The 63,994-nt window shown below is 44.4% G+C and overlaps 1 protein-coding gene across 5 annotated transcripts; it reads left to right on the top strand.

Annotated features, from left to right (window-relative positions):
- Positions 1 to 3,486: 3,486 nt before the first annotated feature.
- On the top strand, positions 3,487 to 34,272 carry KLHL12 (kelch like family member 12). Of its 5 annotated transcripts, none has more exons than XM_066609326.1 (14): positions 3,487 to 3,504; positions 7,278 to 7,393; positions 7,910 to 7,921; positions 12,663 to 12,868; positions 15,564 to 15,717; positions 19,289 to 19,506; positions 22,868 to 23,017; positions 23,105 to 23,219; positions 27,439 to 27,545; positions 29,403 to 29,598; positions 29,766 to 29,924; positions 30,023 to 30,121; positions 30,192 to 30,378; positions 32,708 to 34,272. In XM_066609326.1, the coding sequence occupies exons 4-14, from the start codon at positions 12,671 to 12,673 to the stop codon at positions 32,832 to 32,834; spliced, it is 1,710 nt and encodes a 569-aa protein (XP_066465423.1). In that variant the 5' UTR covers positions 3,487 to 3,504; positions 7,278 to 7,393; positions 7,910 to 7,921; positions 12,663 to 12,670; the 3' UTR covers positions 32,835 to 34,272. The 5 variants fall into 5 exon arrangements, with proteins under 5 accessions (XP_066465423.1, XP_066465408.1, XP_066465430.1 ...); XM_066609311.1 differs by lacking the exon at positions 3,487 to 3,504 and adding an exon at positions 3,510 to 3,570; XM_066609318.1 differs by lacking the exon at positions 3,487 to 3,504 and adding an exon at positions 3,623 to 4,198.
- Positions 34,273 to 63,994: the final 29,722 nt, after the last annotated feature.

The following is a 63,994-nucleotide window of genomic DNA, read 5'->3' as shown; positions in this document are numbered from 1 at the left end:
AAAACTAGAGGCAATTATTTCCATAGGAATCAATGTAAATTCAATTAATTCGTTCTAGACATTCCAATTTTTGGGGGTTAAGGGGGGCCCTGGAACTATAAGTTCTTTCCCAAAAATAAGTCCTAGCTAAAGTACATGAAAAAAAATAATAATTACTCACCTTGCAGGCAGCGTCCTTGTCTATCTCACTGCTCTCCAGGCGCTCCAGCAGGTTTCTGTATCGGCTTCAACGCTGAAACACCATTCTCCTACTGACATCGGTTGAATACCCAGCCTCTAGGAAGAGAATGCTGTGATGGTATTATTGTATCTTGACACCACCAGGAATTCCTGGTGGAGACAAGAGTGACAGGGTGGTGCCGCCCCTTGTACCTCATTAGCTGGAAAAGAAGGGTTGCCTGCAGGTATTGGCAGCCCAGTATAACTCTCGTGTCCTGGCTCCCAGGCTGTTAACTGTGGCCCCGGCTGCTGCTGTAGTGTCCCCGGCCCTCTGCTGCCAGCTGCTGTTCTGTCGTTGCTGGTGCTGTCCTCCTCGCTCCTGCTGTAGCGTCCTACCAGCTCCTGTTCTGTGGTCCCTGACCCTCTGCTCCCCGCTCCAGTGTCCCCGGGGTTCTGGTCTCTGCTCCTGTTCTGTGGTCCCCGGCGCTGTGCTCCCACTGTAGCGTCCCCAGCCCTTTGCTCTCCACTCCTGCTGTACCGTCACCTGCGCTATGCTCTCCGCTCCTTCTCTTTACTCACCTGCCGTTGGATGCAGCTGCTCCTGATCTCCGCTGCAATGCTACTTGAAAGCTGCCGTCCTGCCTCCTCTCCCTGGTTCACGCTGCTGCTGTTGTGTCTTCTGCGGCACTTGCCGCTGTTTTTTTTATCCAGGCTGACACTCTCCATCCTGTCCTGCACGCCGGTGGCACCAGATCCATGGGAGTGTATATTGATTGCTGGCTGCCATGGACGCTTAGGGTTAGGCATGTTTTACCTGTTAGCCTTACATTATTAGTTCTACATGCTTCCATGTTACACGTGTAACATCGAAGCTTTTATAGTTTATAATGTAAGGCTAACAGGTTAAATATTCCTAACCCTAAGCGTACACGGCAGCCAACAATCAATACACACTGTGCTGCTAGGACCTTTGATAAGTCACCCAATCAGGAGCTAGGGATGTGACAGGGCGTTCCTTCATACAAGCCCTGTCACACCCCTAGCTTCCTGGTGGTGTCAAGATACAATAATATCTGCTGTGATTTGCTCATCAAGGGACAGCTATGATTGGCTGAGCCATGACACTCCTCAGCCAATCACAGCATTCTCTTCATGGGGTATTCAACCTATGTTACCAGGAAGAGAATGGAGTTTCAACGCTGAAGCCAACACAGAAGCCTGCAGGAGTGCCTGGAGAGCCGTTATAGGGACGGGGACACCGCCTGCGAAACTAGAAGCAGCCAGCGAAACTGGAGACGAAATCCTGGCTAGAAAAATCAACGAAACTAGAAATCAGCGAAAGAAGAAGACAATAAAAGTAGAAGTTGACTGTACTGTCAAACTTCTGGGTTTTCAGGGGATATATATTGTGACCAAATGATATTGTGCAATAATACATTTAAGACAAACAAATCTCCCCATAGAATCTATAAAAAATAACTTCCACTTAAAAGAGATTTTTTTATTAATCAGTACAATTACTCCATGCGAATAACTCGAGTACACAGAATGAAAAGAATGTGCCCATACAGAATGGTGAAGCAAGTGTACAGTATCTTTTGTTCAATGTGTTTCAAATAGACAAACAATAGCTGACTGAAATTGTTGAATAGGTGAAAAAAAAGCATATGTTTTAGTTTCCTTCCCCCTAAGACGAACATTTAATTAAATTATATTAACCTCTGGAACCATGGTAAATGATATTCATTATTTATGCTTAACACATATAATTTATGACACCGGTTGCACTGCCATGTCGAGGAAGAGGAGAGAGAGAAATGGAGAAGAAAAAAAAACACCGTCACACTTAACCCCATACACACATACCCATATTCCTTCAGGCTGTAATCACCTAGGTGTAATGATAATGGTAAGAAGAAATCCCATTATCACACTAATCTAAGATTATCACTCAAAAGCGATCGTTTGAGCAATAATCGTTGCGTCTAAATGCACGGCCATCGTGCACTTTTCGTGCACTGCTCATTGATCGTTGAATTCAAGCCAGCCTAAAAATCATCCTGCGGTCTTATCAGGACTGCAAGCTGAGTCCTCCGGGGGTAATGCTGATAGCATTGTTTCAGTTATTTAACCCGTCAGAGAACAAAGGAGCTGAAAGCAGATAAGAGCCCTCCGGCTATTAACTGCATTCAGCTAAAGGCTTCATTTGCACGCTAATAAGCTATTAAGTAGCTACTTAATAGTTTATGCAGAATGATTGCTCAAAGCTGTCAAACTGTCGTCTGAGCGATTTTTGAGTGATCATCGCTCTGTGTAAATGGGCCTTAACAAATGGTAATTTTTAATTTTGGCTGGGACTTCAGCCCAGGTATCACTACGCTCTTGCTGGTTAGACGACAGTGAAAAAAAGTTCAAAACCCTATAAACTGCAGAATTTAACACAGATTTGATGCAGATTCTATGTCAATTCTGCATCAAATTCACACCCCATTCATTTGATGAGCATGTCATAGAAGGACTTGAAATCTGAATCATGGAATAAAAAGAAGTAACCCACAAGCATGATTTCACTGCGTAATAGGTGGCAAGTGGGTCAATGAAAGGACGTTGATTTAGTGTATATTTACTGTGTATTACATGTGTACAGCCCTATTGTTCTCTATGGGTTGCGTATTCAATGCTGTCCATCCCCAATACATTGTGTATGTGCGCCACTATGAGACAGAGAGGGGAATTTTAAAAAGTCACACTGCCCATGAGTCGCTGCCATATGCGGCGTTAGTTGGATCACAGGGTGGTAAAGCCCTGTGTGATACAAGCAGCATGTTAGACATAGGGCCGTGGGAATGATCCCTTATTTACACGGATCCCTTACCTATCCGCAGCAGCTACAAATAGAAATCTGAGGTTTAACCCTGGACCTCTGTGGCGGGAAGCCCTGCTTTAACCAACCTCATCTGGTACATAGGATGTGAATGGCTGGCCTTATCCCATATGGGTTCTGACTAGAGCCTACCAGAGGCGACTGTATCCCAGTGACTTCACTAATGAAGTGTGGAGCTGGCCTGGTGGGATCTTCTGGAGAAGCTCCACTTTAAACAATTCATCAATGGAGTAACGAAAGTGAAGTCATTGGACATAAAAAAACCGGAGCAGGCATTTTCTGTAACGTAAGGAGTACCACGTTCATTTCCCCATACAATCGGCGTGCCACCATCTATTACTGCATACTAAATGTAGAGTGATTGTTTACAAAGGGTTGTCATGTTTCTGTCACAAGCTCACTGGACTGCAGACAGATTTGGCTCCAAGAAAATGGCGGCCAGCGTCTCGCCGACACTTCCGGTAAGCGCTCGCTATGGAGATTTCCCAGGAAGCGCAGATATGCCAGCAATGACCGAGGGGCACACAGTGAGTGAGAAGGAACGGCGATCATGTGTGGTTTCCGCATGTTGTGTGCTTGGTAGGAGGGCGGGCTCGCTGAGGACTGTTGGAGGAAGTGGCGGCAGTAGCTGTGTGTAACGTGTTGCTGACACCTCCGGCCATCCTCCACTGCCTGTGGCAGCCGGTTGTACCTCCACCACTTCCTTCCCTCGAACTAATAAAGTAGTCGTTGTTATTAAGAGCTTTAGGACTAAAGACCTGTCCCCATAGGACCCCGCGAGGGCACGCTGCAGCATTGTAGAGGGAGTCCTGATCAGTCCGAAGTGGAGGGCTCTAACACGGGGGTCTGACCCCTACCTGCGGCTTATGGATGGCATCTGGGGATTCAGAAGCCGGACCCATGACCATTCTCTGATCACTTCCAGAAGAGGTTGTCCTGAGACCCCTGCATGACGTCTGCCCTTAACCCCTTAGTGACTGACGGATATTGTGGTAATATGGGTGGTCATTAAAGGGACTTTGCGTGTGCTGCTTTTTGCAGCAGCGAGTCAGAAGATAGTATGCCCAGGCTATAGTAGCCATCAGACACTGATCCGACACCAGCGGGTGCTGCGGCCAGCAGTGACCGTGGCATCTAAGGAGCTTCATAGTGAAGGTAGGTGCCCTCTGGCTGAAAGCAATCACTGAAGAGGGGGTGATGCTTTGCTATGGCATGCGAGGGCCCAACAAAACCCCCAATGCCTGCCATTAGCATTTGCGTGTTAGACCATTTCTTCCATTATTTTGCATCTTTGCCCCTCGGGCCGCTCTCACAGAAGCGTTTGTAAAAACGCTGCTTTTTTTTTTAGCGCTGAGCACAGCGGTTTACAGCATTGTTGTGAGCGCTTGTCTGCATTTTACTGCAAATTTTGTGAAGTTAGGCGACTCGTACCGCGTCCGCAAAATGCAGTGATTTTGATCGTGGCATTTTGCCGTGATTTTACCACCCTTTTCTGACGTAGGTTACTGCGTCCGACAACGGTTTTTAACACACCCCATCATTGATAGTGATGGGTGTTGAGGTATGTTAAAAAGTGCAAAATAGAGTAGAGAGAAAATGCCGCGTTCGAGCGCAGGTCTGCGAGGCCCCATTGAAATGAATGGGAGTGTTCTACCACGATTATAAAGCATATGCGTGAAACTGGCGGGCAAAGCAAGCTGGTGATGTCACCATTTTTGCCCTCCTCCCGGTGGCATAGTGCACAACGTTTTACAGCATTTTTAATGCACCCCATTCACTTCAATGGGCGATGCAGGGTGATGAAACCGTACCGCAACGCTGAAAATAGAATATACCGCGTTCGTTCCAGTGCGCAATATGAACACTGCACTAAACCGCTCGTCTGAGAAGCCCCATTGAAATGAATGGAGGCATAGCGCAGCTAAAAACGCCTGTCTGAGAGGCCTTAATAACTTTTTATTCTTCTGTCGACATAGCCATATAAGGACTTGTTCATAAACTGTCGTTTTTATTAGCACCGCTTTGGGGTATATAATGTGCTGCATATCTGTAAAAATGTTTTGGGAGACTGGGGGGAAAAAAGAGAGATTCTGCCAATTATTTTTTTCAGTATGATGGACTATTGGTCCTATTTTGGGGTGCATACAATGTTTTTTTATCACCGTTGTTTTGTATGTTTGAAGGTGGAACCAAAACCGCATTACTGCGCAGGATAAATCCTAGTTTGTTGCATTGGTTGTTTTTGACGTAGAATTTTTTTTCTACCTGGACTCTTTTTCTTTCTCTATGTCTCTGTAGGCGTCTTCTGCATCTGCTCGCTGCTTGCTCAGATAATACACTTCAGTACTTCTGTACTGCAGTCTCATAATGGAAGTCTGTCACCTTATTTTTTTGCCTATACTTTTACATGTGCGTCAACATGAAGAATTCCGTCTGGCTGCCATCCCCAGATAGTGCCTCAGAAAGTGCTGTGGACCCATTAGCTGTGGACCCTCCAACGGACGCTACACCTCTCCCAGCGGTCTCTCCTCGTATATTCAACTATACGATGCCTTGCTGAATGATGTCTGCAGCATATGTTCCAACCTCAAACCCCTTGTGCCACACTAAGCGTTTGGGCGCATGCACTTTGACTTCATCTCAGGAGAGAATGGCGTTATTCGCATGCGCCGCCGTAAGTGCTGCGCATGTGCGTTGAATGTGGAACGCGTGACAGATCCCGAGGGCAGAGCTAGAGATGTCATTCAGCTAGGTGTTTTCTAGTTGAACGTTTTCTGCTGTGATACCTTAGTATGGCAGCCAGATTGAAAGAAAATAAAGGTACTGCTGCATCCTCATGTTGTCGCACATGTAAAGTACATTCCGGTACTAGGCAAACCGTAAGGTGACAGACTTACTTTAGCTGTATTTTGCAGTGAAAGCCATGGCAGGCCTCTGGATGCAACCCATCGGGGATGGCTGATGATGCAGTTTAGGCTGCCTGTCCACGGGCGTTGCAATATCCCGCGGCGGACCGCCGCCCGGGAGCAGGAGCCAGCTGACGGATCGCTGCGGTGAGCCTATCTGACACTCACCACGGCAATTTGCAGCATGCTGCGATTTGACGGCCGCACCGGAGAATCGTTCGTGGACAGGGGGGCTGCGCTCTCCATAGCTATGGTATGGAAAGCGTTCACTGCATTCCCCACAGCCGGATTATCGCCACGGGGAACGCAGTGAAAATTCACCCGTGGACAGAAGCCCTTAGGCTCCCAGCCCTTGGACTCTGCCCAGTGGCCAGTATCTAGTGCTCACTATCAATCCAATCTGACACCATTCATTGACAGTGAGAGGTGTGAAGCGCCCACTTAACAGATTCAGAGGGCTAGGAGCTGAATGCAAAAGGTGAGTTTGTACAGAGCGGAATTGTTGCAGAATTTTGGCTATGGTTAGGGAACAGAATTTCCACAGTGCTGTACAGTATAATTTAAATGTATTGGCTTTTAACATCCCATTCCCAATATGGTGGGAATTTACTTCACGCTGTACAGAGAAGAGAATATCTGCAATAGAGTAAGGCCGGGCTCACACGAACGGCTCGGATTTGGGCAGTGGAAGACTGCAATCCATGGAAAGTAATTGTGAATGGTTGCTTAAGATCGTATTTCCTGGTGAATGTACGTGTACGCACATCGTATCGTCCGTGCGGAAGAAAGATATCTCTCTCCCCTCCAGCCGGCATTTCGGCTATGCTATCTATTTTCCTATCAAGTTGTGAGCATTTCCGCCGCTCAATGTTAATTGCTTTTGGGCTGCAGAACGCTTGCATCCATAGACCTCTATTAAGGTCGTCCACAAGCAATCTGCATTTAAAATAAAGCATGCTGCGATTTTTCTTATGCTCGCAGAATACGCAATTCATACCCGCAAGTGTGAAGGAAAATTCCAAAATACATGTTTTTAAATACCCGCGTTTTACTGTGGATCTTCCATGCGGACGGCGATTGTGGAACCTGCAATTCAAATCTGTTAGTGTGAGCCCAGCCTTATGAACCTGCTGACCTGAGGACATGACAAGTAGATGGGAGGTAGTTTGTTTCTACTGTGTACACACTGCAGCAAAAATGACATGACTTCTGTGGGACAGTACAATTACGACGATACCAACAAAAAAAAATTAAGAGTAAAATTGAAAAATTGAAAGCGAGATCTTAATTCCTAGTACCTGTAATGCTGACCACAACTGTTTTGGCAGGGCAATTTATGCATAGGATGAAGTTTCAAGTTGATCAGAAAGCCTCTTGTCTGATGCCATGTGCTACTGGCATTCCTGTCCTGGAGTTTTGTGCCTTGAAGATCATTTGCATTAAAGGAGATGTCCCGAGGCAGCAAGTGGGTCTATACACTTCTGTATGGCCATAATAATGCACTTTGTAATGTACATTGTGCATTAATTATGAGCCATACAGAAGTTATAAAAAGTTTTATACTTACCTGCTCCGTTGCTGGCGTCCTCGTCTCCATGGTGCCGACTAATTTTCGCCCTCCGATGGCCAAATTAGCCGCGCTTGCGCAGTCCGGGTCTTCTCCTCTTCTCTATGGGGCTCCGTGTAGCTCCGTGTAGCTCCGCCCCGTCACGTGCCGATTCCAGCCAATCAGGAGGCTGGAATCGGCAATGGACCGCACAGAAGCCCTGCGGTCCATGAAGACAGAGGATCCCGGCGGCCATCTTCAGCAGGTGAGTATGAAGACGCCGGACCGCCGGGATTCAGGTAAGCGCTGTGCTGTTTGTTTTTTTAACCCCTGCATCGGGGTTGTCTCGCGCCGAACGGGGGGGGGGTTTAAAAAAAAAAAAAACCCGTTTCGGCGCGGGACATCTCCTTTAAATAAACTATTCAGGTAAGCTACTTTCATTATAACCTTGTTTTTCCTAGCTGCATTGGTGACTCCCGTGGTGCCTAGGCACTGGGAGAACTTTCTTGATGTTGCAATATTCAGCAGGCAGCAGAAGTGGTTTGCAGCTCCTCCGAGTACATTTTATGGGACTCTGTAGTGATGAAGATCATCTGTCACTAGTGTAATTCATAACATACACCTTTCAGTTGCAGTTTCAGGGCTAATGCCCACAGACGCATTCCTGCCGTGTTTCACGTGGCGGAAATCTGCGGCATTATCCCGCAGCTATTAGGTGCTGATGAACCTAATAGCTTTCTGCCTTTCAATGTTCACGCTGCGGAATTCTATCACGGAGTTCTGCAGAAAGAAATCGCGGCATGTTCTAAATACTGTGGAAAAACGCATGGCTGGCTTCCATTGTAGTCTGTCTGTGCTCACAGCAGAAGTATCACGTGATTTAGTGTCTCTGCCCACCACTGGTGCATCATGCGCTGCACGGCGCATGTTCGCCGGCTCGACAGACAAAACTCACATGGCGGATCCACAGAGGTGAGTGTGGGGTCTTTGGGGGGGTGCTGTGTCGGACTCCGCTGCAATATTCCACTGGTAGAGTCCGACACAGCCGTGGGCATAAGGCCTAAGGGTACGCTCACACATAGCGGAATTAATGTAGATTTTCCCTAGTTGAAAATTTGCACCAAAATCTACATGACTTTGCACATAAACTCATTATTGAATGGATTCGCACCAAAATCTGTACCATAAAATATAGTGTGAATTTTGGAGCGGATCTGTGTGAATATAACCATGTGGTAATCTGTCACTAGGTTCATGTTTGAACCACGGGCTGAATAAACCCCGGACAGGTATGCTCATTAGTCCTGTATGTTGTATTCTGAAACCCTGCAGCGTTTCATAATGAAGTCACTTTGAAGTTTGTCTCAGAAACAGAGCTGCGAGTCATGGAAGCGGCCTCTGTTGACTTCTCCCTGCCCGTAGCATGAGAAGGACAGCTGTCTCCCTATACACAAAAGGGGAGAAAGCTGTCAATCTTCATGCTATGGGTTGAGAAAAGCCAACGCAGCCCACCTCCGTGACTCGGAGCTCTGTTCCCGAGTCAAACTTCAAAATATGTTTATTCTGAAACAATATCCCATATCGCGCTCCCCATCATGTGAATTCCCCAAGAATGCGAATAATTTTTATGTCAAAACAGCCTTGCATCATTGTAGGGATCCAGCCACGGCGGAGAATAGTGCAGTTTCTCCTATTTATCAATGGGAGACCTCGCATCGCATGCATCTAGCACGTGGTGCAATGGTGCCGCCAGCCCAATTGAAATCGATGGGTGCTGCGATGCAAGAGCACGCAGAAAGATAGAACGTGCTGTGATTTGTTTCCTGTATAGCATCTTATCGCATTGCCATCCAGGAAAACATTGCTCCTGGGTTGACATCTGTGCGTCTCGCAATTCACAAATCTCACGCGATTCTCTTACCTGTGTGAGGGCAGCCTGAGGGGGTGAAATCTGTGACAAACCCTTTGGTGTAGATTTGCTGCTGCAGAAAGTGCACCGCAAATCTGCAACGTGTGAACATATGCTTTTATAGTTCAATCGTACCATCCAACCAGGTAAACTTTCATTAGTTTAATGCGCTGTACATTTATCCACCATATAATTAAAACCGCCTGTTTGGTATTTTTGTGAAGCCTTGAAACAGCTTTGACAATCCAAGGCATGGAATCCACCAGACCACTGACCATGCCCTGTGGTATCTGGTACAAGATTTTAGCAACAGTTCTTTTAAAGGTGTATTGCGTCACACAAAAAAATCTATATGGGCAGGGAATGGTGTAAGAAAAAAAAAACCTCAAACCAAAAAACCCCACTACTTTCCTATTAAGTGGCCCTGCACAACCCAGCGAAACTGCCCAGTCACATTATGTACATCTTTCACTTGACCGCTTCACTGTGATTGCTGAAGCCAGCTGCTCTGGTGTGAGTGTATGTTGTAGAATACCACTCACTAGAGAATGAGTCTTCAGGAAATTGAAGTTGTCTTTACGACAGGCTAGGAGTAGCAACCAGGGCTCCAGGTGGCTACCAAAATAGTCACCAGTGCAACTGAGATGTTAAACATGGCAACAAGACCTTTCAGCCTTGTCACCATTTGCGACAAGAGCTGCCGCTGCGCCACACTGCCAGGCTGTACTAACGTAAAAGGATCCCTGTTCCTTTAACGGATGTGTCAGATGCTAGACCTGTCTGCTTAAGGACAAGCCCCCTAATGTAAGGTGACCAGATTTACTCCGGGTCAAAGCGAGATAGAGGGGTGTAGTCAGGGGGCGGGGCTTATCACAACGTATTATTTTACCTCAGTCATTATAAAAAGTACAGGGGGTTCTGCATCCAAAAAACAGTTAAAATCCGTATCATTTTAGTGGATTTTGACTGGAAATCAGTCGCATACCCGCAGCTGATTTTGTATTATGCAGCGCTCTCCCTCACTTCCTCCAAAGGTTTCCCAATGTCAGTGCTCCCCAACTTCCGGTTCCCAGCGGCCTGTAGGGCCTTCACCTGACCAGTGGCGCTGGGAACTGGAATACGAAGAGCGCCCTGAAAGTGGGAAGCCTACTTTTTTAGATGCGGAAATATACCCCAAGTCAGCTTGAGGTATGCTGCCATGTGTCGTGTGGTCCCGGTAGTAATGGTGTCCTTCATATCGGCTCCCGTAGTAATGGTGGTCCCCTGCAGTGGCTCACCCATACTGCCCGACCCTGGGGAAAGTGGGACACAGGGTCCCAAAGTGGGGCTGTTCCAACTAAATTGGGACGTCTGGTCACCTTTCCTAATGCACACACTGCAAACTGCAGAAGCGTTATCTGTATGCATTGCCCCTGCTGTTGTGACTTGGTTATGGGGACAGCAAACTTGGTCAGTGTGATTACTGGGGGAAGCACTTGACTCATGTCAAAGTGAATGCAAGTGTTAGGTTGTATTGCTGGGACCTGTGGTTCTACAGGTTTCTGTGAGTTGAGGGATAATTAAGCTGCTGTTCTCCAGCCAGCCAATCCCCTCTGGTTTGCTGCACATAAATACCAGCTTCTCTGATTAGAGGATGCTGGTTATTTTACTCAGTTTGTGTTATTCCCATTCAGGGCTGGGTGTTATGCATGCTGGTATGTAGTGTCTCTCTCCTTCCCTGAGGACGGTCTCTCCCTTCCCCTTTGACAGGTGCGGCCTCCAGACGTATGGTCAGATGGGTGATTCCTGACACGGGTCCCTTTATGTCAGTATGGTGGCTGACTCTTTCCCCTTCGTGTGAGGACACTTGGACTAGCTATGGCTTACTATCTGTATGCATGGGAGTTCTTGGTGGGGTTCCTGTTTTGTGGGGTATGCATTACCTGGTTTGTTGGTGTGAAGAGCGATGTGTTCTGAATGTCAGTGCAGGTGGCCAGACATGAGGTATGAACAGTCGTGTTCTGTGTTCAGTGCGTGTGAACAGTGTCGTGTCCTGTGTTTTGTGCATCTTTACAGATTCCGAGTCCCAGATGAAGACAGTGGGGCTATCCTTATCAGGACGATCACCCTGCTTCCCCTGATTAGTAAAGGACACGTGTCCTTCCATCTTTGACTGGAGTGGTGCAATTGGTCTATGCATATACTTTGTGAATGTTTGTGGTTTTATAAGAACACCTTCTTGCGTCCGTACTGAGGTGCGGTGCTTTAGTGCAGCTGTAATAACAGCAAGGGAGAGTGGTGAAAGCTGGCAAGGTCAGTAATTGGACAGTTGGGAGGGTCCTGGCTCTTGTGAATGTTTGTTTTTGAATCAGGGGCTTGGTCAGTGTCATTACTATGGATGACTGGGTAGGGGGAAGCTCCATAGGGAAACATGGGCTGCAAAACTCACAAGGTTTTTGACTCACAATGTTGCATGCTACATAACATCGCAAATGTGAAGAAACCCATAGTGAAAGCATGGGCTTCACATACATGCGCATTGTAGCATTGCGAGAAAATTGCACAATTTTGTCACCCTGTGAAAGAGGCCTTAATTTTTACATTGCAGCAGGCACATCATCCTGCTAAAAAAGACTATTGCCAGTGAAATCAATGGGCAATGAGGACGGAGCTCTCAACATCTGGCTATGCTGTAATGGGTCTGGGCACTGAGATCTGCTGTTTTGGCGGTGGTCCACTGCTTGGGACCACAGGCAATCGGTTATTGATGACCTATCCTTAGGATAGGTTATCAAGAGTACAAGGGGTAAGAGTCCTGGAATAGTTTATGTGGCGGCAAACTTTGGGTGGTTTCATACCTGCATTTGGGATTCCACTTTCCTGCTCCATTTGGGTGGCAGGAAAGGAGACCCCCCCCCCCCCACGGCTCAAGGGCTCCGCCTATGGACGGAACCGAACAGCATTGGACGAACCCCATTGAATATAATAGGGCCTGTCTGTTTTCCGTGCAGCTGCCTGGCTTTTGGGTGGGAAGAAAAAGCGCTATTCCTTCGGGTATTAGATCTGGATTTGTGATGGAACCTGTGGCTGGAGGTTCGGACACGGTGTGAAACCAGCCTTTGTTTGATTTGCTCTTGAGACAGTTTTGCTTGAAGAATAATACACTTTTTAATTGTTGTCACACAATGTTTTTACATTTAATAATATGGTAATTCTCCTTTCTTTGTCTTGTGCTGGAAGTTGAAATCTCTGAATCCAGTTAATCTTCTTTATATTTAGACTCCGTAATGCCTGTTGACACCATGGGACCCAAAGACATTATGACAAACTGTCATGCAAAGTCAATCCTAAATACTATGAACTCTCTACGTAAGAGTCAGACATTATGCGATGTGACACTCCGTGTGAACATGAAGGATTTTCCTGCTCACCGTATAGTACTAGCTGCCTGCAGTGATTACTTTTGTGCAATGTTTACTAGTGAGGTAAGTAGTAACCAAGGTTGAGAACTAAAGGATTGCAGCAACACCAAAAAAGATTTTACACTTGATCAGCTCACGAATTCTAAGACATAATGGAGGAAATGTGTGATGCATTTAACTTCGGTTTTATTAACCCCTTAACGTGTACTTGCACTTACAGATGACTTCAGAAAGAATAACGCAATATCTGGCCTTAATATGACTAATAACTTGCATTTTTCACCAGTTTCTCTCTTCTCTGTTAATAGAGACTGACTTCACATGACAACAGGCAGTGGACAGCAAATTAGAAAGAAGGGAAACCCCTAGTGGCTAATTTATTCTGCATAAAAAAACATAATTTTAGGTAATTAAAGGGATTTGCACTTTTGCTAGTTATGGCATCGACTATCATATTAACACAAGTTGTCCCAAGTCCAGTGACTGTTTAAGATTGCGGTATAGTTTGGAACTTAATGACATGGCAAATTTTTCCTTTCTGCAGTTTGCAACCATAACTTTGTTATTTTCGATGCAGTCATATGAAGGCTTTTTTCACAGGAAGAGTGGATTTTATTAATGGCGCTATTATGGAGTACATATACTATAATGCTGATCTTTTTATATAGTTTAGATAGAGAAATGGAACACACTAGCAATTCTTCCATGTTTTGAGTTTTGTTTTTACAGCATTCACCGTGCAGCAGAAGTAACATAATTTTTTTTCTACACCAATGTGATTATGACAATAGCTAACTTTAACAGTGCAAACATTTTTATTAAGAAAAACAAAGTTTAACCGAGAAAAATACATGTCCTCAATCCTTTAGGCTAAATACAACCAGTTAGTTCAAAGGTATGATACCTCCAACGGGACTAAATTGTTAATTCAACTTTCATAATCTTATAAACAAAGATTAACCCCTTAGTGACAAGCCTACTTTTTGCCTTTGGCTTCATGTCCACGGGCATGCGGAGATTCCGGCTGGCGTGCCGTACACATTCACAGTGCTTTTCTTTACCAAATATCCTGCTTTTCTGCGAATCCGCAGAAAATGGAGCGTGCTGTGATTTTTATTGCTCGCGTGTGATCTGCATGCCAGGATAAAATGACATCCGCAGGTATTTAATTACCTGCAGGTGCCCAATGATTGTCTATGGGCATATTGAACTGTGGATCATTCGCAATTCAGTTTTGCCAGTGGTTCTCTTGTGTGTTTTGTTTTTAACCCTTGTTAATCTTGGACTCCCCAACTGGGAATGTTTTTTTTCCTTGGTTTTATAGTTTAAATAAGGAAGAACAACAGATTTGATCAAAACAAGTTTATTTGCAGAGCTTCTGGCCCAATATTTTGGCATCTTATACAGTATAGTCATGTATTCTTTTATCATGTATTGCTGTGCTAATGTTTTCATCCTGTACTCTACATGTGTTCTTCTTTAATAAAGATTTATTTAAAAAGACATCTTTCAATTGTCCAGAATAGAAAGCACATTTGTGTGGGGAAAGATTTATTTTCTGCTTACATTATTAGCAAAGGATTGTCTGAAATAAGAAAGTGTTTGGGTCCCCCCCCCCCCCCAATAAATAGAGCAACGTCTATCCATTGCCTGTGATTGGCATTGCAACTCAGCCTCAGCCAGGCAAAGCCTATGGGCGGCAGTGGTGGTGTTCTCTGAAATACACCCTTTTTATCGGAGTTCTAGAAAACATAATGAACTTAATGTGTTTTTGGTGGTGTTTCTTTGGTCAGACAATTTTGCAATTTTTTTTTCTCCTACAGAGAAGTCTGTAGTAAAACACCTGAAAAATTTGTCATGCTGCATTTTAGGAAAAAAGTGAGGAAAAACGACAAAACAAAGTCAGTGTTTGTAGTGTGTTTTCTATCTCCTTACCGCAAATACCTTGCCACAGTTGTTTTTTGCTGAAAAAAGTTGTCCAGAAAAGTCAGGAAAAATGCTGTAAAAACCATTGATGTATTCACATGACCCTATTTGCTGTACATGCGAAACGTGGCAGTTGTTTGCCAAAAACCTGGTCCGATCCCATTAGAATGAAAGCAAGAACATCTGTGGTTTTTAGAAAAAGCTGTTGCTATAATCTGATCCAATACCCTTAGTAATCTGTATGAGGTCCCTCTATCCTGGGCAGCAATTAGGGCTATGTAGATTCAGCCAAAGGTTCTTTGTTTTATGTTGTTCAGATTAGTTTCTATTTGTCAGGTTATTTAGTAATACTTTAGAACCTGTCTCCACATTAAGGTAGGGCTATATGGCTACATGGTGACTTTGGGTATGATACATGTCGTGCGGCAAAAGGTCGCACTATCACCCTGCCACATGGCAACATAATGTAAGTTAATGCAATCCTGTTGTAATTTATTAGTTGCTGCAACCTGCCAATCACAAGAAATCCATAAAGTTGTAGCAACCTGCAAGTCGCAATATGACTGCGTTCAATTACTGTATTGTATTGTGATGCAATTTAGGAAGGCCATTGGTTGATCTCTGGCAATGCGACATGTTTTGCTAGCAAAGTAGTCGTGTAGTCCTGGCCGAAAAAATTATTTTCTGTTTTTGAGTTGAATGTGGCTTCCAACCCATCACTCTTAGTTAAATGTGACTCACAAGTTACAAAAGGTTGGGCACCTCTGATCTACAGTGTCAACACAACTTCGGCTTTATTACATCTTTTATGATATTGACACTTTTTCCACAGTTATCTGAGAAAGGCAAACCATATGTTGATATCCAGGGACTCACTTCATCCACTATGGAGATCCTACTTGACTTTGTATACACAGAGACTGTTCATGTTAATGTAGAGAACGTACAGGAACTTCTACCAGCTGCCTGTTTACTTCAGTTAAAAGGTAAGCAGATGGTAGATTCTAGAATTCGTGAAGACCTGCTATTGAGATGGCTATGTTCTCTTTATACCTTGCTTTTGAGTATTGTAACAACACAGTATTCTCTTATGGTTTTTGGTCATTTTAGGATCTTTTTACATTGGGCCTAATTTCCTTACGAGACAAGGATATCATTTTATTTTTCTTACTGAGAGCAATAAAGTATTAGTCCCCCAGTGACAGAAGTGTTTTAGCATTATCTCCTAATCACAAAGCAATGCACCCTCTGCATAACCGCTAATAATGTGGTCGTCCAACAGTGGTCTTAATTTTCCTAATATTTGCTTATATAACATAGCAGCGTTGATGAGAATAGCGGTTGACTAGTTACATAGTTTACTGACACTGAGATCAAGACTTTCTCTCCCTAATATCTTTACCAAACTTTCTACATTTCTCATTCAATGAAATACCTGAAACGCAGACAAAAGCCCCTTAGTGATGAACAGTTGTAGGGCATGGCAAAAGATATGGCAGTTAAAGCTGAGCTGTTCCCTACATCTAATGTTACTTGGCAACTTACACTTTCAGAATGGAGTCTCGCATAAGAAATTTTATCTATGGGCAAAGGGTGAATCCTGAAAATTAGATATGTCCACCCATAGATTATCGCTAACTGAACTTCAGTCTTACTTTCCAAACCTAGTTAGTTATAGCCTATTTCCCCTATGTTCAGGTAAGCACTTATGCATGAAGGATTCTCTCCCCCCTTTCATCAATGGAATGGAACCCAACCTTGCGAAACAGGCTTTTACACCTGCCTTCAAATAGGGCACACAGAACTAGATACTACCAGTTCTTGAGTGACCCATTAGATTATGCCTTCTCTCCTAAAGGCATGTGTAAGTGGCAAGAGGATATCCTAGAACTTTCTATAGCTAGTACGCTGAAGGCACTCCAACATACGGTAGTTACCAATATCTCTCATCTAGCAGCTATACGGAGATGACTTTGCAGTTGTATTACAGGGCCTACATTACTCCAGTGAGGAGATTTGGAATGGGACTATTTCCATCTGATGTTTGCAATGCCGTTTGGCAGGGGTGGGGCTTTATCATTGCCTGTGTCAATGTTCAAAAGTGCAGATATTCTTGAGCAGATTCTTAGATTTCTCAACCAGACATTTAAGAATTCCATTTCAATCTGCATATGCAATTTTTGGTTATGTAGATACTGAGACTAACCTTTGCATGGTCAGTAGTGGAAGGCTTTTATACATAATAGCAGCAAGGGTTAAGGCTGGTTTACACGGGCCGATGATCTCTTAAAGATCGCTCAAACGACAGTTTGAGTGACAGCTTTGAGCGATCGTTTTGCATAAAGTATTAAGTAGCTACTCAGCTACTTAAAGGGGTTGTCCCGCGCCGAAACAGGTTGTTTTTTTTTTTCAATAGCCCCCCCCCCCCCCCCCCCCGTTCGGCGCGAGACAAACCCGATGCAGGGGTTTAAAAAAAAAACAAAACGGATAGTACTTACCCGAATCCCCGCGCTCCGGTGACTTCTTACTTACCTTGCGAAAATGGCCGCCGGGATCTTCACCCTCGGTGGACCGCAGGTCTTCTGTGCGGTCCATTGCCGATTCCAGCCTCCTGATTGGCTGGAATCGGCACACGTGACGGGGCGGAGCTACGAGGAGCAGCTCTCTGGCACAAGCGGCCCCATTCAGAAGGGAGAAGACCGGACTGCGCAAGCGCGTCTAATCGGGCGATTAGACGCTGAAAATTAGACGGCACCATGGAGACGGGGACGCTAGCAACGGAACAGGTAAGTGAATAACTTCTGTATGGCTCATAATTAATGCACAATGTACATTACAAAGTGCATTAATATGGCCATACAGAAGTATATACCCCAACTTTGTTTCGCGGGACAACCCCTTTAAGTACTAATTAGGTGTACAAATGAAGCCTTCACTGAACGCAGTTAATAGCCTGAGGGCTATTATCTGCGCTCAGATCCTCTGTTCTCCATGGGGAAACAATGCTATCAGCACAGATTTTTAGGTTAGCTCGAATTTAATGATCAGCTAGCAGTTCCCGAAAAGCAGACTATGGGCGCACATTTACACGCACCGATTATCGCTAAAACAATCGCCAATTAGCAATTTGTTTTTTGGGTTTTTTTTAAAAGCGATCTTTGGCTGGTGTAAATGGGCCTTTAGTTAAAACTATCTTGCGTATTATTTTGCCACAAGGAGAAAGACTTAGGGCTTCAAAGTGTGTAAGACAATATGGAAGGTTTAACAATTAGTTCAAATTAAATGATCAAGCATCGTGATGAATAATTGTCTTTCTTTTGTAAATTATCATATACAATGGATAAAGATGGCAACTTAGATCACATCATTATATATCTACAACGCTTAGCCTGGGTTCACACAGGGCGGATTTGCTGCGGTTTTGCCGCGGATTGCCGTTGCATATCCGCACTGCGGCAAAACCGCTGCGTTTGCAGTGCAATGCAGCACAAATGAGTTTTGCAAAAAAACTGTTCTCACAGGGCGGATTTTTTCAAGAAGCAGCATGTCCATTCTTCTGTCTTTTCCGCAGTGTTTTTTGTCCATAGACCTCTATGGACGCAGCAAAATCCATGGCAAAAAGTAAAAAACGCGTGCGGATTTTTCTGCAGGAAAATCCGCAAGCCAAAATTAATCTTTGAAGCGGTTTTGCCACAGAACCATTTCTTCTGCGGCAAAACCGCAATGGAAAAACCGCGGTAAAACCGCAGCAAATCCGCCTTTTGTGAACCCAGCCTTAATGATTATAACTTTTATCACATCATCTATCTACAATACTTAAAGATTATAACTTTGATCACATCACTGGAAGGCAGCATCATGTGACTTGCATAACAGCAGTTAAGAAGCTTGTTTTCAATGGCACAAAGATGGAGAAATCTTCTCCCGGACATTGGACCAACAGGTAGTGTTCCATCACCTGTCATGAAGAGCTTCTGTTGTAACTTTGAGAAGATGCAAGCTTTATACTATACTGGCACAGATTAATTTCTTAATCCTCGTGACAGAAACTGCCAGCGCATTCTGTTAGGAGTTTGAAATTGCTACAACTGCGTCCCATTGCACAACCGAAAATGCTGACCCTACACAGTAAACATAATTTCTTCATTTTGGTTCTCTGCTCGGAAAAAAAAAGGTTATTTCAAAGTCCATAAACGGCTGAAAGAGAGACAAAAATGCATATAATTAGCATATTCCTGACACATAGATGGATTTTACGCGAATGTAAATAGGACTTTCTAATATTAAAAACGCATTGCACAAAAATCACAAGTTTGTGCTTTGCGTTTTTTTTTGTTTTTTTTTATGTGATGCGATTTTAACATTAGAAAGTCCTACTGACAATTGCATTAAAAAAGGGTTAACAGAGGGTGTTGCAGCTATACTTTACAAAATAAAAACAGCAATGCTTATTCTATCATATCCAAGTGGCCATGCAATAAATGTTAATCTTGTTAAAATGTTTCCGGTTGTAAAATGTTAATAAAAACATTTCAAATAATGTCATCCACCACCCAGGTGTCAAGCAGGCATGCTGTGACTTTCTGGAGTCTCAACTTGATCCATCCAACTGCTTAGGGATTCGTGACTTTGCAGAGACTCATAATTGCTTAGACCTTATGCAGGCTGCTGAGGTGTACAGCCAGAAGCACTTCCCAGAGGTGGTACAACATGAGGAGTTCATGTTACTGCAGCAAGAGGAAGTGGAAAAGTTAATCCGATGTGATGAAATTCAGGTACAACTGCGTATATATTTCATGCACTAATTTACTTTGAGTTGCCACGGTTTTAATAATGACTTGTTCTAAGACTTAGCCTGGGTTCACACAGGGCGGATTTGCCGCGGTTTTGCTGCGCGGAATTTCGCCGCGGCAAATCCGCCCGCGGCCGCTAATCTCGGGATTAGCCAGCCATGTGTACGAGATTTCTCAGAAATCTCGTCCACACGGGACGGCCAATCCGCTGCGGTAAGTCAGGCTGGAACCGCGGCTGCGGTCTATTTATCTTTTCTTTCCGCCGCGGCCGCGCTCTCCTCTATGGGAGCGCCGGCCGCAATGGAAAATCGAGCGGCCGGGCCGCTTCAAAGCTGCCGCGGGTTTTTCCGCGGCGGTTCTCCCGGCGGAAATCTCGCGGTTTGTGCTGCGGCCAAACCACGGGATTTCCAGCGGGAAACCCATTGTGAACCCAGCCTTAACGTCCTGCTGTGAAAGCCATCCTTTTGTTTTTCTGTCATTACTCCTTGAGTACCGTTGCCCAAAACTGTACACAATATTACATGAGTGGGCTGACCGGTAAAGCGGAAGAAAAATGTTCTCGTCATACGCTCCTAGACCTCTTTTGATGTACCTCATTGATCCTATTTGCCTTGACAGCACCTGCCTGACACTGGTTGCTCCAGTTAAGTTTACAGTTAACTAATATCCTCAAGTCCTTTTCCATATCAGTTTGCCGAGTGGTTTCCCATTTAGTGTGTAAAGATAACATGAATTTCCCTGCTAGTGTTAAACTTCATTCTGCTCAAGCCCCCAACATATCCAGATCGAGTTGCAAACGCTTTCTGTACTCTCTTCTGTTAAAGGGGTTGTCTCGCGGCAGCAAGTGGGGTTATACACTTCTGTATGGCCATATTAATGCACTTTGTAATATACATTGTGCATTAAATATGAGCCATACAGAAGTTATTCACTTACCTGCTCCGTTGCTGGCGTCCCCGTTGCCATGGTTCCGTCTAACTTCGGTGTCTTCTTGCTTTTTTAGACGCGCTTGCGCAGATGCATCTTCTCCCTTCGGCTGGTCTTGGAAGCATCGGCGTTTTGGCTCCGCCCCCTTCTACGCATCATCGCGTAGCTCCGCCCCCATCACGTGCCGATTCCAGCCAATCGGGAGGCTGGAACCGGCACGCGTCATGGGGCGGAGCTACGCGATGATGCGTAGAAGGGGGCGGAGCCAAAACGCCGATGCTTCCAAGACCAGCCGAAGGGAGAAGATGCATCTGCGCAAGCGCGTCTAAAAAAGCAAGAAGACACCGAAGTTAGACGGAACCATGGCAACGGGGACGCCAGCAACGGAGCAGGTAAGTGAATAACTTCTGTATGGCTCATATGTAATGCACGATGTATATTACAAAGTGCATTAATATGGCCATACAGAAGTGTATAGACCCACTTGCTTTCGCGAGACAACCCCTTTAACACAAAACTATGTAAAGTGATTATCTGCAAATATTGCTATTTTACTGCACAATCCTAATACCAAGTCATTAATATATTAAAAAGAACAGGGCCCAGTACTGGCTCCTATGGTACCCCACTGGTAATGGTGACCCAATCAGAGTATGTACCATTAATAACCCCCCTCTGCTTTCTATCACTGAGCCAATTGCTTACCCGCTTAGACACTCTCACCCAGACCAAGCATTCTGATTTTATATACCAACCTTTTATGCGGCACAGTATCAAACGCTTTGCATCTTTGTCATTCGTAATTACTTGTTGGTGGATGCTAGATTATATTCACTATGTAGGGAGAGCGCACCTCTCTGTTGTATTGACTGCATATTTCCTATATTTGTTTCAAAACCTCAATAAGAGATTTAATGTTAAAAATGTTGCCTCATCAGGGTTTGCATTTTGTGTTTTGCAGGACGAGTTGTATTTTAATGGTAACATTTAATGTACCATAGAATGAATTGAAACACATTAAAAAAAATTCTAAAGGAGTTTTCTAAGGCTAAAAGCAAAACTTTTACGGTCAGGGTGACTGTTAATGTGATACCTTATCTCTTACCATACCCGTAATTTTTTTAATTTTCAGAAAATGGCAAAAAACCTGCAATCGCACTAATGTTGTTTTTTAGCCTTCCTTTTCTTCAGTATTCACTTGGTAGTAAAAACTACATGTTAACGTTATTCTGCATGTCATTCCGATTACGGTGATGCAAATTTACGTAGTTTTAGCTTGTTTTACTGCTTTTAAAAAAATAGAAAACATTTCATCTCATTCATGCAAGTAAGCATACATGTACACCTTCTAGTGCCAAGCAGTGTATGGGCAGGCCTCTGAGTCAGGGCACTCTATTCCGAGTGGGTGACAGCTACTGGCCAAGGCTGAGATAGAAGCTAGCGTTGATTGTGGCCATTCCTTAGATATTGTGGTCAATGCTAATTGTGGCTTCTAATCCATCTAGGGATACCAATTGTTTAATATCTCTGTGCCTGAGCCAGTCAACCACCCTTAGTAAGTGCGATATGTGATGTCAGGTAAACCCAGTCCTCCCTCCAGTTTAGGTTTCACAAGTGAGGAACAAACTGTGCGAGTCGGTTTGTCTGCCCAAATAAATTTCTTCAATAAGGAATTAAGGTGTCTGAAAAATTGTGATGCGATAGAGACTGGAAGGGCCTGAAGGAGGTAGAGAAGTCTTGGGAGAATGTTCATTTTAAAGATCGAACACCTACCCAACCACGAGAATAAGCCAATAATGCAATATTTTAATAGTTTAGATTTTTACAGATGCGGTGATACCAATTATATATTTTTTTTTATTGTTTAGATTTCTTTACCTGATAAATGCGAAATAGTTTTTTTTTAAATGTAATATATATATTTTTTATATATCTAAAAAAAAGTTAAACTTTTTATTTTATTTTAAAGGGACTTGGAACATCTGATATCCTGATCACTGGCATAATTAATTGCAATACTTCTGTATTGTAGTGCATTATGTGTGCAGTGTTAATCTGTTAAGTCCTGCTTTTGAAAGCTCTTAATAGGCTTCCATACATGGCTGTCCTAGTGGCCATTATTAGGCCTCCGACTGCCATGACAACTGCATTGTGATGAGTCCAGTCAGGTGACAGAATGAGTCCCCTCCCTCTGTTTATCAGTTAAAATGCTGCTGCAACTATTCACCACGGCATCTAAGTGGGTAAAGCATCTGAGATTGAAGTTCTCTCCAATCCAGGCCCTTGCAGGTGGATGTCAGCGGCATAACACACATGGCATCCGCTGCCTATGCTTCCACGTGTGCGCCATGAAGTGCATCACTAATATATGCGTTTTTTGTTTCATGTGTTACCTAGCATACTTTTTGTCATGCAGATTGACTCTGAAGAGCCCGTGTTTGAGGCGGTTATAAACTGGGTGAAACATAACAAACAGCATAGGGAAAAATCTCTGCCGCAGCTACTTCAATATGTACGAATGCCTTTGCTGACTCCACGCTACATCACAGATGTAATAGACACAGAGGTATCACAGTTAAAATGACTATCCTGTTGTTGTTTTTCCTCCCTATTTTTGAATGCAGTAACATGCTATATTTTTTCATGTCTACAGCCCCTAATCAAATGCAGTTTACAATGCAGAGACCTGGTGGATGAGGCTAAGAAATTTCATTTGCGTCCAGAATTGCGGAGTCAAATGCAGGGGCCAAGAACCCGAATGCGTTTGGGTAAGTTGATGAACAGTTCTAAAGTTAACCAATATTTTTCCATCGACATGGCCGTATGAGGGCTTGTGTTTTTGTGTGACAAGCTGTAGATTTTATTGGTACCATTTCTTGGGTTTATATAATGCATTCTAAAACTATTTTTTTATTTTTTTTTGGCGGAGAGGAAAAAAACCTTAATTCTGCTATTGTTTTTTACAGCATTAATCGTGCATCATTAATTACATGATAATTTTTTTTCTGCGTGTTGGTTGAGTAAAGGCCCATTTTGTTCAAACGAGTGAAATAGTTGATTGGTGAGGATCTACATCCCACTAAACAACCGTTTTCCACAGCCACACGGAGCTACTGTGTGCCTGCAATGCACAGCTCTGTACACTGTGCAGCGGACTAGAATGTTTTTGCAGGCAATGTTCCTATTCATGTGATTTGGAACTGTCTGCAATACCGTTCTGGGCTGCTGAACAGTGTACGGATCTGTATTTCCAGCATGCAGTAGCTCATGACTCTAACCCAACGGCACCAGTGATCAACTGATTGACAGGGGTCTTGGGGCGGGGGGGATCTGCATGTGATGAACTATCCTATCGATACAGTAAGTCATCAGTAGTTTAGAGCAGTGTTTCTCAACTCCAGTCCTTATGGAGCCCCAACAGGTCATGTTTTCTGGATTTCCTCAGTGTTGCACAGGTAATGTAATTTTTGCGAGTGCCTTAGACATTGCCACAGGGGTTATTACCATAGAATATCCTGAAAACATAACCTGTTGCGGTCCCTGAGGACTGGAGTTGAGAAATACCGGTTTAGAGCTGAAAGACTGCTTTAAGTTGGGTTACAAATATGCGTTAAAGGGGTTGTCCCACGCCGAAACGGGGGTTTTTTTTTTTTTTTTTGCATAGGCCCCCCGTTCAGCGCAGGACAAACCCAAGGGATGTGTTGAAATAAAAAAAAAATTTTTACTTACCCGAATCCCCTCTCTGCAACTTCTTCCTTCTTTTCCTCCAAGATGGCCGCCGGGATCTTCACCCACGATGCACCGCGGGTCTTCTCCCATGGTGCACCGTGGGCTCTGTGCAGTCCATTGCCGATTCCAGCCTCCTGATTGGCTGGGATCGGCACACGTGATGGGGCGGAGCTACGCGATGATGCGTAGAAGGGGGCGGAGCCAGAACGCCGCTCGTGCCCGGACCGACCAGAAGGGAGAAGACCCTTCTGCGCAAGCGCGTCTAATCGGGCGATTAGACACTGAAATTAGACGGCACCATGGAGACGGGGACGCCAGCGCAGGGAAGGTAACTGAATAACTTCTGTATGGCTCATATTTAATGCACGATGTATATTACAAAATGCATTAATATGGCCATACAGAAGTGTATAACCCCACTTGATTTCGCGGGACAACCCCTTTAAAGTCGTAGATGCATCCAAAAATCCCAGAGAAAATAGTGCAGTATACTGCAATATTTCATCTGAGATAATGCTGGATAGCATAATGGAAGCCAGGCAGACAATGGGATCTGTTCGAGCAGGGGTTTAGTTTTTATGCTTCTATAACTAAGCGCTGGATCACTTAGGCCTCATGTCCACGGGGAAAATCAGGCCTGCTACGGATTCTCCATGGAGAATCTGCAGCGGGTCCCTCCTGCCCCGTGGACATGAGGGCTGAAAATAAGAATAAACTCACCTGCTGTGGTCCGTGCGTGTCTTCCTTCCTTCGCGGCCGGATCTTCTTTCTCCAGCCCGGCGGATACCGAGCACAAGATGCCGAAGAAAGAAGTTTCCGGCTGCAAAGGAAGGAAGACCTGCATCGCCCGGAGCAGGTGAGTTTAATTCAGGCGCGGGTCTCCGGCTTCCATGGGCTGCAATAGAAGCCTGCGGGAGCCGTCCCCGTGGGAGACCCGCGCCTGAATGGAGCATGTCTGGATTTTTTCCTGCACGCGGGACCTGTGCCTGCAGGGAAAAATGACATCCGCGGGTATTTACCTACCTGCGAGTGTCTAATGCATCCCTATGGGGCGCGGATCCGCGTGCAGGAAAAACGCTGCGGATTTAAAATCCGAATTTGCCCGTGGACATGAGGCCTAAGATCTGTGGTAGTGATGCGATTTTCAGCTGATCTGTTTCTACAGCTGAAAAGGGTTTTTATGTTCATATCAAAAACACTTAAGCCCAATGTCCATGGGCGGATTTGAATTGCAGAATCCGCGGGAATGATCCGCAGTTCAAGCTGCCTATAGGGAACATGGGCATCCGCACCTGAATTAAAGCATTCAGATTTGATTTGCAGATCTTTGGGTATGGAAATGAATTCGCAGCATGCTCGATCATTTCAATGCGGTTCCCGCAGTCAATGGAAGCCGTGCGAACCGTGGTCTGTCTGCAGCTGACACTGCGGAGGGGCTGCGAATTCTGCGGGAAAGCAGGGGTTTGTTTGTTTTTTTAAAAAAGTACTGCACGTGTGCGCCGGTCGGCACTTCTGCACATCCATAGTACAGAAAAAAGAGGACCCAGACAGGTAAGCAGGGTTCTTGGCTGCAGGAAGGATTAGATTCCGCTGCGAGCTCCCACATGTCATCTTTACAGGATAAAATTGGGTGAGATCCTGGACTAGAGAGGAAGGTAAATCACCAGTTTACATTGTGCATCCGTCCTTAACGTACTGTACAGGAAGCGTGTCAGATCTCATGTGTTTCCATGCAGCATCTGTTCAAGAAATAAAGGTACCATTTTAATTAGCACGGGTCACACATCTTACACTACATCTCTTTTAGATTACAAAAATAATGTTACAAACATCCTTTAATAAAACTGTTAAAAACAATAATACAGGCAAAGTATACAACTTTGTTATATACCCTGCTTCCCTGAAAATAAGACATACCCTAAAAATAAGACATAGCATGATTTTCCAGAATTTTTGAGGATGCAAAATCATTTTTCAGGCTTTTCGAGGATGCTTGAAATATAAGCCCTACTCCAAAATGAAGCCCTGCTAACAGTTAATTAAAAAAGTCAATTTGAATAGAGTCCAGGCAGCTATACATGTAAAAAAGTTAAACCTTTTTGAACAAAAATTAATATAAGACACTGTCCTATTTTCGGGGAAACACGGTACTATGGTTTTAAGCTTTATTAGCTATACACTTTCCAAAATTTTAAACACCAACCTCTCTTTCATTTGTTCAAGTTCCTCTTCTCTTGGATAAGATTTTATTTTATTTTTTATAATGTTACTGTTAGGTCTTGGTACAGCGATACAGTGGGTCTTGCTCCCATAATATGCTGTACCAATCTGCCATAGGCTGCCATGTTGCCATTCTCAGGACTTGTGCAAAATACACACAAGAAAAATCGCTGCATGTCCTATCTTGGCACAAATTACGCGAACATACATGCCAAGATAGTACATGGTGATGAGCGCCATACATTGTGTACGGACTATGTACTGTGCATGTATTTCTCGCAGCTTGCATGCTGCGAGATATGCTTGTGAGCCCGGCCTTACCCATAGGCCTCATGTCCACGGGTGGGTTTGATTTGTGGAAGATCCGCAAATCAAGCCACCCATAGGGATACTTGGGCGTCCGCAAATGCATTGAAGTATGCAGATTTGTTTTGAGAACCTTTTGGTCCAGAAAACAAATCGCAGCGTGCTCCATTTCACTGCGGATCCTACACCGATGTCTTCCATTAAAGTCAATGAAAGCTGTCCGATTCACGGCCCATCTGCAATTGAATTATGGACGGGCCGCGGATACAGTGAGAAAGCAGGCATTCAAAAAAACAAGTACTGCGCATGCATGCAGTGCGCTGACCGGCGCTTCTGCACACATCCGCAGTGAAGGAGGGAGAAGGTCCGCACAGGATGCAGAAGACTCGCACGGGTAATACAGTGTCCCTGGCTGCGGACAGGGTGGGATCGCCCTGTGGGCTCTTGCATGCGGAATCCGACCCGCCCGTGGGCATGGGCCCTTGCTGACTCTGTATAGTCATACTTTGACAACATGTGGCACCTTTTTTGTATTTTTGTATTTTAAAATTTGAATAAAGCTTAAAGAAAAGTCATGATACGAAATCCATGTGGAAACACACCCTGACAGCAGAGTAATTTTCTCTAGCCTGACAAGACTTTATATCATGTTTGCTTATATGCCTTGTTCTATTAGTTTTGTTTAGTTTTGAGGATTTGCCTGTGTACTATTTCGTTATTTTATTTTTTTAGGCGCTAATGAGGTGCTACTTGTCATTGGTGGATTTGGTAGCCAGCAGTCTCCTATAGATGTAGTTGAAAAATATGACCCTAAAACTCAAGAGTGGAGCTTCCTTCCGGTGAGTTTAATGATGCACTCCAATAAAGTAAATATAAATTGCATGTATTGGCTCTTTTTCTTTCATCTTGTGATGAGCTTGTCGACCAGTAGATGACTCTACGATGCAGAGGTTTTGCCCGGTTAAGAGTTTGAGAGCATTATTAGAATGTGAGAAGTTGGATGGGTCATACTGACAAATTGCCTTACACCAGGCTGCTCACATTAATGTCTCCACATCATTGCCACACTTCCGTGGCTGCCCGGTCACAATATTTATCGCCAATAGAACATATATGGGACCATCTGGGACACCAGCTTCGACAGCCTATGAGTTTGCATGATCTAGATGTTAAGTTACAGCAAATGTAAACTGGTTTCCGCACAGGAATCCTACCCTGCCGCCGACCCTGCGTACCTGTGCCTGGCTTCTTTTGTCTGTACTGCGGATGCGTGCAGAAATGTCGGCGCACGCGTGCAGTACTTTTTTTTTTTTTCTTCCAATTCCTGTTTTTCTGTCGCGGGCGGGCTGCGAATCTGACTGCTTCCATTGACTTCAATGGAAGCTGTCCGCATGGAATCCACATTATGGATGCATGCTGCGATTTGTTTTCCGCATGTGTAAATTGGAAGTGCGGACGTCCATGCTTTCCTATGGACAGCTCGAACTGCGGATATTCTGCAAGTCAAATCCCCTCGTGGACATTGGGCCTAATATAGTCAGTGCTGCAGCATAGTATACACATCCAGAGCGTATCCTCACAGTATAATAATCTCACCCAGATCATGTCATCTCCTCTGAAGTATATCAAGTATATCTGAAGTATATCAAGTATATCCCCTCTGAAGTATATCAAGTATATCCCCTCTGGCAGTCTATCAAGCCACACAGGGTGGCTTGATAGACTGCCTGTAAAAAAGCATTATGACGTAATGCTATAGCATTATGTCATACTGCAGGAGCGATCAAAGCATCGCATGTTAAAGTCCCCCAGGGGGACTTCAAAGTAAAGTAAGAAAAAAGATCAATAAAGATTTTTAAAGTGTAAAAAAAAAAAAAAGTTAGTTTAAATCACCCCCCTTTTGCCATATCAATTACTAAAAAATCTAAATCCTAAAATAAAAATATGTATTTGGTATCGCCGCATCCGTAAAAGTCCGATCTATGAAAGTAGTGCATTATTTTTCCTATACGGTGAACGTCGGCCGAAAAAAAAAATAAAGAATGCCAGAAATACACTTTTTTAGTTACCCTATCTTCCAGAAAAAATGCAATAAAAAGCGATCAAAAAACTACAGGACATCCTGCAAAAATTGAGCCCTTGCACAACTACGTCGACGAAAAAATAAAGTTATTGCGCGCACAAAATGACTGCAGAAAATAATTGCAAAAAATTAAATATCTTAAAAAAAAAATACAAGTACTACAGCAAAAAAACTATATAAGTTTGGTATCGTAGTAATCGTACTGACCCATAGAATAAAAATATCAGGTCGTTTTTGTTGCAGTTTGTGCGCCGTAGAAACAGGACGCACCGAAAGATGGTGGAATGTCGTTTTTTTTTCCATTTCTTTCCGCTAAGAATTTTTAAAAAGTTTTTCAGTACATTATATGGTACAATAAATAGTGCCATTGAAAAATACAACTCGTCCCGCAAAAAACAAGCCCTCATACAGCGACTTCGATGGATAAATAAAGGAGCTACGATTTTTTTAAAAGGGAGTAGGAAAAAACAAAAATGGAAAAAAGCTCCGTCACTAAGGGGTTAACATATGTCTGGTCACTGAAGATTAGTATATTCCTCTGAGAGGTTAGGAGACGGATAGCGGTTTAGTACTGCATAGTATTTATTCCTCTTTTTATACCTGCTTTCTATAGAGTATTACTCGCAAGCGCCGCTATGTAGCCACAGTATCACTTGGGGACCGTGTCTATGTAATTGGAGGATATGATGGGCGTTCCAGACTCAGCTCAGTGGAGTGCTTGGATTACACCTCAGAAGAGGATGGTGTGTGGTACTCTGTCGCCCCCATGAATGTAAGACGAGGCCTTGCTGGAGCCACTACATTAGGAGGTACTGAAATTAAATATTGTGATACTGTTTTGCTTGAAAGACAATATACTGAGCCACATTGGGCACGGTGCTATAAGCAATCTGGATATGTGTTTGTAACGTTTTAAAAAGTTTAAATTCAATGTCCAATGGCTTAGAGGTGTGATTGTATTTAAATTTGTTTGCAGATATGATATATGTCTCGGGTGGGTTTGATGGAAGTCGGCGGCACACAAGTATGGAACGCTACGACCCTAACATTGATCAATGGAGCATGCTAGGGGATATGCAAACGGCACGTGAAGGCGCAGGACTTGTTGTGGCCAATGGGGTTATTTATTGTCTAGGTAAGAGTGGAAAAGGGAGCAATACGGACACTGCTAAGTACTAGTTTTTAATTTTAGATTGCTTTTACATGACCAGACTTTTTACTTGTGAATTTCAGGTGGTTATGATGGTTTAAACATTCTGAGTTCTGTTGAACGATATGATCCTCATACTGGACACTGGAGCCACGTTACACCCATGGCTACTAAACGCTCTGGTAATTAAAGCTTTTCTTGTTTGTTTTTTGTCTTCTGGGATGTGTGCCATTGTTTGTTCTTTAATTACAGGTGCTGGTGTGGCACTCCTGAATGATCATATCTATGTGGTGGGAGGTTTTGATGGCACAGCTCATCTATCGTCTGTAGAAGCGTACAACATTCGGACAGACTCCTGGACAACAATGACTAGCATGACTACGCCACGTTGCTATGTTGGAGCCACTGTTTTACGTGGAAGACTGTATGCCATAGCTGGGTGTGTACTTTGAATTTTAGAAAACAAACTGTTTTTATGACTTTATCTTAAGGCCTCCTGTCCATGGGCGTTGCGGTATCCTGCGTCGGATCTCCGCCGTGGGAGCCGCCGCCCGGGAGCAGGAGCCGGCAGACGGATCTCCTTCGGTCAGCCTATCTGATAGGCTGACCATGGCGATTCACAGCATGCTGCGAATTGCCGGCCGCGAGCGGAGAATCGCAATGATTCTCTGCTCGTGGACACGGGGCCGGCGATTTACCGCCGGCTAAATCACGTCCGTGGACAGGGGGCCTATATGGGTTTGGTATAAATAATAAATATCATGCAGCAAATTTTTATGTTTTCACCATGAGGAACAAGTTTATTTTAAAACATTATTTTGGAAAACTCTTTAAGGCTTGAGTCCGACTTGTAAACAGATTCCTACCTGTGTGTTTGTACTCATACAACCCTTACAAATATGTATTGTCCTATGATACAAAGTAATGCAGTATCAATTTAAGAAATTGTCTTCAGATAGGATCCTATTGAAAATGAAAACCATCAATTACATTTCTTACAAACAGTAAGTGTAAATTACATTTATATTAAGTTGTGGGAGCAGTATAAAAATTCAGCAGGGACTTGAGATTGTCTGCAATTGTTCTAAAAACCCAAGAGGTTTCTTATGGTCTTTCAGGCAGGACGAGCTGTTGGGTAAACTATGCCTGATAACTCGTCCCAGTGATGCTCGCTGCTGTGCTGTTGCTCAGGAGCAAGCATCACTCAGAGTGCTGCCAGCATGGAGGCGAATCTGCCAAGGAGGGTTCCCTTCCCCCACCGCCCATCACCATTCACTGTAAGTAGACATTCGTTCAAAAGTGAACTGCTATTTACACTAAACGGCATGTCATTCAGTTTTCTACATGCAGAAACTAAATGATTCTCGTTCAGTCGCTGTATGCGTTAACACGGGATGATTGACATTCATATTCCCGCAAGAGCGTAGGAATCTGAATGATTCTGAACGATAATACTTTTGCGTAAAAGGGCTATTACTCAAGTAAACTTTATAGGCATGCTTGTTGGCCCTTTGTTGTACACAAGGTGAATTGCAAGGAATGTGGAATATTTCAAGTATATTTGGTAACTACTGCAGATAACACAAGAATCTCCATTAATCGATGTTTTTGAATGCCTGCGACAATAATAATAGTATTTCACCGCACTTCAGAATCACTGGTGGGTGTGTTTTTTTTTCTTTCTTAGTCAGTTTTTCTCTTCATATTTTTCCTCTTATATTTTAATGCCATTATGTAAACTTCATTTCAGAGAAATCTTCTCTGAAATCAAACGTGATTTTTTTATTTTTATTTTTTACCAAAAACAGAAGTAATATAAGGCCCAATGCACACAGCTGGATTTGCATTGCGGAATCTGCAGCAGCTGTGCGCCTCTGGATTCTGCAGCAAATACCTGCCTAAGCATGCAATGTAAAAGCAGGTTTCCATGCCTACGAGCGGAAATCAATTGCGGTTTTCATCTCGCGGGGGAAAAATTGCAGCATACTCTATTTTGAGCTGGATTCCGTGTGGACGGCTTCCATTGAAGTCAAAGGAAGCCAGCCTTCTGCAATCATCATTCCGGAAAGGCTGTGTCATCGCCTAGCGACGGTGCAGTCGCATCTGTACTGTGGATGTGTGCCCGCTAGCACATCCACAGTACAGAAGAAAAAGCATCCGGGCACCGGGTCAGATTTGGCTGCGGGATCCTGCAGTAGTCTGCATTCAGCCTAAAAGAGAGAAGTACAAGTCTTTGCTTATTTTTCTGGGATCCACAGCTGCCTTTGGCTAAAATAAATAAAATGTGTAGATCACAACACAAACCCAAAAATAGGATGTAGCCATATACCCCATTAGGGATGGGTGAGACATTCTTCATAGACTGAATTAGAGATTGTGATACCATCTTCACTTATGATTCCTCCAGTTACGTTTTAACCATACAAACCTGGATCTTTACTGTCAGAAGTGGTAAGAACAACCCATCAGCCAACAATTTTGGATGCAGTTAAGATTCTGTTGTCTTGGTGCTGTGGTGTAGAGTACAAGTGTGATCTACCTAATGGTCACATTTATGCACTTGCCATATAGGTAAACAATGTGTGTTCTAATCGGCACACCACTCTTACATGATTAATCCATTGGCCTATTTGTGTCAGCTTTACAAAAAAGGACTTGCTTAGTTTAGTTTTATGGCCTAATTTTGTGGTGATCTCCATGGCAGATCCTTTTTGGTTTTAGTTGTACCACATTGTTTGCATTTTTTAACTATAATATTTTGGTTTTAGGTACGATGGTAATTCACTACTTAACAGTGTTGAATGCTACGATCCGGTTATTGACAGTTGGGATGTAGTTACTTCCATGGCAACACAGCGCTGCGATGCTGGAGTTTGTGTCCTTCGGGAAAAATGAGAACAAAGACTAATACTGGAACTGAATTGTCCTCCTGGTCTATACTTTGTGGGAAAATGTGAATATAGACCTTCAGTGAAATATAAAGATACACATGCCTGTCAATCACTGGAGCTTACTGGCAAAGGTCATTCTAAACTGTGAAACAAAAGGTGCCTCATCATTGTGCCACAGACAGCCAACTGGGTGTATGACTTTTGATATCAAACTACATTTCAGTAACAAAAAGAACACTTTTTAGTGCAAAACATTCTGTGGATGGTGCACTGCAAGAGACAAGTGTGATTGTGTTGAAGGATTCAAATCCTACTATTCTGTGCCAAGGAAATGCCATTTGACACACACATGCACAAGTATGCACTTAAATTAATTGTATATTGTAAATATAAAATGAAGACTTGTTTAATGATGTAATAATGCAGGACCACTCCAGCTCCCACCTCCTAAGGCCACTTGAAGATGAATGTATTATGGGCATTTTTTTAAAGGTGCTGTGAATGCAAATCAGAAAACCTGCATTGGACCAGGCATTAATCCATAATATGAAACGCGCATATAATACATTTGTCTGAAAGTAACCTCATTCTGTAAGTTAAAGGAGTATTCCTATTTCGACTTTTATGCCATATACTCAGAATGTGCCATAAAAGCCTAATAGTAGCCTACTGGGTTCCACACCTATCTCAGTTTGTGGCCCTACTATTCCCTGTACCAGCTGTATGCTTTTGCCAGGAGTACCCTGCAATTAGCGAAATAGTTGTGCAAGAATGTGCTACGTTGTTTCCTTAACTCTCATAGAAGTGAATGGGAGTTAAGGAAACTATGCAGCACAGCGAGGTATGCTGTTTTCACAGCTCTTGAGTTGTGGAAACAGCATAGCTCGCTGTGTTACACAGTTTGCATAATCCCTATTTACTTCTATAGAAGTTACAGAAACAGCATAGCCTAACTATGATGTTTCTGTCTTTTCGGCGACCACATAAACAGTGCAGCCATGTTTGGCATAATTCCCTGTTCTTATTTATTGCGAAATTCACTTACTACCTGAAATATTCAACCTTATTACTGGTTCTACAGAATAATGGCACACATTTGCAAATTTAGAATAGTGTCATTGAATTTGAGCAAATTGTTAAAATGTTTGTCGTTAAAAAAAAACAAAACCTATTTAGTATTTCTGTACATTTGACTTACAAACTCTCTACTCATCTCTTTCTTTATGGTATATTGCCATAGTTGCTTTTGAATCAATTAAATATATGCAGTAGATCTGGCTGACAGATCCCTTCGTATTTGGAATTTCATTTGGAATAATTACAAAGCAGTCAACTGTCTGCAGTCATTGAAATAATGTAATATTCACTACTTTGGGGGGAAAAAACTTTTCAATCCATTGTTTGTTTGTTTTTTGTTCAAATAAATAAAAATTGCTGCAAAACCTGCAACCAAGCACATTAGTTATCATTTGTTCTGTCAGTTGTAATAGTTTTTTACTGGTTGATTTCTACATTGCACAGCAGATGTAAAGACTGTTTTCATCTTTAAGTCAGTTGCACAGTAATACAATGATTTGGCTGAAAGCTATCTCTTCTGACCTAAATGGTTGAGTGTGAGAGTTTATTTCACTAGGAAGAGGGAGACAAGTTTCTAGCTGTGGCTTATTTGCTGGCTGAACTAAGAAGCCTAATCCTCATTTCAGCCCACATCTTCCAAGCCCCGAATTTTGGAATGTTGGATTCACGCCAGTAAGATTGAAGATTATTCAAAAGTAGTTGCAGCAGGCCACTAAAGAACTGCCTGATGTCCAAGGTAATTTTAGGAAGGGGAGAGGTACTAGAAATCACATCGCCAACATCAGATGGATCAGGGAAAAGACCTGTGAATATTGGAAAGATCTATACATATGCTTCATTGACTACAGCAAGGCTTTCAACTGCATTAAATATGACTAGCTCTGAGTGGCTCTGCACGACCTTGGTGTCTCAGTGCGCTTGATTAAGCTCATCAGATCCCTATATCAATCTAGAGGCAATAGTGTAAACACTCTATGGTGATACAGACTGGTTCAAGATTGGAAAGGGTGTAAGAGAAGGCTGCATACTTTCCCCATTTCTCTTTAACCTTTTATGCTGAGGTGATCATAAGGAAATCAGACCTGAACAAGCCCAACATTGGAGTGAAGATTATAGGAAGGACCATTAACAACTTGAGATGTACTGATGATACAACTCTGCTGTCTAAAAGAGAGGACAACCTAATAAACATGATTTTAAAACTTAAGAAAGTGAAAAAATGGGCCTGCACCTTTTACATCGAGAAAACAAAGCTCATAACAGGAGCTAATGTTAATTTTAAGCTTCAATTTTATAATGAAGAAATTTAATCAGCTCAAGAATTCATCTTCCTTGGATCAAAATTGACCGCAATGGCGAATTCACCCCAGAAATCTAACGTAGGATCAGGTTTGGCCTCTCTGCAATGGTTGGTAGGAATAAAATCTGTCAGAGCAAAGATATCACTCTATTTGCTATACAATATGCTTCTGGGGTCTAAATTGGTTAGAATTATATACGGGCCCGAAAATAACTTGTCAAACCACATACGACTTGATGTGAGCAAAGTTATCTGTTGATTGATTGATTGGCAACAGTTTTTAAAGAGACATATGCTTCGATTACAATAATTCAAAGCTATTATAATTTATTTATTACCATTGGTCGATAAACAAACGCAATATGAATATACAAGATAAGGAATTTAACATCTAAATGCCAAGCAAACGCAGCGCAGGCACAGAAGAATCATATGTGATTAACTTCTTACACAAAAGTACAGTAATTCTAAACAATAAGTTGTTTAGAGAGAATGTTTTGTTACATATGTGAACAGCTAGGAACATGTCATCTGACCTGCCAAACAGTCTGAATGCTACATAACTATCTATGTAGCTCTGGCCTTAGTGCTTCACTTAAGGCTTTTTGAGTAACTCTATAATATCTATAAATCCTCAAGAAAGGGGACAAATGATTATAATGAAAAGAGGCATAGAAGAGGACTACCTGTTCACAAATTGGCTATGCATAGGATAGAACATAGTCATACTCATTTCACTAACGGTCCCCCCCCCCCCCCCTTTTGTGGATGCTTCATCATGCTTTACAGCCCCTCCTACATATCATCAACGACATGACCTCTTCCGCCATCCGAAAAACTTGAGCTAACCACTAGGGAATGTGTTGCCTTACCTAGCCAGGAAGATGGAGGTTCCTAGGAGCCATCCAAAGTCCTCTGATTACACCCATGTAGGGTAGTCCCAGCTCATCCATAAGGCCTCTATTCTAACTCTGTGTCTGAGAGCAGAGGATTCATGTATGCCACATATGGGGATAGATGATGAAGCATGACACAACAATTTAGTCATATTCGAGTTGGATTTCAGCTAAACATTATTATATTTTTGCTTTTAAACAAAACATAAACCACAAATCTGTGTATTAACAGACCCGTGAACCAATTCTAAAAATTAGATCAGATATGCACTGAATGTAACAGCTAAAGAGTATACAATTTACCACTAAACTACAAAGTATGCAGAAAAATAATAAGTAAAAAAAAACAAAATACACTGAACGAGGAACCGGGAAGACAATCAAACTATCATAATGAAATAACAAATACCGCAAGACTTCTTACATTTAGGATCGAATAACATCAATTGCAGCTCTATTCAGTAGAATAGCATCCTAAGTCAAAAGCCTATAAGGTAGCATTAAGTGCTCTTGCTAAATCACATGATATACCATTTATTATCCTACCAGTAGTGATCGCTAGTCCCCAGACCCCACTAGTGATGCTCCCAGAGCTATTACTTCACTATTCCTCAGCAGTGTGGAAGGTCTATCACAGGCATTAACCAGTACACAGGATTTCCCTTTAACTCTTAATTGTATTCAGGTGTTCGATGCATGAGAAAACCTAAATGTAACAAAATACAAAACATGCTGTGAGGTAATATAGCACTATTGTATATTGGTTAGTAACAACAAAAATTAATCTTGAATTGCATTAGTTGGCTAGCCCTAATATTAAAAAAATAAAATTGTAATCTAGACAAACGGTAGTTTGCATTAACTAATCGCTCATCTGTAGTATGATCGGGGAAATAAAATCATCTTGTAGGCTTAGTCCATAAACCTTACATGAGGCTTACTATTGTCCTCAGCTAATTATCTGCAGCTTCCCTGGAAAAGTGTGCACTCAGAGCTCACCATTCATGACTGACCACTATGTGGTCACACAAAATTTAGTATAACTACTACAATGTGATCTAGGGCTCCAGACAACTTGTCATCTAAATAGGCAGAGCATAGCTCTGACCCGATTTTCTACCATCTTATCTCACATATTCTATACTATTTTATTAGGTAGTCCATTGTAATCCCCATAGGGGGTGTGATCTGGAAAAAGAGGCACTACATTATTAGTGAGTCCCACACACGCACATCCTGTCCAGGAGTGAAACGGTCTATACTGACACTTTTTCCTGCAAATGTGCTCCGGTATTCTTGTAACAAAACGGGTGCCAAGAGAAATATATATTGTATATATTATTTGTTTTCTCTTTTTGTTTTAGACGCCAGTGCCCTTGGGCACAATTAATAGTAGTGAGTAGTGAAGATGCTGAATAAAGAGTCAGATATTTTGCTTAACTTGTTGTAAACACAATGTTATTCAATAAGGCAGATGAGGCAATTTTCCTCTCATATACTGAATAATAAATGATTTACAATTTGCAACATTAAAGATACTTGTGTGTAACACATTATTATCCTGGGAGCTTCCTCTGAATTTCTTTTCTCCATACCGCTTCATATTTACAGCTCTTTATTTCTTATAAACCTATAAAATTTATTTTATAGGTTTATAAGTAGAGATGAGCGAACGTACTCGGATAAGCACTACTCGTCCGAGTAATGTGCTTTATCCGAGTATCGCTGTACTCGTCTTGAAAGATTCGGGGAGCGCCGCGGTGCGGGGAGCTGCAGGGGAGAGCCGGGAGGAACGGAGGGGAGATCTTTCTCTCCTCCTCTCCCCTGCTCCCCGCCGCAACTCACCTGTCAGCAGCGGCGCTCCCCGAATCTTTAGCCCCGAGCACAGCGATACTCGGATAAAGCACATTACTCGGACGAGTAGTGCTTATCCGAGTACGTTCGCTCATCTCTATTTATAAGTCATTCTAGACAATTCTCATACAGAATTTAGAGGATGCACCCACAGACCTTCAAATGCTCTGTGTAAGTGGATCACAACCTCCATAGGCACTGCAATGTCTTCTATTAAGCTCGTCACATACTTGTATTACCTCTTAGATCAAGACAACCTGGAAAATAGAATATCAGCATATACTTTTGTAGATATTTTCTTTGTATCATTTTAAAAATTCCCTTGATGCTTCCTTATATCTGCCTGTAGTATCATCCTATATGGGCCATACCCACTTCTAAGAAACAAATTAGCTGCTCACCCACCTTAAAATCAAGGCTACATTAACTTCAGGTGGGAAGTGGAAAATCTGTAGCACATCTGCAGTGCTTTTGATTAGGAACTGCTTCAGAATCTTATGCATGAAGGAGACAATTCTGCAACCATTGTTGATAGCTGCCTTAGATATGAGAGTTTAGGCAACACTTTGTTTTCCAAAAATTCCCTGCTAGTTTGACTGGCCCTTATTGGGATTGCCTCTAAAATTTGTTGTGTGAACATACTTTTACTCTGCAGGTACATTAAAATTAAAAATTAAGATAGAACATTTGTTGCTTTGTATCAACAGATTATAGCAGGTCGCAGTGGCTCGCAGCAGTTGAGCAAACCGTGGTCAGCTTGATGTCTGGGGAGACCTTTCTAACTAAAAAAAAAATTCCCCATGAATACATAAGAAGATAATACCATATTGCAACCAACACTCTATCAGGGATGTCTAGAAGCAATAAGAGGAATACTGTACCGTATGACAGCACACTGAGTGTTGAGTCACACAGCCACAAAAGTTCATTAGTAAGTTTAATTAGCACACATTGTTCACCCCCCTTTCCAAATCTTAGTGGAAAGAATGTAGCTGAATTTGGAAATATGGAAATATTTTAATTGTGACGGGTTCATTTGTTTAAAAGTGGAAAAGCTATACTATGGCAAAATAATCCTCAAAAATCTATTCACATTGGACGTGATACCCATTAAGCAAATTTATTATTAATCTGATTCTGTTTTGCAATGCCCTAATCAGATTTGTCAAGCGCAAACATTTCTTTATCCACCCAGCTTTTCTTGAGCTACTGTTAATTCCTCCCAACTTTTCCTCACAGCCCAAGATTTGGCTTTCAGCGTTCAGTATCTCAGAGCCTTTGATTCTCACCCCCTCCTTGCTGAGGAGAGGACTGACCCATTGCGTACTCTTACATTATCTAGCTCCCTTTGAACCTGGTCAGTTGTCTGATTCTTCTTGCTCTCGTTCAAAGTTTGCTGTCTTCACATTCACATCACAGACAAGTCTTTTATGACTTTCTTGTATCTTTCCTATTCAACTTTAATTTTGCCTTTTACACATGCATACTTGCTAAAACCATTTAATTCACATCCTTCATTGTCTTTCCTATATCCTGTTCAGCTTTCCATCATTTCATTTTCACAAAATCTCCCATACGTGTTTTTTTTTTCTCCTACTACTGAAATATCTCCCCCCTATACTGCATTAAAGGGGTTGTCCCGCGCCGAAACTGGGTTTTTTTTTTTTTCAATAGCCCCCCCGTTCGGCGCGAGACAAACCCGATGCAGGGGTTTAAAAAAAAAAACGGATAGTACTTACCCGAATCCCCGTGCTCCGGTGACTTCTTACTTACCTTGCGAAGATGGCCGCCGGGATCTTCACCCACGATGGACCGCAGGTCTTCTCCCATGGTGCACCGTGGGCTCTGTGCGTTCCATTGCCGATTCCAGCCTCCTGATTGGCTGGAATCGGCACACGTGATGGGGCGGAGCTACGAGGAGCAGCTCTCCAGCACGAGCGGCCCCATTCAGAAGGGAGAAGACCGGACTGCGCAAGCGCGTCTAATCGGGAGATTAGACGCTGAAATTAGACGGCACCATGGAGACGAGGACGCAAGCAACGGAACAGGTAAGTGAATAACTTCTGTATGGCTCATAATTAATGCACAATGTACATTACAAAGTGCATTAATATGGCCATACAGAAGTGTATACCCCCACTTGCTTTCGCGGGACAACCCCTTTAAATTACATCCTTTTATATGGAAATGACAGTCTCACCATATATATTAAGCACCAGCCAGCTCCGTCACTGGGCACACAACCAAAATACTGCACAGTTCCAAAACCACAATCAATTCAAAACCTGCAATTCACCCAACACGCTGCACAATGTTTCATTTTCTGCAAGCAAACAGTGGTTAGTTTTCACAGCAATACAAGTTTCATGCTCCTCACTCCTCCTTTTCTGTGACCTTGAACACAGTTTCTTCACTGATGTCTGAGAAATGATACCCCCTACCATTGGAATAACTTATTGGTTATCTCTCTTGTAAGAGCTACTAGAGAAGAGACAGAATCTTTAAACCACTTCAAATATTAGTTACTAGTAATTAAAAGAGGTATATCTCTAAGCCCTAATTCCCACCGGCTAATAGCGCAATGCTTACGGTGCAGAATTCCACTATGGAATTCCGCCCCGGGAAAGTACCCATAATCACCCGCGGCATGTTCTATTTGCCGCTGGCGTACGCGCGGACGGCTTCCTTTGCACTCAATGGAAGCCATCCGTCACGCTATCTTCTGCTGTAGCACAGCAGAAGATAGCGTGAAAACGCTTCCCCGCCCTCTGCTGGAGCATCATGCAGGATGTTGGGCGGCGGATCCAGAGGTAAGTATGGGGTCTCTGGGGGTGGCGCCATGATGGACTCCGCTGCGGAATTCCACTTGCGGAGCCCGTCACGGCCGTGGGTACTGGGCCTTAGAGTGTCTAAGTAGCAATGTGAATAAAATGAGAAAACACACATTACATAAAAAGCAAATAAACGCTGATCTGAAAGATTATGTTGGTAATTCCACATCGGTAGCCTGACGAAGAAATTCTCTCCTGTCTCGTCTTTCTGTGTCATGTCAGTTAGAATGTGTGCCAGACATATACACTAATAAAGAGATCGAACAGTCCATAAATGATGCTTGCAAGTCCAATATGATGTATTGCTAAAAAGTAGTGTCACATTTGTCATTTAAACCACATCTTGTCACCTCCTCTGATACCTTCTTCCCCTTGTTAGCCATTTCAGTAAAACCCTTGTCACTCAACAATCCTCTATGTTTACAGATAAATTTATCCTGACTCGCTGATTGCGTTTTTGCCCTCTCTCTCTTACCTGCAATGTTTGGCCGGTTTTTTTTTTGGACAATCTCCTGGTCAGCACCATTACTTAGTACATTCTCTACTATTTTGTGTTACTTGTTCTATTTCACCCAAATACTCAGAACAAGGATTTTCTGACTACCCTATCCTGGTAGCCAAGGTGATACTACTCAATCCTGGTAGTACACCTGGGGGAACAACACACTACTCACCTGGTAGTGCTCTATCCTGGCAATATACATAAGCAATAAACAGCTGACCACTTCTATCTCCGCAAATTCAGCAGTCAAAAGGAAACGCACCCGAGAGGAGGGCAGAAAAAACAAAACAAACACTTCACCCTGACGTTCCTATATCAGTTTAAGATATTTTCTGTCTATCTCAACAACAAGAGGGTCTTAAGAAATCCTTTCTTTGGTCAGATACAATATTTCAAATATATTTAAATTTGCCAAATTCAATTGCTATCATCTACTGTGTTAAATCATAACAATTGTCTGTAAATTTACAACATAGCAACCCCATCATTAGACATCCACTGTCTTCTCAGGAATGTCAATCAGAGGTTGAAGAAGAGGGGGGGAGGGGAGTGAAACCTCACCAAGACCCATTCATTCCAAAAACACCTGTGTAAGATATAGCATATAACATAGATTCAGAACTTATTAAGCCTTTGCCCTTCAGATTCACTTAATTTGCTACTGTAGCATTAATTCACAATCTCAACTCAAGGCAATAAAATCATGCACGTTCATAATAGCACTCGCCTTAAGGCCTCATGTCCACGGGCAAAATATGATTTAAGATCCGCAGCGGATCTCCCGCATGCGGATCCACATCCCATAGGGATGCATTGACCACCCGCGGGTAGATAAATACCCGCGGATCGTCAATAAAAGGGATTTTAAAAAAAATGGAGCATGGAAAAATCTGGACCATGCTCCATTTTCGTGCGGGTCTCCCGCGGGGATGGCTCCCGCGGGCTTCTATTGAAGCCTATGGAAGCCGTCCGGATCCGCGGGAGACCTAAAATAGGAATTTAAAGTATTTACCATCCGTAGCGGACCGGGAAGGTCTCCTCTTCCTCACGGCCGCATCTTCCTTGCTTCGGCAAAAAAAAAAGATCCGGCCGTGAGGAACAGCTGACCTTCCCCGCCCGCGCCGGATAGGTAAATGCTTTTAAATTCTTATTTTCGGCGCTCATGTCCGCGGGGCAAGAGGGACCCGCTACAGATTCTACATGGAGAATCTGCAGCGGATCTTATTTTCCCCGTGGACATGAGGCCTTAATGTCCAGACAGCATTCACATACAGATTCCAAAATTACCCAAAAGCATATCAATCTGGTTCTTTGCATGGATCAAAGCATGACAGATATGCCCTCCCTCCTCCAGCGCAGATAGTCAATCACAGGAATTGACCTCAGGAATAAACAGACTCTTCATAAGAAATCTTACTTTTTGCAGAGCGCGCTCTGTCTGTGTTTTCCCGGAGGAGTGAAAGTTACTGAATTCTTCGCTGGAGTCTGGAGTAGATGCAGCCCTTTTTGGGCATCAAAAATGTTAGTGCAAATAAATCTATTTGTTATACAATATGCTTCTAGGGTCCAAATTGGTTAGAAGTATATACGGACCCAGAAATAACTTGTCAAACTACACACGACTTGATGTGATCAAAGTTATCTGTTTATTGATTGACAGCCAGCTGTTTTCATAGTTACATGCTTGGATTACAGTAATTCCAATCTATTATTCATTTATTACCATTGGTCAATAAACATAAACACTGTGAATATACAAGATAAGGAATTTAACATATAAAATGCTAGGCAGGCGCAGAAGAATCATACGTGATTAACTTCTTAGAACACAAAAGTACAATAATTCTAAACAAGTTGTTTAGAGAGAATATTTTGTTACATATGTGAACAGCTTGGAGCATCTTATCGACCCGCCAAACAGTTTGAATGCTACATAACTATCTGATGTAGCTCTGGCCTCGGTTCTTCATTCAAGGCTTTTTGACTAATACTATAAACCCTCTAGAAAGGGGTAAATGAATGAAAGAGGCATAGAAGATGGCTACCTGTTCAAAAAATGGCTATGCATAGCATCGAACATGGAGTCATATTCATTTCACTAACTCTACCAAAAGCAGACTAGTTAGAGCCATCATCTAGTCCTATGTATGGGTGTGAGAGTTCGACACGAAGAAAGGCTGACAGAAGCAGAACCGATGCATTCAAAATGTGGTGCTGGCGGAATTGATTAAGAATACCATGTATAGCCAGGGTAACAAACTGAAAAGTGTTGAATCGCATAAAACCAGGGACATCGCTAGAAGCTAAAGTCACTAGACTGTAACTGACTTACTTTGGCCATGTCATGCACACAAACTCTTTAGAGAAGTCAATAATGTTGGGAATGACGAGTAGAACCAGAAGAATGGGCCGATAAAGAAAACACTGGCTCAACACCAACAAAATGTATGCCAATATGTGCATCAAGCAGATTAAAGAAGCTGTGCTTGACAGAAGCATGGAGAATGTTCAGCTATAAAGTTGCCAAGAGTCAAACATGACTAAATGGATAGATTCATTGTACATAGTTGTATTTCCTATGATAAAACAATTCTGGAGCATCTTTTCTTATAATTGTGTGTTGTACCATTCCTGTTAGTTTTCCTAGAAATTAATGAGTAAATTTACAAATGGGTGTTATTAGTTGAGAGGTGTGCCTTAACTCTCTCGTATTGTCCAATCAGTGCTCACAATATCAAGACTGTGTAGGGACACACCCCTATGTTAAGGAGAATGGTAACACCCAATTGTCACTTTATTCATACATTTCTAAGAGGAATGGCGCAACATAGTTCCTAAAGGGGGCCACTCCAATGATTTTTTCATTCATTATGTAGCTACACATTAGTTCACTGAGGCAGAGAAATCTACGTATTATATTATAGCCCTTTCATACTGTAGACAATTTAAAATAATTTTTATTTATCACAATTGTTAAAAACGTAGGGCACACAGGAGATAACCTGTATCCCTATTTTAATATAGAAGGGGGCAGGGACCCAACACAAACGCACAATTATGACTCAGACACACTCAATAATAGCATACCACCTAGGGTACAGGACCTAATGTGGTGGTTATCTGATAGTGATACTAAGCAAGATCGAAGTGCAGTAGATAGAGAACTCCGCACTGTGAATTAGGTGCCAATGAAATAATGTATCAGGACTTCATAGATCATACAGAGGGCTTATCTTATTGGGCTATATGTGTAATCCTTAGATTCACTTAATTAATTTTAATATTATTAGGGTTAGGTTCAACGCATTTCCCTACAGTATAAAGTAGTTCATCAGGAACCACGCTAGCCCTAACGGGGAGAAAAAATTCTCGTAATGTTCCAGTCCCTTATAGATTAGGATATCGATTGTTGATAGAGTATCTGGTCCCATTATAGAGGCAAATATATAAAGTCTGTGCCTGGTTAGATTGGAATGAAGTACAGGGTGATACTGGTGTCACTGCTATGTCTAGATAAGCATAAGCAGTGAGAACCCGTTACTTAGGTGTGTGGATGCTTCTTATCCACTAACCTTGCCTGCGGACATTGTAATGCTTCTCGCGCAGAAACAAAGGGGATGGTATCTCTGTTTCTGCTGCTGGCTGATCAGGGTCTAGAGAACCTTATGTTTCCCTCTAGACCAAGCTAAGCAAACCTCCCTTTTCTTTAATGGTAGTATGTCCCTTTCTAGGGATAGGTGGTTGCATGCCAGAGCTTATCTAAAGTTACCTCAAAGATAGAGTAGCGCAAATAAAATGATATAGAGGCAAATATATAAATTCCGGGCCTGGTTAGATTGGAATGAAGCACAGGGCAGGGGCGTAACTATAGGGGATGCAGGGGATGCGGTTGCACCCGGGCCCAGGAGCCTTAGGGGGCCAATAAGGCCTCTCCTCTCCATATAGAGAGCCCAGTCATATGAATAAAGCATTACAGTTGGGGGCCCTGTTACAGGTTTTGCATTGGGGCCCACGGATTTCAAGTTACGCCTCTGGCACGGGGCGATATTGGTGTCACTGCTATGTGTAGATAAGCATAAGTAGTGAGAACCCTGTTACTTAGGTGTGTGGATGCTTCTTATCCACTAACCTTGGCTGCGGACATTCTTATGCTTCTCATGCAGAAACAGAGGAGATGGTATCTCTGTTTCTGCTGCTGCTGGCTGATCAGGTTCTGGATAGCCTTTTGTTTCCCTCTAGACCAAGCTAAGCAAAACTCCTTTTCCCTAATAATAGTATGTTGCTTCTCAGGGTGACTACCCACTACAGTTTTTTTTCACTGCAAAATTCACAGCGTTTTTTTTTCTGCAGGGTCTATGGGACTTGTAATGTTAAAATCGCGATCGTGCAAAAATTGCAATATACCGCAAAATCGAGATTTTACGCGATCGCGATTTTAACATTACAAGTCCCATAGACCCCTGCAGGAAAAAAAACGCTGCGAATTTCGCAGTGAAAAAAAACTGTAGTGGGTAGTCACCCTAAGGGATAGGTGGTTGCATGCCAGAGCTTATCTTAAGTTCCCTTAAAGATAAGAGTAGTGCAAATCAAATGAAATAAAGATGAAGCAAAAAAAATATAAAGCCTACCACCTTGATGACACCTGCAATCAAGGTGGCAGGCTTTATATTTATTTTGCTTCATCTTTATTTCATTTGATTTGCGCTACTCTATCTAGCTAGTGTTACCTTTGTTAGTTATCCCTTTCTATCTGAGACTCCTGGCCTTTTTTCTCAGATAGTCTTGTGATCTCAGTAATGACCAGCTCAGATTTACTTGGGCTTATGCTGTCTGAAACAAGTCAATTTCTCAGTGTATGTGATGTTGTTACATAAATCCTACCACAGAAACTGCCTAGAAGGGGACCCAGACACTCATATCACAGTTACTGATGATGATCACATTGGTCCTGACATACAGTTATAATAAGGATCACAGCTCATTCCCCTGATTGTATACTTATGGTATGTAGCTTATTTAGGTAAATATAGAGGGTAATTATAATTGATTTGTTCCTACAAAAGGCAGAAATGGTGTAGCATTCAGCTAATGGTGTACTAATGTTTTGTGGGATTGATGAGAAAGAAAGCAAGAAATTTCACCATCAAGATGGTGCCTGATAAGCATCAGACAGGAGTCTGGACTGCATGGAAGTGGCTGAAACACACAGAGAAGACCTCCAGAGTGTGACAGAAAATCAGTTGAAAGGGCAGAAATGCAAAAATTTTTTTTTTTTTTCTGGAGTGCCCTTTCAGAAAAGATGCTCCAGAATTGTTATTTTTATGGGCAATACAAGTTTACTAAAACAGATATATCAAGACAGCTCCTCTTTAATCTTGCATTGGACACTCTGGAGAAAAGACAGAATCTGCTTATTGCCTCTTTTGTCTTTTTTATGTCTGCATACATAGCACAACACAGCAGTGTATATGAAACCAGGTGGAAAATAAAATGCTCCAGAGGATGATGAATGTATTTAATTTTCTTTGAAATTCTGGTTGTGTTTTAGCATAGACAACTTTAATGAAAGAATTTTTCTGTCTGGAAGAATAATGTTCAGTCTCAATGAACAGTCTCTCCGCTGAATATATTCAGTTTATCGACAGATGAACAGTAAAATATATCTAATAACTTCCCTGCTGAAGCACAGAACTGCTGGTGTTATTACTACTGAATTTCTACATTATCTGTTTTAGGCAGTTGTGGAAAAAATGCTGCTAAGTAAAAATACTTTCAAAGTAGAAGTGTTAGGCCACCTGCACACGAATGGGTCGGATTCTGCAAGCGGATTTCCGCCACGGAAGACCTGTTTATCATGGAAATGAATTGTGATTGTTTGCGGATGGTCGCGGATGTACAATGTATCGTCCGTGTGAAAAAAAGATCGCAAGCAGGTGATTACATTAGAAAGTTGCTCAACCACCTGGAAAAACACCTTCTATACAAATGGTTAATGCTCAGACGACATTCTTTTGTGCTTTTGTTGTGGTGAGACCTTAGACCATGCCTTTAGAACTGCATACTGCTCTCTTGGCTACCCTGTCTACTGCAATGGCCAATGGTGTGTTCTTCTCTGACGAAAATCTGTCCTGCACTGTCTTTTCCCCACATTCCTGATTCCTTTTGTTCACTTTGTTATGTAGTCTCCTAGTAACCTTCAAACTATATGCCTATAAATCTGTGCCTATCCGCAATGTAATTGCAGATGCCCTGCGATTCGCTTGCTCTCATAGAGATCAATGGAGCCCATCCACATGGAATCCATGCAAAAATAAAGCATGCTGCGATTTTTTTTCCACTCCAAAAAAATGGTTCCTACATCCGTCCAGCTAGACTAAGTCCATCTATGGAGGCTGTTACAGCTTTAGTTAATCGGTTGCAGGTCCTGACAGGGATAGTGCAGGATTGAACTGCTCGCTACCAACAGCAGGAACAGGCTGCAGCCAGCGCTCTGGCTGTCCCGCCATCTGCTCATGGGATTAAGGTTGAGCCCAAGGCTACCCTCCCTGATTTCTTTTCCGGTGACTTGAGACAGTTCTTCTCTTTCCGGGAGGGCTGTTAGCTGTACTTCAGTTTGCATCAGCATTCCTCTGGAACCAAGTTCCAAAGAGTTGGGATTGTCATATCTCAAATGAGAGGTGAACCGCAGAATTGGGCTTTTTCTTTACCCGTTGACTCGCCTATCAGACAGTCCCTGGACTCGTTCTTTACCGCGCTAGGCCAGATCGGGCTGGGTATGCGGTCTCCATGTTATTAGCACTGCGACAGCGTAAACATGCAGCGGAGGAGTACTGTTCCCAGTTTCGACAGTATTGCGCTGAGTCCGGTTGGAATGACCAAGCCCTTAAGGACTTATTTCTGATGGGTCTCTCTGATGCTCTGAGGGACCTCCTTGTTTCACATCCAGAGGCAATCAGTTTGGAGCAAGCCATGAGGCTAGCCATTAGAGCTGACCATTGCCTTAGGGCGAGAAGCACCCCCAAGACCAGTTCAGTGTTATCAGCTTGTGGGACCGACACCCAGGGGTCTCCAGCCGGACCCCAGAATCCATGGAATTGGGGACGCAAAGAGTTCCGTCTGAAGAACCAACTGTGCCTATACTGTGGAGAACCCGGACACCGGGTCGCATCCTGTGAGAAAAGGCCTCAGCAGAAAAACATCTGCTCCTAGGTGATGTCTGGGAGGATCGCTTAGGAGCTCAGGTACTTCCGGAGTGTTCAAAATTGCTACTACCATGTTCTATTGTTTTCGATTCTATCTATTGTTCTGGGGCAGCCGCCAATTTCATTAATTTTGATTTCATAGCTCCCCTAGCCCAGGTGTTAAAGAACCTTGAGCCTCCTGTCCAGGTTTCTGGACTGGATACTACACCCTTATTAGCCGAGCGGGTCAATTGGGTTACTCCAGAGCTTAAGCTTTTTGTGGGGGCCTTGCGCACAGAGTTTTGTACCTTTCTGGTCATGGAAAACTTGTCCTTAGACATTGTGCTCGGCCTATTGTGTTTGAGGGTACATAACCCAGTTATTAACTGGGAGACCATGGAGCTAGTCCGATGGGGGTCAGGGTGTAGTGATCATATGTCCTCAGTTCAGGTCCATTCTACTGAATGTAAGGATCTGACCCTACTGCACTATATGGCCGAATTTGCTGATGTATTCTCTAAACAGCTGTCTGAGGCATTGCCACCTCATCGGGAGTGGGATTGTAGGATCTACCTTATTCCCGGGGTGAAACTTCTAAAGGGTAGTATATATAACTTCTCTGTACTGGAGCAGGAAGCTTTGAAGGAATACATTTCCGAGAGTTTGGTAAAGGGGTATATCCGTCCATCTGAGTCTCCTGCTGGGGCAGGGTTTTTCTTTGTAGAGAAAAAGGACAGTGGTCTTCGGCCTGAGGAGCTGAGGTAGGCAGTTGGACACTGCATTTTTGTGTCTTAAAAAAGCCTTCTCCTCTTCGCCAGTCCTGGTACAACCTGACTTTTGTTGTGGAGGTTGACGCCTCCGAGTTTAGGGTGAGCACCGTCCTATTGCAGGGACCAGCAACCCTTTCTAACTTCCGACCTTGTGCATTCTTCTCGAAAAAGTTCTCACCCTCTGAACATAACTACGACATAGGTAATAGGGAATTATTGGCCATCAAGTGGGCTTTTGAGGAATGGCGGAACTTCCTGGAGGGAGCCAGACACCAGATTATCGTTCTCACTGATCATAAGAATTTGGTGCACTTAGAGTCAGCTAAGAGACTAAATGCCTGGCAGTCGCATTGCGCTTTGTTTTTTTCATTGTTTTAATTTTATTATCATGTTCTGGCCTGGGTCAAGGAACATTAAAGCTGACACGTTGTCTCGTAGCTTCAATGTGCCTGAGCTCGTGGATTCTCAGCCAGAGGGGATCCTTCCTCCCGGAGTGGTCTTAGCGGCCTTGACCTCCGATATCTCGTCTCAGCTATACGCTTGCCCAGTAAGCTGCTCCCGAAGCTCTTCCGGAGGGCAAACTGTTCGTTCCCCCCTCCCTGAGACTACGGGTTCTAGAAGAGATACACTCTTCGGTCCTCTCTGGTTATCCTGGCATTAGGGGGGCGTTGGATTTATGTTCTCGCTTATACTGGTGGCCCCAGATGTCCAGGGATGTCTGTGTTTTTGTCAGGGCCTGCGCACTTTGTGCTCGGGGGAAGAATATTAAGAGACGCCCTGAAGGTCCTATTCTTCCTCTACCAGCTCCGTTTAAACCTTGGTCGCATGTGTCCATGGATTTCATTTTGGATTTACCCCCCTCGCAGGGTTGTACTGTTATTTGAGTAGTGGTCGATAGGTTCTCTAAGATGGCCCACTTTGTCCCATTGAGTAAATTACCCTCGGCTAAGGATCAAGCTGACCTGTTTATTAAGGAGGTAGTCTGTTTACATGGTATTCCCAAGGATGTCATTTCTGATCGGGGAGGGTACAATTCATGGCCCGTTTCTGGCAGGCTTTTTGTAAGCACATCGATATTAACTTGTCTTTTTCCTCCGCTTTTCCCCGAGTCCAACGGACAAACAGAACGTATGAATCAGGAACTTATTCAGTACCTTCGTTTGTTTGTCTTGGACAGTCAGGAACGGTGGGTGAAGTTTTTGGCTTTGGTGGAATTCGCTATTAGCAACCATACGAGTTTATCATCACAAGTTTCCCCCTTTTCTCCACCTACAGGTTCCATCCTCGCTTTACCTTATCAGCATCCTTGCTGTCGAATAATCCGTTGGCTGATTCCTTTACTGAGTAGCTGGACGCAGTCTGGGTCCAAGTTCAGAAGAACTTGCTGGAATCGCAGGAAAAGTTGAGGAAATAAGGCACTGGGAGTCGCACGGTGTCTGACCCTTTTGTAGTTTGTCAACTAGTTTATCTGTCTACTAAGAATTTAAAGCTGAAGTTACCATCTCTCAAGCTAGCTCTTCGGTTTGTCGGCCCATTCCCTATTACCAAGACTATCAACCTGGCTGCCTATGAACTAGTCTTGCCTGACTCCTGGAAAGTGCACGTCTTCCACAAGTCGCTATTGAAGAAGTTCGTTCCCCCGGTATTGCCCACATGCAAATGCCTTCTCCCACACTTGTCCAAGGGGAGATGGAGTTCGAGGTAGAACGGGTTCTGGACCCCAGGCAGGTACGGGGCACTTACCAGTATTTAGTGCACTAGAAGGGGTTTGGGCCCATGTAGCGGTCTTGGGTTCCAGCCAAGGATGTCCATGGTCTGCGTCTAGTCTGCCGGTTCCATAGGATCTACCCCCTCAAGCCGACTCCGGGTCGTGGGGGGCTGGAGTTTCCCCGTAAGAGGGGGGGGGTACTGTCAGGGTTGGTGGCTCTCGGGGTCGCTGTGCCCACACTGCCAGTACTGTCGCTCCTACGGGTGGTGTGTGGCACAGGGGAACCCCAACACTGGTTACTACTCCTGGCCGTGTGGCTCCTATACGCCGCAGTGGTGCTCGAGACGCAGCGGCTGCTGTCCAGCGCTGACTTCCTCTTGCTATGACAGCTGGCTGCACCTCCTCTGACTTAGTTTGTTCTGCTAGAGCACTCTGTGATTACTTTTGCTGCTGTCTGACTCTCTGCCCCAATTAGCTGCTGGGGCAGGAGCTCTGACAGCATTTAAACCCCTCAGGTTCTTCCAGACACTGACAGTGTTTGATTAGGCTTCCTGTCACTCACCAGCGTTACCCTGCAATTTCTGACTGATAGTGGGTTTTGACCTCGGCTTTTTCACTGACCTGACTCCGTCCTCCCGTGCTTTGGACCTTTGGCTTGTTCCTGGACTGGCTTGTTTTTTCCCTTGGTGCTGCGCTCTGGTTTTTTGTCTGTTTGTATTCTTGTTCTCTGTTTCCAGGGGCCGTGGAGTCTTACGTCATTTTCCCTAGCTCAATGTAGGGACCATCGCCCAGTTGCCGCCCCGGGGCCTAGTCTGGGGGGACAAGTAGGCAGGGACAGGAGTTGTGGGCTACGTTGCAGGGAATCCCGACTTCTGCTCTCCCTGGATTCCTGACAAGTATCTGTATCTGTTTGTTTTTTATGTTCTTTGCCTTATGCTTTAGCCTGTGTGTCCATTTACATCCAGTCTGTGCATCGTTCCTGTTTCTGTGGTAGTCAGTCCTGTTCTGTGCTTTGTGTACACTGTGCCTGTTTCCTGTCAGGGATAGTCAGGCCCAAGGTTCCAGAGTAGGGCCATTCTTATCAGGATGCTTACGCCGCTTATAGGAAGGGGTCTTCCCATCTTCCTGCTTAGCTAAAGGGAAGTTACCCATCTGAGTTTTCCCTGTTTCGGTACCTCTGACCACTGGGGTCAGCTGTCAGCCATACCAGGTCTGGTCTAAAAGCCAGGTTTGGTTGATTAGCACAGTGCCCTACCAATTCGATGAACAGACTTGCCACCTAAGGCCCTAAATTATTTCTATCCTTGGCCTATAAAAAGGCACTTAAAGGCTATTTGTATGTAATAAACCTCTTTTTCTGCTTGGGTGAAGCTTGTTAACCACTAGACGCCTCTACAACAAAATCAAAGAAATTTGGCCCAGTTAACATAGTTTGGGGGCAAATTATTGGAATGTGAGAAGCTGGATGGTCATATTAACGAACTGCCCACCACCTGGGCCATTCTGACCAGACTATTAGGACAAGTGGATATGCTAGGGCATGCACACAAGGTGACCAGGCACAGGATGCCTTTGAGAGACCACCAGTAGAGTAGATCGTCTGACAAGCATGAGCAGCTCCAACTGTTTCATTATCTGCCATTTAGAGACAGGTGGCGCCATCGGTACTGATCCCTGTCTATCAAAATTGATTTGCAGGCACTTGGCTAAAGGACATTTGGTTTCATGGCACACATTACTTGCATTGCCTTTGACAAACACCATTGCTTCCGTTTGCAGTAGTGTCATGAATGACAAAACTTGACTGCTACAAAGGGGAACTGAGTTGTCTACAGTAATAAATCTAGGTTTAGTTTAGACACTGATGATGGCTGTGTTCATGTCTCAATCCTGCCTTTGCTGTGGAAAGGCACACTGCCCCCATTGCTTGTGTGATAGTCCGAGGGGTGGTACAAGGGACAGGTGGTCAACCTTAGGAATGGTACAAGGGACAATGACAGACCAGCGATATGTTCAGAACATCCTGCAGCCTCATGTGTTGCCTCTCATGGCAGGGTTTCCAAGAAGGATTTTCCGGTAGGATAATTTCAGCCGCACACAGCAAAGGTGTCAGATGAATGCCTACACAACATTGCTACACTTTCTTGGCCTGCCCATTTGCCAGATTCATCACCAGTAGAACCTGCATGGGATGCCAAATTCAGCAGCCTACAAGTTTGCACAATCTAGAGGCTCAGTTATAGCACATGTAGACCAGTTTGCCGCAGGATACCATATGGAACCTTCATGCTTCTATGCTCGCTAGAGGCAGCCCAAGAGAGTACTAGGGCCTCCCTTCAAGTATTCAGTTTTCGACAAATTATTCTTTTGGTCTAATATTGTAATAATTTACTTATATCAACGTTACAATCACAAAGAGAAAGTTTCATTCAATTCGATAACTCCTTCTAGGTACTTTTTTTCACAAGGAGTGTACTGTATATCACAAGCATGTAAATCGACTTTACTGGCTAGGGAGCACTCAAAAACGAATTGAGTAGAACTTGAGGCAGGATGTGACTGCACTCTGTGTCAAAGTCTCCAGTTCTTCACCACACCACTGGACTACCTATCTTTGTAGGGAAGCTTTCTTTCACCTGGCAGTCTTTGTGATCTGAAGGATGAAACAGAGCATTGCTCTATTGATGTTGATCCTATCCCTCTATCCTTGCTCTTAAATACACATTGTTATCTCTATTTTTACATGTAGAGACAGCAGTCTGTTTTGGAGCTACTGGGAGAAAAATGTGAATTGATACAATGTCTAGTTCTATGAACCTGAAAAACAAAGCCCATACATATCCCTGGGGGGAGAAGAAGTACCCACTACAAAAAAAGAGAGTGTGGTATCCTACTTTGCCGCAGAGAGGCCCGTCTGCATATAAACAGAATAAACTGAATAAACAGAGGAAAGCCCAGCAGCCTCTAGCAGGGGAGCTGGTATATATGAGCAGCAGACCGGTGGTGATTGGCTAGCTGGAGAAATCCACACCCAGCCAGCTCAATCAACCCCTACCTGTGAATTTGCAAATCTGTCCTCTATCGGGCGAATTCTGCCCTAAGAGAATTAATGAATATTGTTTCAAGTGCAGTCACCAGTGGTTTTATTTCCCAAAGCACAGCAGATTTGATTCCTCAAACTTACTGTATTCCGATTTTGTATATTTTACCCAAGATACATGACTCCCTTTGAGCTCCCCCGAGTCACCCCATAGTATTAGGTACTGATGCAATCTTCCAACTTGTTGCATACATTTTGGATAAATGCCTTAAAGGGGTTTTGTCATAAAAAAAAATCTATACTCACCTATTCCTCCCCTATCAGTCTCCTTACCATATCTTCTCCTGGCCGAGCTTCTGCCATGCCCCAGGGTCACCTCGCTGAACAGCTGCTGGCTTCTTATAAAACTGGCATTCCTTGCATTCTCTTCCTGACGGGTTAATGAAGGTCACATCCCTGTGCTGTAGCATTCCCTGCCTAGGAAGGAATTCTGATCTATTTCAGAGACAGCTTGCATAAGCAATCTCTGAAGTAGATCGGCAATCCCCCTTCTGGCCTGTGAGCTGTGACATGACATACATTAGCTGGCTGCCAGCCAATGTACGTAACCTTACAAGCAGGAGAGAAATCAGCCAGCTGGAGGTGAATTGACCTCCCCCGGACTGCAGGAGGCAGGTGAAGATCTGGTGAGTAAACTGACGGAGGAGGAATAGGTAAGTATAGAATTTTTCTTTTTTAATGACAGAACCCCTTTAAGCCTTTTGCAATAACGGTGGTCTCTTATCTACAAGACACTACTGATTTTAATAATAAGCTCTCTGCTCTGTAGGTGTGGCCAGACGGTAGCTTTTTAGTGACTTTGGACATAAGACGTCTGTAAAAGAGTATACCACACAAAAAGAGAGTATTATGCTGGTTAGAATTGTTTGAAATCAACTATGATCTATTCACCAGCTGAGAATTCTGTGATTTTCAATCTTTTGGACTGGATGCTGACTAGAAATTACTTTCTATTTCAGGACCAATTTTACTTACAAATTTCAGCTACAGCAATGGGGATTAATGTAGTGCCTGCTTATGTAATCATCTTTAGGAATCTGTTTGAAGACCTTGTGTTATATCATGTAAAGATCTTCATACTATTTCTGTGTTACATTAACAATGTTTTCCTCATTTTGCAGGGCGATAACTCCAGTCTGCAGTCTTTCTTTTCTGCACTGAATTCAGCTTTTTTTCCCATATCTTTCACCATGACATCAATAAGGCCACATTCTTGGAAGTGGAACTAGAGGTAGGTAACTAATAGAGATGAGCGAACGTACTCGTCCGAGCTTGATGCTCGTTCGAGTATTAGCATGTTCGAGATGGTCGTTACTAGAGGCGAGCACTACGCGATGTTCGAGTTACTTTCACTTTCATCTCTGAGACGTTAGCGCGCTTTTCTGGCCAATAGAAAGACAGGGAAGGCATTACAACTTTCTCCTGTGATGTTCCAGCCCTATACCACCCCCAATCGGCCCCTCCCGCGGCTCGCCACAGATGCGTTCTGACATAGAGGAGGGAAAGTGCTATCTTGGTGGAGCTGCTATAGGGAGAGTGTTAGGAGTATTTTAGGCTTCAAGAACCCCAACGGTCCTTCTTAGGGCCACATCTAACCGTGTGCAGTACTGTGGAGGCTGCTTTTTGCAGTGTTGCACTTTTTTTTTTTTGGTATATCGGCCGTGCAGAGCATTGCGCCCTGCAGTAATACTCCAGGGCCAGAAGTGGTGGTTAGGCAGGGACAGAAGACATATTGATTGAATATAGGCAGTGGGCCTTTGCAAAAAGATGTGGGGAAAAAAATCTATTTGGGCTGCCTGTGACTGTCCTCAGTGTTCTGGGTCTCTGCTGGGTGTAGTAGTTCTCCAAATTCATATGCAGCCAGCTAAGTGTTACAGCAGGCTTGCGCAAAATTATTTCCTGGCTCTGTCTGGGCTGTTAAATCACCGCTGTATTGCAGTCCACAGTGCAACACTCTGCAGTTCTTTGACATACTCCAGGGCCAGAAGCGGTTAGGCAGGGACAGAAGACATATTGATTGAATATAGGCAGTGGGCCTTTGCAAAAAGATTTGGGATAAAAAATCTATTTGGGCTGCCTGTGACTGTCCTCAGTGTTCTGGGTCTCTGCTGGGTGTAGTAGTTCTCCAAATTCATACGCAGCCAGCTAAGTGTTACAGCAGGCTTGCGCAAAATTATTTCCTGGCTCTGTCTGGGCTGTTAAATCACCGCTGTATTGCAGTCCACAGTGCAACACTCTGCAGTTCTTTGACATACTCCAGGGCCAGAAGCGGTTAGGCAGGGACAGAAGACATATTGATTGAATATAGGCAGTGGGCCTTTGCAAAAACATTTGGGGAAAAAATCTATTTGGGCTGCCTGTGACTGTCCTCAGTGTTCTGGGTCTCTGCTGGCTGTAGTAGTTCTCCAAATTCATACGCAGCCAGCTAAGTGTTACAGCAGGCTTGCGCAAAATTATTTCCTGGCTCTGTCTGGGCTGTTAAATCACCGCTGTATTGCAGTCCACAGTGCAACACTCTGCAGTTCTTTGACATACTCCAGGGCCAGAAGCGGTTAGGCATGGACAGAAGACATATTGATTGAATATAGGCAGTGGGCCTTTGCAAAAAAATTTGGGGAAAAAAATCTATTTGGGCTGCCTGTGACTGTCCTCAGTGTTCTGGGTCTCTGCTGGGTGTAGTAGTCCTCCAAATTCATACGCAGCCAGCTAAGTGTTACAGCAGGCTTGCACAAAATTATTTCCTGGCTCTGTCTGGGCTGTTAAATCACCGCTGTATTGCAGTCCACAGTGCAACACTCTGCAGTTCTTTGACATACTCCAGGGCCAGAAGCGGTTAGGCAGGGACAGAAGACATATTGATTGAATATAGGCAGTGGGCCTTTGCAAAAACATTTGGGGAAAAAAATCTATTTGGGCTGCCTGTGACTGTCCTCAGTGTTCTGGGTCTCTGCTGGGTGTAGTAGTCCTCCAAATTCATATGCAGCCAGCTAAGTGTTACAACAGGTTTGCGCAAAATTATTTCCTGGCTCTGTCTGGGCTGTTAAATCACCGCTGTATTGCAGTCCACAGTGCAACACTCTGCAGTTCTTTGACATACTCCAGGGCCAGAAGCGGTTAGGCAGGGACAGAAGACATATTGATTGAATATAGGCAGTGGGCCTTTGCAAAAACATTTGGGGAAAAAAATCTATTTGGGCTGCCTGTGACTGTCCTCAGTGTTCTGGGTCTCTGCTGGGTGTAGTAGTCCTCCAAATTCATACGCAGCCAGCTAAGTGTTACAGCAGGCTTGCGCAAAATTATTTCCTGGCTCTGTCTGGGCTGTTAAATCACCGCTGTATTGCAGTCCACAGTGCAACACTCTGCAGTTCTTTGACATACTCCAGGGCCAGAAGCGGTTAGGCAGGGACAGAAGACATATTGATTGAATATAGGCAGTGGGCCTTTGCAAAAACATTTGGGGAAAAAAATCTATTTGGGCTGCCTGTGACTGTCCTCAGTGTTCTGGGTCTCTGTTGGGTGTAGTAGTCCTCCAAATTCATACGCAGCCAGCTAAGTGTTACAGCAGGCTTGCGCAAAATTATTTCCTGGCGTACCGTAAGCGAAGTCAGCCTTCAACCACAGGCCAATAAGCGGCACATTTAATTACAGCGTTCTGTTTCTGCACTACTGGTAATACACCATGCTGAGGGATAGGGGTAGGCCTAGAGGACGTGGACGCGGGCGAGGACGCGGAGGCCCAAGTCAGGGTGTGGGCACAGGCCGAGCCAGTGTGGTGGCCAGGGGTAGAGGCAGGGCCAGACCGAATAATCCACCAACTGTTTCCCAAAGCGCCCCCTCGCGCCATGCCACCCTGCAGAGGTCAAGGTGCTCTACGGTGTGGCAGTTTTTTACAGAGACGCCTGACGACCAACGAACAGTGGTGTGCAACCTTTGTCGCGCCAAGATCAGCTGGGGAGGCACCACCACCAGCATGCGCAGGCATATGATGGCCAAGCACCCCACAAGGTGGGACGAAGGCCGTTCACCGCCTCCGGTTTGCACCACTGCCTCTCCCCCTGTGCCCCAACCTGCCACTGAGATCCAACCCCCCTCTGAGGACACAGGCACTACCGTCTCCTGGCCTGCACCCACACCCTCACCTCCGCTGTCCTCGGCCCCATCCAGCAATGTCTCTCAGCGCAGCGTCCAGACGTCGCTAGCGCCACTGTTTGAGCGCGAGCGCAAGTACGCCGCCACGCACCCGCACGCTCAAGCGTTAAACGTGCACATTGCCAAATTGATCAGCCTGGAGATGCTGCCGTATAGGCTTGTGGAAATGGAGGCTTTCAAAAGCATGATGGCGGCGGCGGCCCCGCGCTACTCGGTTCCCAGTCGCCACTACTTTTCCCGATGTGCCGTCCCAGCCCTGCACGACCACATCTCCCGCAACATTGTACGCGCCCTCACCAACGCGGTTACTGCCAAGGTCCACTTAACAACAGACACGTGGACAAGCACAGGCGGGCAGGGCCACTATATCTCCCTGATGGCACATTGGGTGAATTTAGTGGAGGCTGGGACAGAGTCAGAGCCTGGGACCGCTCACGTCCTACCCACCCCCCGAATTGCGTGCCCCAGCTCGGTGGTGGTATCTGCGGCGGTGTATGCTTCCTCCACTAAACCACCCTCCTCCTCCTCCTACGCAACCTCTGTCTCGCAATCAAGATGTGTCAGCAGCAGCACGTCGCCAGCAGTCGGTGTCGCGCGGCATGGCAGCACAGCGGTGGGCAAGCGTCAGCAGGCCATGGTGAAACTACTCAGCTTAGGAGAGAAGAGGCAGACGGCCCACGAACTGCTGCAGGGTCTGACAGAGCAGACCGACCGCTGGCTTGCGCCGCTGAGCCTCCAACCGGGCATGGTCGTGTGTGACAACGGCCGTAACCTGGTGGCGGCTCTGCAGCTCGGCAGCCTCACGCACGTGCCATGCCTGGCCCATGTCTTTAATTTGGTGGTTCAGCGCTTTCTGAAAAGCTACCCACACTTGTCATACCTGCTTGGAAAGGTGCGCCGGGTCAGCGCACATTTCCGCAACTCCAAGACGGATGCTGCCACCCTGCGGACCCTGCAACATCGGTTTCATCTGCCAGTGCACCGGCTGATGTGCGACATGCCCACACAGTGGAACTCTACGCTCCACATGTTGGCCAGGCTCTATAAGCAGCGTAGAGCTATTGCGGAATACCAACTCCAACATGGGCGGCGTAGTGGGAGTCAGCCTCCTCAATTATTTACAGAAAAGTGGGCCTGGTTGGCAGCCATCTGCCAGGTCCTTGGAAACTTTGAGGAGTCTACCCAGATGCTGAGCAGGGATGCTGCAATCATTAGCGTCACCATTCCTCTGCTATGCCTCTTGAGAAGTTCCCTGCAAAGCATAAAGGCAGACGCTTTGCACTCGGAAACGGAGGTGGGGGAAGACAGTATGTCGCTGGATAGTCAGAGCACCCTCATGTCTATATCTCAGCGCGTTGAGGAGGAGGAGGAGGAGGTGGAGGAGCATGAGGAGGAGGGGGAAGAGACAGCTTGGCCCACTGCTGAGGGTACACATGCTGCTTGCCTGTCATCCTTTCAGCGTGTATGGCCAGAGAAGGAGGAGGGGGAGGAGCATGAGGAGGAGGGGGAAGAGACAGCTTGGCCCACTGCTGAGGGTACACATGCTGCTTGCCTGTCATCCTTTCAGCGTGTATGGCCAGAGGAGGAGGTGGAGGAGGAGGAGGAGGATCCTGAAAGTGATCTTCCTAGTGAGGACAGCCATGTGTTGCGTACAGGTACCCTGGCACACATGGCTGACTTCATGTTAGGATGCCTTTCTCGTGACCCTCGCGTTACACGCATTCTGGCCACTACGGATTACTGGGTGTACACACTGCTCGACCCACGGTATAAGGAGAACCTTTCCACTCTCATTCCCGAAGAGGAAAGGGGTTCGAGAATGATGCTATACCACAGGGCGCTGGTGGACAAACTGATGGTAAACTTCCCATCCGACAGCGCTAGTGGCCGAAGGCGCATTTCCGAGGGCCAGGTAGCAGGGGAGGCGCAGAGATCAGGCAGCATGTACAGCGCAGGCAGGGGACCTTTCTCCAAGGCCTTTGCCAGCTTTCTGGCTCCCCAGCAAGACTGTGTCACCGCTCCCCAGTCAAGGCTGAGTTGGCGGGAGCACTGTAAAAGGATGGTGAGGGAGTACGTAGCCGATCGCACGACCGTCCTCGGTGACGCCTCTTCCCCCTACAACTACTGGGTGTCGAAGCTGGACACGTGGCCTGAACTCGCGCTGTATGCCCTGGAGGTGCTTGCTTGTCCTGCGGCTAGCGTCTTGTCAGAGAGTGTGTTTAGTGTGGCTGGGGGAATCATCACAGATAAGCGTACCCACCTGTCAACCGACAGTGCCGACAGGCTTACACTCATCAAGATGAACAAAGCCTGGATTTCCCCAGACTTCTCTTCTTCACCAGCGGACAGCAGCGATACCTAAGCAATACGTAGGCTGCACCCGCGGATGGAAGCATCGTTCTCTATCACCATCAAAAACGGGGACCTTTTTGCTTCATCAATCTGTGTATAATATTCCTCCTCCTCCTCCTCCTGCTCCTCCTCCTGAAACCTCACATAATCACGCCGAACGGGCAATTTTTCTTAGGCCCACGAGGCTCAGTCATATAATTTTTCTAAACAATTTTTATACGTTTCAATGCTCATTAAAGCGTTGAAACTTTCACCTCAACCAATTTTTATTTTAACTGGGCGGCCTCCAGGCCTAGTTACCAATTAAGGCACATTAACCAAAGCGATTAATGGATTTCACCTGCCCTCTTGGTTGGGCATGGGCAATTTTTCTCAGGTACATTAGTACTGTTGGTACACCAATTTTTGGGGGCCCTCGCCTACAGTGTAATCAAATGAATTTTTAGCCCACCTGCATTACAGCTGACGTTGCGTCAGCTGTGTTGGGCACTGCAATGGGATATATTTATGTACCGCCGGTGGCTTCCTGGCACCCACCCATGCTGTCGGTCCACAGGGAGTTGTAACTGCATGTGTCCACTTCTAAAGAACCCCAGTCTGACTGGGGCATGCAGTGTAGGCCAAAGCCCACCTGCATTAAACATGATATTACCTCAGCTGTGATGGGCAATGCAATAGGATATATTTATGTACCGCCGGTGGCTTCCTGGCACCCACCCATGCTGTCGGTCCACACGGAGTTGTAACTGCATGTGTCTACTTCTAAAGAACCCCAGTCTGACTGGGGCATGCAGTGTGGGCCGAAGCCCACCTGCATTTAATCGGACGTTACCTCAGCTGTGATGAGCAATGCAATGGGATACATTTATGTACAGCTGGTGGGTTCCAGGGAGCCACCCATGCTGTGGGTCCACAGGGAGTTTAACCTACATGTGTCTACTTCTAAAGAACCCCAGTCTGACTGGGGCATGCAATGTGGGCCGAAGCCCACCTGCATTAAACATGACATTACCTCAGCTGTGATGGGAAATGCAATGGGATATATTTATGTACCGCCGGTGGCTTCCTGGCACCCACCCATGCTGTCGGTCCACAGGGACTTCACAATAGGGAGTTGTACCTGCCTGTGTCTATGAATTAAAAACCCCGGTCAGGTTGGGGCATGCAGTGTGGGCCGAAGCCCACCTGCATTTAATCTGACGTTAGCTCTGCTGTCCAGGGCACTGCAATGGGATACATTTATGTACAGCTGGTGGGTTCCAGGGAGCCACCCATGCTGTGGGTGCACACGGAATTCCCATTGCGGATTTGTACCTGCCTGTGACTATTTATAAAAAAACGCGGTCTGACAGGGGCATGCAGACACCTTGACAGAATGAATAGTGTGTGGCACATAGGTTCCCCATTGCTATGCCCACGTGTGCAGCTCCAGATGGCGGTGGCACAGGATTGGATTTCTCACTGCTTCTGTACGGCATTGTGGACTATCGCCCCGCCCCTTTTAAAGAGGGTCGCTGCCTAGCCGTGCCAACCCTCTGCAGTGTGTGCCTGCTTTTCCTCTGGCAGACGCACTTATAAATAGACATGAGGTTGGCGTGGCATGAGGGCAGCTGAAGGCTGGGCAGGGACAGTTTGGTGTGCGCTGTGGACACTGGGTCGTGGGGGGGGGGGGTTGGGCAGCATGTAACCCAGGAGAAGTGGCAGCGGAGTGTCATGCAGGCAGTGATTGTGCTTTGTTGGAGCTAGTGTGGTGCTTAGCTAAGGTATGCATTGCTAATGAGGGCTTTTCAGAAGTAAAAGTTGTTGGGAGGGGGGGGGCCCACTCTTGCCGCTATTGTGGCTTAATAGTGGGACCTGGGAACTTGAGATGCAGCCCAACATGTAGCTCCTCGCCTGCCCTATCCGTTTCTGTGTCGTTCCCATCACTTTCTTGAATTGCCCAGATTTTCACAAATGAAAACCTTAGCGAGCATCGGCAATATACAAAAATGCTCGGGTCGCCCATTGACTTCAATGGGGTTCGTTATTCGAAACGAACCCTCGAGCATCGCGATAATTTCGTCCCGAGTAACGAGCACCCGAGCATTTTGGTGCTCGCTCATCTCTAATTAATTTATAGGTGTTAGCCTTTTGTAGGATTTGCCACTTTTAACAGCAATAAGATGTCCAATATGACATTATACTTTATTTTGTTCTGCTTTGCACAATAAATAAAGCTCAATGAGCTGGTATCGTTAAAAAAGAGTTGATGTCTCTTATTCTTTCACCAATGTTTATTATTAATTAATTTGGACACATGAGAGAACTCAGATCCTTGCAGCCTTATGGATAAATCTAAATTTAAAGAAGTGCTCCAACAGTTTCTAATTGAGAATCGGCCAGACTATGAAGTCTAGTGAATTGCCAAATAGAGACAGAGGCTAAGCATCAGTAAATTAAAAGCTGCAGTAAGTAACATTTGTTTTGCTACAACTTTTTACTGCTGCTTTATTTTCTTTTATGGTGCAATTCACAGTCTGCTTAAAGGGGTTGTCCCGCGCCGAAACGGGTTTTTTTTTCAACCCCCCCCCCCCCCCCCCCCGTTCGGCGCGAGACAACCCCGATGCAGGGACTGAAAAAAAGAACAGCACAGCGCTTACCTGAATCCCCGCGCTCCGGTGACTTCTATACTTACCGGTTGAAGATGGCCGCCGGGATCTTCTTCCTCCGTGGACCGCAGCTCTTCTGTGCGGTCCATTGCCGATTCCAGCCTCCTGATTGGCTGGAATCAGCACGTGACGGGGCGGAGCTACACGGAGCTACACGGAGCCCCATTGAGAAGATAAGAAGACCCGGACTGCGCAAGCGCGTCTAATTTGGCCATTCGACCATTTTAGACGGCGAAAATTAGACGGGCTCCATGGAAACGAGGACGCCAGCAACGGAGCAGGTAAGTGAAAAACTTTTTATAACTTCTGTATGGCTCATAATTAATGCACAATGTACATTACAAAGTGCATTAATATGGCCATACAGAAGTGTATAGACCCACTTGCTGCCGCGGGACAACCCCTTTAAGTGATTTCTCTGAAGTGTGAATCAAAAGTCTTGTTTATGTTGTTCTGAGTGTATATGTTCTATTAAGGTGGAGACAGTAAGAAACGCTTGTAGACATGTGCATTTATAACATCCCATTTGTTAGAAGATTCACAGACAGACAGGTTGAAGAAAGTATGATCTAAAATTGCGGTGCTTTTTCCCTCAGATACACAGATAACTAAACTTGAGCTGGAATGTAGTGGCTGTTCTAAGTAACCATGTGTGTCTTTACAGATAGCCGCTAGAATAGGAAGTAATCTCTTTTTTTTATCTGGTGAATATAGATCATAAGAAATAGCGCCTATACTTGAGGTTGAATAATTAAGCTTGTCTGTAATGGTAGAGGAGTGCATGTGAATAATCTGT

The sequence above is a fragment of the Eleutherodactylus coqui genome, chromosome 1 (assembly GCF_035609145.1).
Source record: "Eleutherodactylus coqui strain aEleCoq1 chromosome 1, aEleCoq1.hap1, whole genome shotgun sequence".
In the NCBI taxonomy this organism is placed as follows: Eukaryota; Metazoa; Chordata; class Amphibia; order Anura; family Eleutherodactylidae; genus Eleutherodactylus; species Eleutherodactylus coqui.
This window is presented reverse-complemented; position numbering and strand designations above follow the sequence as displayed.

Bases quoted from the DNA above. Each gene is read 5' to 3' on its own strand.
- KLHL12 (XM_066609305.1), top strand. From the start codon at position 11,171: ATGGTCAGATGGGTGATTCCTGACACGGGTCCCTTTATGTCAGTATGG. The intron at 19,507-22,867 runs GTACAACTGCGT...TTTGTCATGCAG, and splicing joins TCCGATGTGATGAAATTCAG to ATTGACTCTGAAGAGCCCGT. The intron at 30,379-32,707 runs GTGTGTACTTTG...TTTTGGTTTTAG, and splicing joins AGACTGTATGCCATAGCTGG to GTACGATGGTAATTCACTAC.